We start from the raw sequence: 72,089 nt of genomic DNA on the forward strand, positions 1-72,089 counted from the left end.
ATTATAAAGGATCTTTATAAAGGATCTTATAAACTTTAAAGTTCTACATAAATGTTATCAGCTACACAGCACAGTGGAGAGTGCTAGCTGAATTCAAATATGGCCCAAGACACTTACGGGCTGTGTGATCCTAGGCAAGTCACTTAACCCAGATGCCATTATAAAATGAGCTGGAAAAGAAAATAGCAATTCACTCCCATATCTATGTCAAGAAAATCCCCAATGGGTTCATAAAGAGTTAGAATTGAAAATGACTAAACAATAATATTACTATTATTACCACAAATTTCTGCTATGAGGATCTAATGAGATCACATATGTCAATTTCCTTAAAAAGTTTAAAGAACTACACAAACACTTACTTAAACAAATGCTTAAAGTTTATACAATTAGCCCATTAGTGTTGAGGGTGTTAGGAGGTAAGTTGAATGAAGAGGAAATAGGAGTGATCTGGGAATTCTGGATGGCAGTGGTCTCCAGAATGGGCATGATCTGACCTCTAGGGATGATAAATAAGTGAGGCCTAAATATTTATTAAATATCTACTATATTCCAGGCACTTTGCTTAGTGTTTCTTCCATCAAAGAGCTCACAATTGAATGGGAGAGACAACAAGAAAACAAATAAGTACAAACAAGTTATATACAAAACAAATAGTAAAAAGAGGAAAGGCATTGGAATTAAGAAGGGTCAGGAAAGACTTATTATAGAAGATGGGATTTTAGTTAGGACTTAAAGAAAGACTGTAGCAGAGATGAAGAGAAGGAGAAGTCCAGCCCTGGCAGGGTTGGGGTGAGGTGAGGCAGAGGACAGGGCCAGTGAGGCAACCAGAGAAAATGCTTAAAACTGAGAGATAGAAAGTTATATCTGTGGAATAGTCAGGAAACCAGTGTTACTAGATGGGGAATAAAGTGTAAAAAGATTGGAAAAAGTAAGAAAGGAACTAGGTTATAAAGGACTTTCAACATCAAATATAGGATTTTATATTTGATCCTGAAAGCACTGGAGTTTTTATTAGGCAGGGTTTGACACATTCAAATCTAAGCTTTAGGGAAATCATCTTAGTGGATGAATGGAGGATGGATTAGAGTAAGAAGAGAATTGAGATAAGCAGATCTACAATCCTGATGGTGCAATCATCCAGATATGAGATGATGAGGGCCTACACCAGACTGGTGGCAGTGTCAGAGGAGATGGGAGTGTATTTGAGAGATATTACAAAAATTAATTTGACAAGGCCAGGCAACAGCTTGGATAGAGGGAATAAAAGATAATGAGAAATCCAGGATGACTCCTAGGTTGACAATCTGAAGGACTTGGAGGACAGTAGTTCCCTCTATGACAATGATAAAGTTAGAAGGTAAAAAGAGTTTAGGATAAAAGAGTTCAGTTTTGGACATGTTGAGTTTAAGCTGATTACTGGACACCCAGTTTGAGATATCTAAGGCAATTGGGTTTGCAAGATCAAAGGTCAGCAGAGACATTAGGGTAGGATAGGTAGATCTGAGAATCATTAGTATACAGATCATAATTAGATCCTTGGGAACTGATATGGTCACCAAAAGAAGAAATACAGAGGGAGGAAAAAGAAGAACTAGTGCAAAACCTTGTGGGATGAGGATCTAGTAAAGAATACTGAAAAGGAATGGTCAGATAGGCAGGAAATGAACAAAAGAAAAATTATGTCCTGAAAACCTGGAAAAATAGAGTACCAGGTAGAAGAAGGTGATCAACATTATCAAAGGCTGCAAAAAAGTCAAGAAGAATAAGGTTCAAAAAGAGACCATTAGTTTGGGGAATTCAGACATCACAGGTAAATTTGAGGGAATTTGTGGAATGAATGACATCAGAAGTCATATTGTAAGGGATTAAGAAAGGAGAAAAGGTGGGGACACCTGTTGTAATCAGCCTTTTTTAATCTTTTAGCCACAAAAGGCCAAAAAGATATAGAAACATAATCCCTATAGGAGGGAACTGAGTAAGAATGGAGGAATTATGGATATGTTGGTAGGTAAGAGGGAAGGGGCTAGTTGACAGAGAGAGAATGACAGAGGATGATCTGATGAAGGAGATGGGGTGGAATGATATTGTCTGTGCAGGAAGAGGAGCATTAATTAGTAAGAAGTTAGGTCTCCTATTCATATGAGGCAGGGATGGAGGAAGAGATAGTAACAAAAGACATGAATGATAAATTGAGGAAGAGGAAAGAAAAGGGAACTCAAAATGAATGGTCTCAAATTTTTTCTATAAAATATGAGGCAAAGTTCTCAACTGAGAGTATAGAGGAGGGAAGGGCAGCCATGAAAAGTCTGAAGCAATATGAAAAGTTTTGGAAGAACTGCCATGGGCAGAGGAATAGGGATCAATAAGAGAATCATAGTAGGATTGCCTAATAGCAGTTACAATTAGCTTGAGATTGTCTAGAATGAATTTGTAGTGGACTCAGTCAGAATAGATGTATGATTTTCTCTAATGGTGCTCAGCAGCATGTGTAGGAACTAAGAAGTTAGGTTGTAGGAGTAATCCAAGGCTGAGGCTTAGTAGAGTTCAATCTGCTAAGGGGTTTAGGGGCTCAAGAGAAGATAGAAGTTTAGAACTGAGCTGATTCACTAAGAGATCAAAATAGGGAAGAGGAAATGAATAGTGAAGAAGAGATGGTCTAGGAGAGAACTAAAAGGTCAAGGAATTGGAGGTATGAAAGGAAAAATAGGGTCTTTTTTAAGGGAAGCTAAAGGGAAAGGTGAAAAGCCAATAGATTATGACCAGAGAAGGTTATTTCAGAAATCTCAAATAGGGAGAAGGCATATTTGTGAGTGGTGGGAAGATCAAGGGTATGATCACTGTGTATTGTGATGACCGCATATTTAAAATCAGCTGGAGTCAGGAATTCAGGTTAAGGGGAAAATCTTCAATCTTTATTCTTTTTGAGATGAAGGGAGATTGCAATAGCAATATGGGCAACTGCAACAGGAAGCCAGCTAGCAGAGATGAAGAGGGATTGCAGGTAAAGGGGTGTCACGATAGCAATGCAAGCAGCTGTGTCAAGAAAACAGCCAGCAGTCTCTCTTTCTGATTCCCTTTCCACTCCACTGCCTCCACCCACCAAAATCATCATTTCCTATACAACACATCAGGACTTGCACAAAGAGTGGGCGGGGGCCATTCTTTCTCCAAGCATAGATATTAATAGAGTATGGTCCAATTACTATTTATCCTCATGGGCTTGGGACCTCAGTGCATCACCTCAAGCCTTAGCCCATTACATCTCCCACTTTCTTTTGTTTTAGAACACAGGTGGTCATGCCATCCCTGACTCTTCAGGGAGGTCAGAGCCCCCAAGGGTAGATGATCACACCCTCCCCAACTTCTCAGGAAAGGAGGTGAAAGCACCAAAAAGGAGGTGATCACAACCCCCCGACTTCTCAGGAAGGGAGATGAAAAGCACCAAAGGGAAGTGGGGGTTGCTAGCAGGTTTAGGGGCTGAAGGGTCTTATTATGCACAAACCCATCAGAATGGGAGGTATTACACAAGCACATAGCAATAACGCAGAGGCTATTAGTGATGACCCTCCCCACAGTCAGTGCAGGCTTGATGTGGTGTAACAAACATGAATTGTACACACAAATAATGGTATAACAAACAATATAAATCAACATGGTATTGTAAAAGATTGCCAGAAGTCCTAGAAGGAAAATATGTAAACAGCAGTCACACATACGCCTTCTTCAGCAGCCAAGAGATAGTCCAAAATCAATCTATTGTCCATTGCTTCACATGTCAGGGAATCCAATGATCCCCCCAAGTTTTTGAAGTCCTGCAAAAGTCTTTTTATGTGTTAGGGAATCCAATGATTCCAACAGATTTTGAAGTCCTGTAAGAGTCTTATCATTTCTCAGAGAATCCAATGATTCCTGAGGGTTTTCAAGTCCTATAACAATTTTGTCATGTTACAGAGAATCCAATGATTCCTGAGGGTTTTGAAGTCCAACAATTTTCTATGTCCATGAGTCAAACGCCATAACTGCCACGCTCTTTCAATGGTGAGCACAATCAGCAACAGAACCGCCCGATATTTCTTGGGTCTTTTCCTTCATTTCAAGGGTCTGCTCCATCTCTCTGTGATGGACAAGGCGAATATGGCTTGTTGGCACCCATCTGATTCCTTCTCCACCTGTAGAGATACAAGCAAACCCTCTCCCCCAAGCAGTTAACCTATCTAATTCCCTTCTATTGACCACTTTCTGGAGAGGTGAAGAAGGATCGGAGGTGAAGGGGAATCAGAGGTGAAGAGGGATTGGAGGTGAAGGGGGATTAGCAATGTGAGCAGCTGTGACAAGATGCCAGCCAGCAGTCTCTCTCTCTCTGCTTCCTTCTCCGACCCCTGCCTCCACCCACCAAAATCATCATTTCCTATACAACATATCAGAACTTGCACAAAGAGTGGGCGGAGGCCATTCTTTCTCCAAGTATGTATATTAATAGAGTATGGTCCAATTACTATTTAGTCTTACGTGCTTGGGACCTCAGTGCATCAACTCAAGCCTCAGCCCATTATAGTGTATAGCTTTAGTAGGGTAGAGGTGTAGGGTATGGAAAGTGAGTAATTGAGGAATTGAATAATTAGACTTTTTGAGGAAGAATCAATATATATATTAAAGTCCTAGCAGGGATCCTCAAACTACAGCCGCGGGCCAGATGCAGCAGCTGAAGGCGTTTATCCCCCTCACCCAGGACTATGAAGTTTCTTTATTTAAAGGCTCACAAAACAAAGTTTTTGTTTTTACTATAGTCTGGCCCTCCAACAGTCTGAGGGACAGTGGATTGGCCTCCTATTTAAAAAGTTTGAGGACCCCTGTAAATATGAAGGCAGGAGTTGGGAGAGAAACATTGTGAGTCATGTACCAAATTCATTGAGAAAGGAATAGGAATGACCTAAAGTCAGACATAATAGCTATCACAATTTTCGAGTGTGAACCACTACATAGAATTCCCAATCCCTCTATTTTTGTCCACCTGAATTTTTTATTTCCTTCACAGGTTAATTATACATTATTTCAAAGTCCAATTCTTCTTATGCAGCAAAACAACTGTGTGGACATGTACACACATATTGTATTTAACATATACTTTAACATATTTAACATGTATTGGTCTTCCTGCCATCTGGGGGAGAGAGTGGGGGAAGGAGGAGAAAATTGGAACAAAAGGTTTTGCAATTTTCAATGCTGAAAAATTACCCATGCATATAAATAAATATATAAAATTGTAAATAAAAAGCTATAATAAAAAATAGCTATCACAATTTGATTGAGTAGAAGATGTGAACTGCATGAATCTGAAAAAAGGATTGATTAATTGATCCTGATTGATGAAGGGAGAGGGAGTCTAGAAACATCCATGAAAAATAAGGAACATGCCATCTCCTCTGCCTCAACCAGTAAGCCAAGGAGAATGAGTGAAGATGAATCCAATATTGTTCAGGAAGGTTATGTCATCAATCAGGAGCCAGATTTCTTTGATAGTTAGAAGATGGAAGGAATAGGAGATGAAAATTTTAGAATAAAGGAAAATTTATTGCTTACAAAATAGTCATTTAGAGGGCAAAGTGAAAACAAAAGGTTGGAATTTGGTTGGAATTCTAATGTGAGAGGGTTTGAGGGTTCTAATAAGGAAATGGGTGGGGTGAGGGAGGGGAAATGGAGTTTGTATTATAAACTATGGACATTCAGAAATCACTAGGATATGTAGGTTATGACCAGATGTGAGAATATTCATCATTGAGTAGAAAGCATTACTCTTCCTCCCCAGGAAACTAGAAATCAGACTAGAAACAAATGTTCATGGTCTGATGGTCAGAGGGGAGGCCTCTTTTTACTACCCCCTTCTCATCAAAACAGATTAGCAGGAGATGAAAATCAAACCTGAACAGAAGGAAATGGAATTCTTATTCCCTACCAATTTTCCTCTTTCTCTTCCTTCAAGGGACAGATGCAGCAGCAAATAGAAAGCCTGAGATACAAGGAAGGTTTTTTCCTCTTTGGAAAGGGTATCTACATCATGGTTGGGAATTAAAGCTAGCAGCAGGAAGTAGAAGTTGCCTTGTTCTAGAATAGGTGGAATTCACGTTAGCAGCCTTTCAGCAGGGGACATGCTGTAGGGGATAGAAGGCAGTTAAAGGAAGTAATTTCTGAGTGGCTAGAGATTTGGACCAGGAACCTGTGTTCAAATCTGGCCTCAGATAGTTACTAGAAATAGAGCCTTGAGCAAGGCACTTAACCTTTACCTGTCTCAACTTCCTCCTCTGTAAAATGAGAGTAATAATAGCACTGCTTTCCGACTGAAGCATGCTATTTTTGACTTTCTTTCTTTTATTTCTTTTGTTCGAATAAAATGGGGTCATGAAGAAAGAGTCAAGAAACAACTGAACAACAACAAAAAAATGAGAGAACATCTTGATTTTGGAATATTCTGAAAAAAAGTGATGATATATTGGATGATGATCATGTCAATGGCAGTGGAAAGAAAGACCCAAGTAAAGAAGTCTAATTGGCCATTTGGAATGAGGGCAGTGAGGCATCAAGGATAACCCCTAGATTGAAAAACTTAAATGACTGAAAAGATGATGATGCTCTCAGCATATAAAAGAGAAGTTTGTAAAAGGAGTGAGATATTTTGGAAAGGTAATATAATTGTAAATCAACTATATATCTTCATCATGTACTATTCATAAAGGACAGAGATTGTGTTTATATAAGACAGGGGGGAGTTACTGGTATTGCCCAAGAACATAGATTTTGATGCAATGGTAATGGGGGGATAGACAGTGGGATGATGAGGGGAAGGGTTGGATTTTGCTTACACAGCTGCTGTAGATGACTATATTGGGTTAGGTTAAAGCTCCTAAAAGGGTTATTTCTAAAGCAGTCATTTGGGAGACCAACATAAGGGACTGGAAGATAGAAGGTGGAAAGGATTCATCATACATCCCTTTGGACAGCTTCACTGTCTCTTGGGCTTACCCTATAGCTCTATTATGTATATCACTGCTCTAAAATAATGTTTTTAAACTTAGAACCATGAAAGCATCTTTTAAGTCCTAAAATGGACAGAAAGTTTTATCCATGTATTTTGTCTTGTCTGAATTTCCATTGTCTTCATATTTCTACTCAACATTTGGAATATAAAAGTAAGTATGAAAACTAACAGAATTTTCATGCCTACACAAAGCTAAAAACCTCTTATTTTAGTAGCCTTTATTAACATGTGGAACCCAATGTGGTTCTGAATTGTATTTGCCTTTAAGTTAAAAGTTTAATCATATTCCTCCTCAAATCTAAAATTAAATTACTAAGATCTCCATGTAAAAGCAAAAAAAAAAAAAAAAACTTTGCATAGGATAATGCAAAATATCATTGAGATTTTAGCTATAGATGCCCAATTAGAAAGAACGTCCATTTTCATGACAAGATATAGTCACAATAATCCCCCTTCCTCCAGGGTCCATGAGTGTCAAACCCATGAAGAGTTCCATTCTAGTCCACAAAATGGGAAAATATTTCTCTATTTCCTTAATCCTGCCCCTCTCCCCACCAACCCGCAGAAAATGTGTTAGAGAATAGAAGGCATAGTGCAGAGCATCATTTATAAAGTTAGAAGCGTGGAAATGCTAATATCACAAGGGCACAAAGAGGAGGTGGAGTTGCTTTGGGTGGTCTGGGAGAGCATTTCTAGAATCCCAAGGACTCAAAAGATCAAGGAGAAAATTTGGCTGACCTTTAGGGGGGAAAATTCCTAACAATTAAGAGTATTATTCTGTAAACAATCTCCCAGAGGAAGTGGTGGGAGCTCCATCAGCTGAATCACACAAATCTGGATAGGATAGAGCACTAAATAATGTACTTTGGGGAACAATCTTTTATTATAAAGGAGTACAGATGAAGTCAGATTACTTCATGATTTCCATCTCTTAAAAAAAAAAAAAAAAAAAAAACTCTTTTTCACATCATGGGTGGCCAAAATTGGTCACTGGACAACACTGTAAAGATGAATCAAAATAAGTTGATTTCTGTTATTACTTTTACATTATTTTTCTTTCCCTTCAGTGTAACTTTCTTACTTTTTCCTTTCTTCTTTCATTCATTCATTCCTCCCTCCCTCCCTTTCTCCCTCTTTTTTCTTTCTTTCTTTCTCTTTTTCTTTTTCTCTTTCTTTCTTTCTTTCTCCCTTCCTCCATTTCTTCCTTCTTTCTTTCTTTCTTTCTTGCTTCCTTCCCTCCCTCCTTCCTTCTCTCCCTTCTGCCTTCCTTTTCTCCCTTCTGCCTTCCTTCCTTCCTTCCTTCCTTCCCTCCTTCCTTCCTTCCTACTTCCTACCTTCCTTACGGCCTTTCCATAATTTCTTTGGTATAGGGAGTTCTACATGAGGAAACTACTTGAATGCATGCATATTGACTTTTTCTGGAATTTATAGTCTTACTTGTTTCTAGCAGAGTGACTTGCTCAGGGTCACCTAGCTAATATATGTCAGAGATGGGACTTTGACCCACACTTTTCTGACCTTGAAGCCAACTGACTATCCATTTCACATTACCTGCAATTAAAAATACAAACATTGCTGACTTTATTTTCATTTTTAGACCCTTCATAAGTTACATTTTGTTCTTTCAGTACTTTTCATCATCCATTTCCATTCTCTGGAGTTTTCTGTTACCAAGGGTTTTCCTTCATATCTATCAGGCTTAGAGGATGTGTTAATTAAAATACAAAAGACACTGACAGTTGAGAATCACACATCACTTATACCTTCTGGTGAAGATATAGAAAAGAGTCTGTCAGGTGAAAACAAATTACAGAGAAAGTTTGCTCAGACTCTGACTGCTGTTCACAGTTTTTTTCCTGTAGGTTTTGGCAAGTACCCATTTTATATTGTTGACAGGAAATTAGCAATTAGATTACCCTCAGAATATTTTCTATGTTTCTGTTTTATACAGGGATTTTTAATGTCTTTCAGTCGCTGGAAACTTTTGAAATTGCTTTTGAAGCAATTTCTAGAAGTTTAAAGAAGTCAAAGAGCAATGAACAGAGATCTGTTCACACTGATTAAAACTGCTTCATTGATGGGTAGAAGGAATAATTAAGTCAAACAAGGATGAAGAGCACTTTAAGAAGATTATCAACTTTTAGCCAGGCAGGAAAGCTTATTATCAAAAATTTGCTGAAAGGAAAAGCCTGAATGAAATAAAGATAAACTTCCAGATATGTAAGAAAGACCTAGGATGGCTTTTTAGGGAATTTTTAGGGAATCATATTTTTAAAGTTTAGCTCCTTTTATTCCTAACACACTACCTCTCATGGCAATATATTCTTGTATACTAATTCTCAAAGTACAAGAGTGCCCTTTCTAAATATCATGACTTGCTAATTAGGAGCAGTGAGATTGTATGTATATGTGTATGTATGTATGTGTGTATGTATAAAAAAAGATGAGACAAAAAAAAAAAAAAAAGAAAGAAAAGCTTTTGGACTACAACTAAGACACTCCTTAGGGGAAATTCATGAATTTGAATTGGATTTGAAATTGAATTAATTTGAAATGAATTTGAAAACAAAATGAGCTATTTTATTAACAAAAGCTCATGTTTTTGTTGGCTGTATAATAGAGTAAAAAAAAAAAAAGGAAACTGAAAAAGCAACAAATCAAAAAACCCTAAGTAAATAAAATAACAAAAATCCTAAAAATTAAGAATGTAATGAAATTGAAATCAAAACATCTATTGCATTTCCCAATAAAACTGGAAGTTTATTTCATTACTAAAAAACTAATTAGATAAATTATTAGCTAATGTGATTTTTAAGAAGAGAGTGGAAAACCAAATTATTACTATAAAATATAAGAAAAGAATTCACAAAAAAACTATTAGAAACTATTTTGCTTAATTGTGTCAAAAATGATCAGTTAAATTAAAAAGATGAATATTTTTAGAATATAAAATAACTACATTAACAGAAAAAATGTGGAATTCAAATAATTCATAATCAAAGAAGCAAAATGAGCCAGCCACAAATGAATTCCCAAAGAAGAAAATCCCATACTAGATGGATATATATCTAATTTTTAATAAACATTCAAATAATTTATTATAATACTATAGGTTTTTAAAATCCTATATGAACCCACCGATGTCTTTGTATTGCACAAGTATGGTCTTCATATCTAAACCAAGGAATGACAAATCAGAGAAGAAAACTGTAAACCAATATCCTTGCCTATTAGTGATGTAAAAATATTGAATTAAATATTATACACTATGACTAGAAATGATTTATACCAAAAAATTTGAGTTAGTTCAATATTAGGAAAATGGTTGACACAATACATATTGACATTATAATCTCCTTAAGGACAGAGTGTATCTCCAGCACTTAGCACAATATATGACACATATTAGTCACTTAATGAATTTTTATTGGTTAATTATTAATAACAAAATAATAAAAATCTCATTATTATATTAATAGTGATTTGAAAAAACTTATTACAATACTCATTTCTATTAAAAAAACTTTTAAAACATAGGAATAAAGGAGTATTTTTTAATATGACAAATAAGAGCCAGCATTTTTTATAATGGAAACATTCTATGAACTATCCTAATGAGATTAAGGATAAAACAGGGATGTTATACATTACCATTAGCATTTGGTATATTCTAGATACAGCAATAAGTAGATATATATTTTTTTTTAAATCAAAGGAATTAGCATTGGCAAAGAGTGAACAAAATGATTGCTTTTTGTGGATAATATAATCATTGTACAGAACCCTAGAGATTCAATAAAAGTTAATTAAAATAATAACCATCAAGGCAACGAAGGGACCCCGAAATTCTAAAACTCCTTGAATGACAAATTCTCCTTGAATCCTGCCACTGTGGAAACCCCACCTGAGGACAAGCAGCTTCATTCTGTTGTCTGGGTGGGGTTGGCTGAGTTCAAGAGCTGGAGATACCAATCCTTTTGAATTGGAGAAACACCCTTGAATAGGGTTGAAGATTTTCTATTCAATTCCAACTCTACCCACCAGCCTCATTGGGAGGGGGAGCAGACCTTGGCTTGTAACCAAAGACTTCCTTATTAAAAATGCAATTTTAAACTCATTTCTTTGCAGAGGTCCTAACATGCCATGCCATGCCATGCTATGCTATGCCATGCTATGCCAAGAAAACCTCTGCCTGCTGGAATAATATTCTCTTTCAGTACTCTCCTCTCTTTATCTCCCTCACCTATTTCCCTAACAAGACTTCATATTTCTCTGTTGGGACCTTACTTTATATTTCTCTGTCTGGACTTTGCCACTAAGGAATCCAGCCTTTCTATTCATGCATAGCAAAGGCAGACTTCCCAATGCCAATAATAAAACCTCTACCAATCTAAGTTTTGGGGTTCATAAATTCCTTTACAAAGAATCTCTGTGCCACCAGAAGGAGGGTTCCCAAAACTCCCTACCTATGCACGGAATCTCAAGGGGGTGTAGGGGAGTCAAACCTCTCCATTTGGTTCCCTGAACCCCGAATCTGCCACTATTCCTCATTATTTAACTCCCTGACCACCAGGAACCCTAATCTCATTTTGGTTCCCTGAATCTAATCTCATTTGATTCCCTGACTACTCTAAATCTAGGCCTCATCATATTTTGATTCCCTGACCATCAGAAGTAGGATGCAAAATAAACCACCTATCTTTCCAAATATTACTGAAAAAAACTTGGCAAAATTAGATTAGAAGTTTCATTCATAGACAACTATGAATTTGAAGGACAGGTTCTGAGTATCAAGGATATGAGGATATGTTGTGAGTCTAGTGTAAGGGTGAGTTTCATATATAGTTGCTACTAAAACAAAGCACAGAACAAGTAACAGATCTAAAGATGTTTGCGAAAGGAAATAACAAAGGGTCTTAGACAGAAGATGCTAAATTTGTACCAGAAACTGAGATCATATGTCCCCTTTTGGGGAAGAAATTGAGAAAAGAATTGGAAGCTAAACAATTCATTAAAATGCATAACAGATGGATGGAGCAAAGAGCAAAGGGGACCCCTGGGTAGGCATTAGCAGGGATTGCTACAGTAAGCAGAATTTATTATGTTGTGTAAGCAGATGAGAAGAACTAGTATAAGCATTTATTAGAAATTAATGAAAAGTGTGTGATAAAAATGCATGATAACTGTATCATATCCAATCAAAAGAATGACTATGTCTAAGTGTGTCTGTGTATGTGGGTATGTCTACATGTGTGAGGATATGAATATATGTAGATTTGTCCAAGGACTAACACCTCAGAAAACAAAGCAAGGTAGCTGGACTAATGCAGCATCATTGTCTTTCCACCATTGAGTGTTACAGAAAAGTAGAAGGGAATCCTCAAGGACAGGCACTCATCTGTCACAAAACCAACAAGTGAGGAAAGTGGAGTGAGAAAGTTGTCATCCAAAAAGAAAGGATCCAATATCTACACAACAGAGCTGTAGCAGTTCTATATATGATGACAAGACATAAGATGTGGCTATATTCAGAATTGGCTAAAGATATCTGAACAGTAGCTGAAATTGGAGAAATTGAGAAATTGTGAGAGTGTCATGTGGCATCAATATAGATAATGAGATTACTGTTAATAAAACTGAAGAGGGAAAATGTGAACTGAAGTTATTAAAGAAGGTAGAAGAACATTGCTGAAAACCTTATAGTTGTCATGAGAATAGGGAATAGATAATATTTACAAAGGATAAGGGTTTCAAAAGAGACATTGTGGAGTAATGGCAGTAGAATAATAGTCTAGAAGTAGCAATATAAATATAAAGTATATCCAATAGGATATAGTATTGGAAAAAATGAATGGGCTTCAGAAAAATGAGTTAAAGGTAAGCTTCAATCCAGGGAAATAATATGGGGAAAGCCATATTTTCAGTCAGGAAGAAGAGAGGACATGAGTTTGAGAATATAGGGGAGCTAGCTGTTGAAAGAGAAAAATTAATAGGATTATATTTAAAGAATTCATGGAAAGGTATACAGAGTGAGAAAGGATGGGGCTAGATGAGAACTAAATAGGAATGAGAACCTGGAAAGAAATGGGCAAGGAAGCTGCATCCATTTATAAAGGTGCCTAAACAGTGTTTCAGCTTCTAACAGTATATTTCATATGTACTTAAAATATGTTTGTTAAATTGAATAAGTATCTTTAACATCTAAAGAAACAAGGAGCTAGGTGGCAGATACATTAATGATAGGGAGAGTAAAAGAATAGGCAATGTCAAAACAGTGTTGAATAGGCAGAATTTTTATTATTGAAATTTGGAATATTGACCCACTAATTGTGGCCCAACTAACCCTCAATATTTAAAAAAGATACACATTTCTAGATGCAAATTTTCTCCAATGTGTGCATGAAATTTATTAATGAATAACTCACAAAATGTCTTACTGAAAGGATAAAATTGGATCAATTATATTACTCCATGTTTTAAGTAATTGTGCATGCCACTTATTATCCAGATTAATTTCAGACTATAGACAAATAGCTTAACCTATTTGCATTTCATTTTATTCATCAATAAGATGGAGGGAAAGATGTAAATCAAAAAAGGGATAGATTTGCTATTCAAAGTGATGGGGGTGATGGACAATGACCTGATAAAACTGCTCAACTCTTCTCTTGCCTCTATCATAAGATTGGTTTTTTTCCTTATTTTCTTTTTTGATGTTCTAGATTTGAAAAATATCAATAAATATAAATTTTTCATATAAAAATATATCATAGAAGTTCTGGACTCAATTTATCAATTCTTACTTTCACTAGTAAGTCACATCTCCAATGCAAAGTTGACTATATTTGCTCAATGAGAGTTTTCTAGTACTATTGCTCAGAGGTATCTATCCTGTCTTTTCTCCCTTATATTACCACTGTTTGCCATCTTAATATTCATGTGCACAGGTGATCTTTCTTCTATATGTGTACTTGGTTTCTAGATATAGAGTCTCAAAGTTAAAGTGGTTATTAAACTGAATCATTAGCGTCTATATTAACCTCCATTTCTCAGTATCAACTCATTTTCTGTCTTGGCCAACAATTCACTTTGACCTTTTTGTAGAATTTAGCACTATTGAGCACTTCCTTTTTGAAGTTCTGTTTTCCCTTGTTTTCAGTTATATATGAAATATATAATGCTTAGCACAGTGATAGTGTGTATATAAATTCGTTGAATGAATGACTGGTTGACAACACTAAGAAAAGATGCAAATTCAAACTATTTTCAGTTATTATTAGCTACTTTTAGCTTAATACAGTCTAATTTGTCAAAGGCTACACATCCTTGACAGCTTATCCAAGATTGCTTACCACATGGACATAGTAGAAAGACCCTAGACCCTGAGGACAAGTGTTTATATGCTACCTCTGACATTTTGCTACCTCTATGATCTCAGAGAAGTCATCTAAACTTTCTGATCTTCAGTTCCCTCAACTGTAATACAAAGGAATTGGACCAAATAACCTCTGACCTTTCTCTCTTCTCTAAATCTAGCATCCTCTTACTCTCACACAGCACAGATTTGTATATGTGTGACAGTCTTAGGATAGACAGCCAGTGATTTTGAGGAAGGAAAGTGTATTTTTGCCAATTCTTCCACTTCCAACAAAGAATGAAATGTCATAAAATCTCATTCTAGAAACAATAGTATAAGTTGTTGATCCCATTTCTTATGTACTGTCCTTTCAACATATAAGATTATAGATTTAGAGTTGTGATGGATCTTACAGGGTTTCTGGTCCAATCTTCTTATTTTAAAGGTGAAGAAACTGAGATCCAGAAATGAAATGCTTTGTCTAACATAACACCATTATTAAGTGGCAGAACCTGTATGTAAACCAAGATCTACTGAATTCAGAAGCAGATGTCATAGGAAATTTTCCATTTCCTTGAGTAGTTCCCCTAGCATTAGCTAATATTAAAGTATTGGACCATAGACAATACTTACTCATTTTTTGACCATCCCTTCACCTCACTAAATAATTGTAACTTCTTTTTGTATAGACCCCAAATTTCTGCTGTTTTGATCTACTCTCCTGTAAACTCTCTAAACTTTCAAAATTTTATGTCTTAACAAAAACAACACACACACACACACACACACACACACACAAAGTTGTCTTTTTAAGTGGTAGAGACACAAACAATACAATTTTTTACCTAAGATCCCACCATTGTTGAATCTTTTGGTGGTTTAAGTTACTGGTTGGTGTACATTAACATAAAACTTAGACTTGATTAAAAAAAATCACTGTAGTAATTTTTGGTAGCTATGAATTTAATGTGTGCACAGAATATTCCATTACATACCACTACATTTAGATTAAAGTGCTTTTTAATAGAATGTGTAATTTAGAAATATTAAAGTGCATTTTAATTGGCCACAAATGAGATTTTAAAGTACTCAGAAGTGTCAGGAATATAAAATTTAAGTGATTATATGAATTGCACTATTATATGTAATGCTTTCCTTTAAATAGCAGTAAATGTCTAGATAAGGGACATTTATGAAGTGAGGAGACTGATTTGCATAAATCACCCATGAAGGATAGACTCCTAACTATACAGTCACTCTCATAGATATACATTGTTGTTCTTAACATTTAATGCCTCTGCTTCTTGTGTTGCTCCCTCTATGCATGGGGATGACCATAAGTACTTTGTATTCTTAGCTATATAGAAAGATGGTCATATCCTTAATCTAGACATCACCCACAAGTGATTCTATCAAGAACTCAGATATTCCATTATTCAATTATATATAACTGCCTATATTTCCATTCTTCCCTATGCCTTAGCTCTCCTAAACATATTCCTTATCTATGCCATGACCTCCAATCCCTTTTTATTTACTTCTCCCTATTTTCTTAAGTCCTCATTCCTGATATGGTATCACTGTGATCTCTTCCTAATCTTAATCCTTAAATAAGTCTGTAATATCTTCTTGAGTTCCTTGTTCACTTATTCTATAACTGCTCATGCCTTCCCAAAGAACAATTCTGGATTATACCACAATCCACCTCCTCAATGCTACTCACATGCTGCTTAACAAGAGAGTATGATAAAGTTGTGAAACTTTGTTAATTGGAGCCATTAAAATTTATAGATACAGATATACACATATATACATGCAAACATATATATATATATATACACGAATATATGCATATTTATACATACACACATATATTCTAATCTCAACTGGGATTTATTTCCTTCACTGTACTAATGTTTATTATTCTGCCAAGTGTTTTTTCCACATCTTCTCTTTTTTTCTTAAACCTCCTATACCACCTCCTCTGCATATGCATATGAAAACTTCACCTCATACTTTAAAAAAAAAAAGAAAGAGGTTATTAGCCATGTGTTCTCTCTTTGCTCTTTCTCTTAACCTTACAACCTCATGATATCATTTCCCATTATCTCATCTTTTAACACAATCCTTGCTGAGGCTCTTTCTCCTTACCAAGACCAATCCATGTAAATGCACCCTTGATTCAATTTCCATCTCCTTTTCTTAAGCAGAAAAGCCTCCACTTTTATTTTCTCTCTCCCCTCTTTCTGTCTTCCCCCTCTCTTAATCTCCAGTCTCCATTATCTATTTCCCATAAATATCTTAATCTCAATAATTTTTAAAACAATTCATTATCAACTTCCCAGATATACCTGGGCAAAATTTACCTGGTTCTATTAAAGACACCACCATTCTTCCTGTATCCCAGAATTGTAATATTCTTCTCCTCTCCCTATCCCACAATTCAAAAAAGTTACCAACTTTTACCATTTCTGCTTTCACAATGTCTCTTGTATCCCTTTCATAGCAATACTACCTTATTTTAGGATTTCATCACCTCTTCTGCATTATTGTAATATTTCCATAATGGGTATCTCTGCTTCAAGTCTCTTACCTCTCCAATTTATCCAGTGAAAGGTTGTTTAGCTGATTTTCCTAAAGCATAAACTTGATCATATCACCCTTTTCCTCAACTTCAGGGACTCTCGATTTCTTTCAAGATTAAATGTCAGTTCATATGTCTGTTGTGTAAAGTCCTTCACAACCATGCCCCAACTTTCCTTTCTGTCTCACTGTGCATCACTAATCCCATGCACATTGCAATCTAATCAAACTGGCTTTATTGTTGTTCCTGATATGTATAGTATTTCATTTCTCCATTTATCATTTAATTGTTTCAGTTTTGTTCAATTCTTCATGACCCCATTTGGAGATTTCCTTAGCAAAGACACTGGAGTAGTTTGTGATTTCCTTCTCCACTTCATTTAATAGAAGAGGAAACTCAGACAAGATGAAATTATTTGGTCAGAGTTGCTGAGTTAATAAATTAATCTGTTAGTAAGTATCTGAGGCCAGATTTGAACTAATGGAGATGAGACTTCCTGGCTCATCTATCTACTTTGTCATCCAGCTGCTTGCCATTCCTGAAATTCTACTTTGATACTTTTCCCTCAATTAATCAATTTTTTAAAAAGAAAAGGAAAGTCTTCATTACAGACACTTGTTGTGTCCTGCTTTCTAGAGCCCCCAAGCTGGGATGACAAAATGTACCATTGCTTTGTAGAGCCCCCACACCAGGGTGATTAACATATACCTTCCTAGTGGACAAGTGATGAGGCGGGATCTCAAGGAGAGTGGGAAAATGGAATCCATTTATTTCCAGGGCTTTCCCCTTTTTATAAAGTAACAAAAACAACTCTGAGCACGTAGGACCACATAAACAACTTGCTATGTCGTTTGCCACTTGGTATCACTCTTCCACCTGCTATCACTCTGCTTCAATCTCAACACAGGTTGTCACCACCCCCTGACTTCTCAGGAATGATGAGAGTCCTTAGGGGAGATGAAGAGCCAAACCAGACGTTGTCAGCAGGTTCCCTCTGAGCTGAAGGGTCTTATACCTCACCCAGAGTTTCCCCACTAACTGTGACCCTCTACAGACACTCATGGTGTGATAAAATAAATCCCCACATTGACCATGTCCAAAAATTTATATCTCTTTTTTCATATTAAGTTCATTCGTTGCCTTTATGCCAGAAGGTAACATGTTTCATCTCTAGTCATTTAAATTTGTGGCTTGTCATCATATTGATCAGAGTTTTAAAGTCTTTAAAAGTAGTTTTTCCTCTATAATGGTTTTGTCATTATTTAAATTGTCTCAGACTGATATAGCAACTGTCACCTGAGCAAGGATTCCATTGTTTCTGCAAATGACCCAGTTTGTTTTTGCTCCAATGAAAAAAAAAATAATGACTTGGACCAAAAAAAAAGGAGATAACAAACATTTGAGAAGTCAATCTACTAGTAGTGATTAAGCACCTATCCTGTGCTAGTGTTGAATTAAATATAATAGCTCAAAATAACATTACAAGGTTATACCAGTATTGAAGAGCAGAGCTAAACTTTGAGCCCAAGGGCATTGCCATGCCAAAATTTTGCCAATTTTAGCTATCTAATCAAGTTCCTAACAATCTACTGACTCCCCAACTACTACTCTTCCCCCTGTACCATGTGTACAATATTTGTAGCTATCTTTTTGAAAGAATTGAGGGTTTTTTTCCTAATATTTTGTTCTTCTAAATAAATGGTATTTCAGTACTGTTCCTTAACACATACAAGCTAATAGATTCTGGGCAATGTGGAGTTCTTTTTCTTTAAAATAATATAATGGTTTTCTCTGGGAGCATGCAGGTTTCTCGGGGAGGTTTTCTGGAAGCAGCCTTAGTTGCAGTTGAAAGTAATAAGCATCTCAAAATGCAGCCAGGTGATAAAAGTTCAGATCTTTTATTGTCTCCAATATAGCCTGTTTAGCTTAGAGGCCTATCTCTCTGCTTGGTTTCAAGAGCGTTTGCAGCTTGGTCCTTTGCCTTTGCCTCTGCTTTCTTCAGCCTCCAGAGCGAGTACCAAGTTGAATCTGTCTTGCCTCTGAAAGAGGGCTTCTGGCTCTCAATCTCCCAGAGTGCTCCTCTCTGACCCCAATCAATGTTCCAAAGTAAAACTCCTCATTCAAAGAGGGCTTCTGGCTGAACTCACTTGACGCTCCCCTCTCAATCTAAATTCAGCTGAACTCCCCAATCTAATTCAGCTCCACTCTCTTGACTGGGCTCACTAAAGCTCTATTTATGCTCCTTCAAGAGAGAGGGATTATGGGTTTCTTCTCATAGTGCTCTCTGGCCCTAAGAGCTTCAAGGAACATGTGAATTCAGATATCTCATACTAAATCCTGAAATTTCCCAAACTTGTGAACTCCAATGAGTAAAGGTGTGAACACAAGCATTGTATCAATTAGTTCTACTTAGTACCTTGTTTTTTCTGACCCATAACATCTCCTTATAGGATTAGATCAATCATACTGAACATGCTAAATTAGATAACTATTGTCTCTATCAATTCTAATGACTTAACAGTTTGTAAAGATTCCAACAGGGCAAGTCACTCTCTATATGTCCATATTCCAAGATAATTGTGAGGAAAGGGTTTTATAGACTTTCAGGAGCTATTTAAATGCATATTATTATCTTCATTCCATAACAATGTATTGATTACCTGGGAAGCCAAGATCCAGACCAGAAAGTTTTACAACCTTTTGGAAAACAATTGACTATATTAGGTCCACCACAATTTGAATAAGGAACAACATAAATGGTAATGAAATAAATCATCTTTCAGTTACTACAACAATCACTTTGGTTCTATTTGCATGTTATTATTACTATTATATCTCCTATCCTATTAGTGCAAACTGTTGCCTATAGATTATTAATGTATTTATTTATTTAAAGCTTAAATGCTAAATAGAAAAAAAAACAGAAAAAGGAAAAAAAAAGCATTGTCATGTATACAGCAGAACATGAGAGGATTGAAAATATGTAACAATAACTTTCTATTTCAAGAAAGTGTATTCAATAATAAAACACATTGTATTCAGAACTATCCATCATTGCTTCGTTGTAGATTTTCTTCTGTTCTCTGCTGCATACTTTTTACTTTGTTCTTTTTTTCCCTTTTCTCTCCACCCCCAAGCAGGATATCATTAAGTATGGTTGTGTGTGTGTGTGTGTGTGTGTGTGTGTGTGTGTGTGTGTAGATATGGGTTGTTAATCTTTGTTCTTGAAGAGGAAAAAAGACATCTCAATGTTAGAGTCAAGTTATAGAGTGTTCAACTGGCTGATCAGACCAATATGAGTTTAGAATGTTCTGCTGCAAGTTAGACATAAATAGTCCCTATAAACATTTGAGGTGGACTCTCTAACTTTGCTCTTTTCACATTTCTTCTGAGCTAATTCAATTCTGCTTTGTTCATAGAGCATAGTACCTTCTCTGATAAGGGCATGCCATGCTGGGAGGTCTTGTGCCAATGTCTCCCATTTTGTATAATCAATTCTAAAGTTGTTGGTTTTTTCCTAAGGCAATTGGGGTTAAGTGACTTGCCCAGGATCACACAACTAGGAAGTGTTAAGTATCTGAGGTCACATTTGAACTCACATCCTCCTGACTTCAGGGCTGATGCTCTCTCCACTATGCCACCTAGCTGCCCCAATTCTAAAGTTTTTACGACATCTTGAAAGTGTCCTTGAATCACTTTTTCTGTCAACACTTGCCATGAGTGAGTTCTCCATAAAATTATCTTTTTGGCAAATGTACATTTGGCATTTGAACCATGTGGTCAGCCCAATGAAGTTGTGCTCTCTGCAATAAAGTTGATCTTCAGAATCTTCCTAAGAAAATTCAAATGGAAGTGATTCAGTTTTCTGACATGGCACTGGTATACAGTCCTGGTTTCACAGACATACAACAATGAAGTCAACACAACAGCTCTTTAGACCTTCAGTTTAGTAGTCAGTCTAACATCTCTCTTCTACACTTTCCTTTGGAGCTCCACAAACAATGAGCTAGCTCTGGAAATGCTTGTGTCGATCTCAATATCAATGTGGACATCCCTGAAAAGTATATGGCCAAAGTAAAAGAACTTATCCACAGAATTCAAAATTTCAGCATTTGTGTAACTAATGGTTTCACATATGAATGATGTACACATATACATTGATATATATATCGATGTAAGGTTTTACTATTTTATTTGTTCTAACTATAGTTTTTTTTTTAACTTTATTATTATTTAACCTGAATGATTTTATAGGGTCATAAAATATAGACTAGAAAGAACCTTAGGGTTTTAAATCTTATTACTTGACTAAGATTCTGTAATTTTTACTGTTGTCATTCTTAGGTATAAAGTTATGTAGCTTCAACTCTTCTAAAATCCCTTGCTTCATTGTATTAGGGAAATAGATTGTTCTCTGTGCTGATCCAACCCTAGCCAAGGTCAAGTCAATTAGAAATGTTGTTATGCCATTGATCAAGAAAATACAATGTTGATGTTCCAGATGTATTACACAGATTTGAGAATTAGAAAGTGTATTTTAAGTATTATCTCTGTAATTCTTTAACAAACCATAAAGAAAATTTAAGGCTTCATATATATCCTATTTCATAAATTCATTTTCAGAGTATAGAAAAGTAATTTAATAAATCACTAAATATTTACCATGCACCTACTGTTTGCCAAGTACAATACAAATACAAAAATGAGACAGTCCCTGGCAAGATAAAGAACTGAATTTTAATGGTTTAGTTCACATGCAATCATCACTTAATCTCATCAAAACAACAGGCTGCTGCAGAACAAGCAGGATGGTCTCTAATGGGCTTGTCAAGTCTACAAAATGAGACTAATTTCTTTAGCAAAATACCCATGCAAATCCCATGAATTTTAACAGATACATGTTGGTTCATACAGCTAAGCATTCTAGCTACTATCAAGGCAAACCACATTCTTTCCGTGAACTTCAGAAATGGAAACCGCTATCAATATAAAGTGGCTGATCACACTCTACATTTGGAGTTCTTTATGAAATCTTTTATCCATCAATATAAATATCAATATAAGTGTAAACCAAACATGAATTGACAAATGATCACTGAAAGTTACTATGTTCTAAATATCAGGCAAAAGTGGAATAAATGGCATACTAGAAATCTTGTACTTGAATAGTTCAAATCTTTGTAGCAACACTTGTAAGCGTATGATCTTAGACCAGTTACTAAAATCCAGAAAACTGCCTCTCTATCCACAAATACAACATCAGAGAACTTTATTACTTAACTATTAAGTGCTGGATGAATATTAGAAGTTGATAATTGGCAAAACACTAAGAAGTATCCATCATATAAACAAAAACAATTCCACATTGCCAAATTAAGTGTAGGCCATAATTTCACTGAGTAAACTATCCCAACTGATAAATGCATATTTGTTGGTTTTCTAATTAATGGAAAGATTAACTAGAGAAACACAGATTAATGGCTCATATGAATATAATTTCTATATTAATGAAATAGTGAACTAAAACTGAGTTAGAACTAGAATCTACTCAATTATCCAGGTTAATGAAGGTAAACAGTGACAAAGATAACCTAAATAGCATGTAATCCAAAAATCCTTTTGGATAGGCTCTGGAACACATTACAGCAAAACTCTCTGCAGCTTTCTCTTTCTAATTATGTTTTGATGAGGTTAATGCAAAAAAAAAAAAAAAAAAAGAAAAGAAAAGTTGTTTTGTGTTCCCTGAGCACACACAAACTAACAAGCAGGGTGGTCCAAAAACACAATGGGTGGCCAACCTGGAATCTGCTTTTCTTTTTTTTGGAGGAAAAAAATCCACATATGGATAATTAAGAACTGACTAGATTGACGCTTGAGACTGTGAAGTGGTTTCCTATAAATTAGAGAAGGGTTTCTAGAAGAAAGCTGATTTTGTGTCAAAAGGAAAGTAAGAGGCATGCTTTGGAATTAAGTCTTTTCTGTATATAGAAATAGGGGATAAAAAAATAACAATTACATTTTTACATAGCAAGTTTAAGGTTTGTGAAAAACAGATATAATGTCATTTATTTGTTTATATAAATATAAATATACTTTATATTATATGTATCTCATGGGGAATCAATATATTTTTATTATATATTTGCATGTATGTTTATGTGTATATGGAGTTGCAATCTACAGTTTAAGAAGCTTTGGACTAGATAAGCATGAGTAGGAACGTGATAGGATGACTTTAAAGATGCCTTTCTTCAAAGAAAAAGCTAATTCTTTCTTCCCTGTTACATTTATATATGATTTCCTATATTGTATTTATATATAATTTATAAAACAGATACCTATTTTTATTATTTATATCATGGGAAAGAAACATTTATAATTAGAAATATATGTGTATATGTATAATTTTATATGTATATATGACATATATAGCAGCAATAGCATTGAATGTTAGTATACCGTATGATACATGATGTTGGCTACTTTAAAATATCACCTGTTCTTTAAATTATACAAAAATCCATTTGTGTATTATTAATAGGATTCATCATTATTGTAAATTAAATGATGCACTTAAAGATGGCAAAGACAAGAGAATGAAAATCTTTTTTTTCCCCATAATGTCATTTGGTTATGTGAAGCTGGAAAAATATTTAATCTTTCAGCACCCCAGTCAACTCTAAGATTCATTTTTAGAGTAGGGGGTTACCTTCCAATGGTAATATTAATTTCCTTACCAGGAGTTCTCTATAGCTATGAAATCATAGATGTGGCTAAAAAAAAGAAGAACCTCTACTTCAATGTCCTTCTCATCATTAATTGTTAAGGGACAAGCCAATTCTCCGAAAGCCTCCACAGCTGTGGATCATAGCATCTGAAAGAGATGCAGGGCAGCCTTTGCTGACACAGATGTTGTGACCTGGGAATGAGATAAATTGGAGGCAGAGGGAAGAGGAGAGAGGTCAGACAACACAATGACCTCTCAGAGAGGTCAGAGAACAGCAACTGCTTCTCAGTCTCCTTGTATCATCCTCTCACAAGAGGAGATCCATTCTGGGTTGCATCTCTAGCAGCCACTGCCAGGTGGCTCCAGTGTATTCCAACAATTAGTAAAGTAAACAAATGCATGAAGAAATGATTGGCCAATGCTATACAGTATATTCAGAAATATTTTTATAATATATTCATGCTGGTATATATTACTTGTATCTTGTATCTTTTCTTCCAGTACCTTCCTCTTCACTTCTTTCAAGGTACCATCCTAGCAAATAATTAAATAAAATATCAGAGAAAAATTCTTAATTTTGCAATTTTACAACAGCTCTCATGATCAAACTTTAGATGAAGATATTTTGGTATGACAGTTTGAGAATAAGGTACTAAATCTAACTATGAAATCCTACAAGAATAAATAACAAGTCAACATACTCATCTTTCCAAAAAACTTCAGGAAAGAATAATTATGAGTTTTTAGGTGGTCATGGATAAGAATGCACAAGTTGGAGTCAGTAAGACTTGAATTCAAATCCTGTCTCAGACACATCTGTAAAACAGGAATAATAAAAGCACTTATTTCACAGAATTATTGTGAGGATCAAATGAGATAACATAGGTAAAGTGCTTTGCAAGCCTTTTCATTGTTTTATTTCAGTTATATTTAACTCTGTTCAACTCTTTGAGGTTTTCTTGACAAAGATATTGGAATGGTTTTGTCATTTCCTTCTCCAGCTCATTTTACAGATGAGGAAACTGAGGCAGAAGAAGTTAAGTGGCTTGCTCAAGGTCACACAACTAATAAGTGTTTGATTCCAGATTTGAACTCAAGAAGTGAGTCTTCCTACCCCCAAACCTGACACTCTACTGTACCATGTAGCTACTTTACAATGGCATATAAACAGTTATTATAATTGAAAACCGACTTCATCAATCAGTGAATTCTGTATCTGCTAAAGAGATCAGAGCATTCCTAAGAGAGTATAATGTTGCTTGGACAACATCTCTGAGTTTGGTTATTGTTCATCAACAATCATATTTTCATATGTCAGCCACATTGTGAATGATAAAAGTCCTGTAACTGTAAAAGATAAGATTATACGTTGAGATCTGAAATGATGGCTTTTGGAAAGGGATTCACAATTCAGCATTTATTTCAACGATGAAACTAAATAAAAGCACCCTCACTACAACCCATCCTAGAGTACCATCTTTTGTCATGGGGCTACACTTAGAGTTGTATCCATTTAAAGACCACAAGGTGGCGCTGTTGGACTTAAGGTAAACTGTGACAAGAGACCACCTGGGCCAGTTCCAGGTCTGATCAGAAATAATTAAGACTGTGCCAAAGGCAGCAATATGTTTGTAGTCTGCAGGTGTTTACAGCATGGGCATCATCTCAAGTACAAAATGCTAAAGGAGACCAAACAAGAAATAAACCACCTTTCTGTCACTGCTGAAGGCTTCACAGGAAGTATCTTTTCTTCCAGTACCTTCCTCTTCACTTCTTTCAAGGAACCATCCTAGCAAATAATTAAATAAAATATCAGAGAAAAATTCTTAATTTTGCAATTTTACAAAATGGAACTTTAGCAAAAATGGAACCAAGTTTTCTTGTTTTGTCATTGAATTTGCAGAAAAGATACAGTTTGAGGGTCCTTGGCAATATCAACTGCTCTCTGGATTCAGCTTACTATAGTGAAAGAGTTCTGCACCTACACAATGTTTTAAGCTTCCTAGAGAAGGAGATTCTGCCTTCTCACTTGATTTTCCACTCCAAAGTTTTTTCAAAGTCCCCGTTGTCAAGAAATTCTTCTCTATGTTTCACCTAAGTTTTCTTTTTTTTTATTTTTATTTTTTTGCAAGGCAGCTGGAGTTAAATGACTTCCCCAGCATGACACAGCTAATAAATCTTAAGTGAGACCAGATTTGAAGTCAGCACCTCCTGACTTCAGGGCCAGTGGTCTATCCTCTGTGCCATCTAGCTGCCCCTTACCTAAGTTTTTTAAGAAGTGATGGCATTTTCTCTCTATCCAGTGGAGATTAGAAAAAGTAATCTTCCTTCAAGGGATACCTTATAGACTATCTACCCCACAAAGCCTTTCCTGATATCTTTTGTTGCTCTTTCATATGCTATATATGATAAAACCTGTATGAAATCACAGGCAGCTAGGTGGCACAGTGGATTGATCACTGGATGTGGAGTCAGGAACACCTGTCTTCCTTAGGTGAAATCTGGATTCAGACATTTACTAGCTGGGTAGTCTGGGCAAGTCAATTAATCCTGTTTGCCTTAGCTTCCTGTAAAATAATATGTATTATAGTTTTTTTGTAAAACAAGAAATGTCAAACCACTCCCATTATCTTTGCCTAGAAATTCCCCAATAGGATCATGAAGAGTCAGACATGACAATCAATATAAATGATATTATATATATGTATTATATATGATTATATTAGGAAGGGAAAAGTATATCAACATCTATTTCTGTTTATTAGTCTACATTCTGTATTTTTCTGTATCTACCAGCAGGATATAAATTCCATGAGAGCAGAGAACTTCAGCTGTTTTGTCTTCGTATTTTCAACTTTGTACATGTGCTTAATGAATGCTTGTTCATTGTAAATGAAGTATTATGGAAGAAAGAAGAACTGAAATCCTTAATATTAGCACTGCTTATGCCACTAACTAGTTGGTGTCCTTACCATTCAATCTTTTGGGCCTCAGTTTTGTCCAGTTCAAAGATAAGTTATTTGGGATAGATGATCACTAAAGACCCTCCAAGTTTTAAGATTCTGTGACATCTTCAATTTGAAAATCCTCAACAAATAATCTTGATTACTCAGATTCCTTTTTTCCCTAGACTGAATAAATCAAAACTCTTCTGTATTTCCTCAGAATTTTTATTTCTAAGCCTTTAATCTGTCATGTTGATGGATATACTCTGAATCTGCTTCAACTTCTCCATAGCTCTTAAATGGGAAAGTTTGGAATCCCATAATAAAAGTTCTAAATGCATAAATACCAAATTCCTACCTGTCGATTGTAGATTGTTGTCTTTTTTGTGAAGGTGATTGTCAATTTTAGAAATTGTTCTCTGAGATAATAAAAAGGGAAAGAGAACCACAAATGTCAAAATATTTGTAGCAGCCTTTTTTTGTGGTGGCAAGAAACTGAAAACTGAGAGGATGGCCATCAAATGGGGAATGGCTGAATAAGTTATGGTATATGAATGCTATGGAATATTATTGTTTTATAAGAAATGATCAGTAGGAGGATTTCAAAAAAAAGTGTGGAGAGACTTATATGAACTGATACTAAATGAAGTGAATATTGTCAAGAGAACTGTACACAGCAACAAGATCATGTGATGATCAACTCCGATGGACATGGCTCTTTTCAACCATGAAATGATTCAGGTTAATTCTAATAGAGTTGTGATGAAGAGAGCTATCTGTAAACAGAAAGAGGACTGTGGGAACTGACTGTGGAACACAACGTAGTATTTTCACTTTTTTTGTTGTTGTTTGCTTATTTTCTTTGTCTTTTTTTTCTTTTTCATTTGATTCTTCTTATGCACCATGATAAATGTGGAAATATGAATAGAAGAATTGAATATATTTAACTTATATTGGATTATTTGCTGTCTAGGGGAGGAATGGAGGAAGGGAGGAAGAAAAATTTGAAACACGAGATTTTGCAAAGGTAAATATTGAAAACTATCTTCACATACATTTTGAAAATAAAAAGCTATTATTTTAAAAATAATTTTTATTCTCCTTTTTAAAAAAGAAGAAAAAATTTTAAAAATCTAAATGTTAAGTTTGTAAAATGCTTGTGTCAAAAGATACCTAAGAGCAAGGAAAATCGATGCCAGCATAATACAGCAACAGGGAAAAAAAAAAGAAATTGTTTTCTAAAACTCAATTTACAGCATTGACCTTAGAATCCAAAAATCTGAGTTTATATCCTGGTTCTGTCACTAACTGTGTAACTTTAAGCAAGTAATTTTACCTCTTTGGGCCTTGGTTTCCCCAAATGTAAAATAATTGGATTGGATTGTATCATTTCAAAGGTCCCTTCTAGATCCCCTTGGTGTAGAATCATAGGTGTACATCCTATGAAGTCAAAAAAAAATGCTTCAGTTTTCGCTTCTGTAAAATGACAGAGATCAAGAGGATCTCATCCTGATTTAGGTACATATGTCCAACAACATAAACTAAGTAATTCTACTATTGTTCTGAAACAGAAGGGCTCCTGATATTACATCATACTTTAATATTTCAATGGCTAATTTCTCCTCATCTAGGCCTTCTTATTCCACAGTATTTCAATAGTTTCTTCTTAGATATAAGAATCTATCTACCTCATTCTCTACTGGCTCTCATTTAGGGTTGTTGTTATGATAGTTGTTTGCTATTAAGCATTCTGAGAGTACAAATACAGCACTCAGACTCTATCTCATCTATTCCTGTATTTAAATACATGGCCAATCCTCCTCCTTTTCTAATTCATTCCTTGGCTAAGTTATGTCATATCAGTTTTCTTCATGTCACTGTGTAAATATGCTGCAGCCTATTTAAACCCATTATATATTCATCTTTTACCTTTTGGACAATTTAGGGGGCAAAATCTCTAATTTTGATTCTTAAAAATAGTTGTATTCCATGATTTGTAGCCATATAGCATCATCAGAAGATATTAGTGCAAAGTGTTGGCTTTGGGGGTTAGGAAACAGGAAAATAGCAGTGTACTAATTCCTAAATGCAATCTGGGATTTCATTCTGGACGTAGGCCCTTATTTATCAACAGTGCTTAAGTTATACACCTGGGTGGGACCTCACCACAGCAAGGCAATTATTCTATTCTTTCCATTATCCCTCAATGGCCAGTCCAAATATTATCTTTCCTCAAACTTCCCATAGCTCCTGCCCCCACCATCTCAGCTGAGGACTTGTCTCAATTGCCCTTAAAAAAAGAAGCTTTTTTCTTCTCCCCAACTTCTTATTTCATATTATTCAGAAATTTCCCCCATTATGTCATCCTTTCCAGATCAGACAAAAAGATGGCCCTTCTCTTTGACAAGGCCCACCCCACTACAGATCCACTCCTTCCTGATGACTGATAAAAGTCATCCCACTATTTCTCTTAAACTTAGTCATTCCCTTGGTCTTAATTAGTCTTCAAAATTAGGAATATACATTCCCTTAACACATTCATGATTTTATAATGATATTCTAGTTTGTTTGGGGAACTTGGAAACTAAAAATAACAGACACTTTTTGGTCATCTTTTCATAGGCTTGCCAAAGTATTTTTACTGCCCATATCAGAGACCACAAGCTTTAAAGATTTTTTACCTATGAAACATTGGAATTTCTGCCCTGGGGCTCCCTCTATCTTGACTGGTAAGTGCTTTTCCTGGCTTACTATTTTAGGATACCCTCAATCATACTTCACTCCATTTTTGCTCACTCCTCTCTAGTCATTTCCTTTACAATTCCTGTCTTGAGTGGATCCTATTATAAAACCAAAAAAAATCAAATTAATTCTGTGAATGTTTCTGGGGGAGGATAATTTCAATTTAGTTTCCTATGACCTCTCTCACTATTCCTGTACTTCTCAGGACCAAACTGCCCCTTTCCAGCTACCACTCTCTTATTAAATGTAAGTTTCTGACTTTGTCCTCATTGTTTTCAGTGATTAGAAGTTCTGGGTACAAAGCAAGCATTTAACAAATGCTTTTCTATTCACATTCTCAAAAGTTAGGAATATATCCCCTAATATATGGTTGATTTTATAAATTTTAATCATATCCCAGCTTGTTTGAGGGACTTAGAAACGTTTTCAGAAAAGTCAGATCAGTCATTAACGATTAAAAAAAAAAAATGAGCCTTTATTTATAGACATTTTGTCTTACTTAAAGGAAAGCTTGAGACAAAAGGGGACCCCAAAGGAGAAAGTATCTTTTTTAAGGGAAGGCAGAGGTAATACAACCATGGCTAGACTTGAAATCTTAGGATTATATAATCATAATAGAGAGCTGAAAAGACGCTTTTATTTCATGGCCAAAGAAACTAACTCAGCATAGTTAAATGACTAGCATAGGATCATACAGTTAATAAATGCCAGAATTAAGATTGGAATCCAGGTTTTCTTGAGTCCTACTTTAGCACTTACTGCTAGAAGGAAGAAGGAAATTCAATAATAGTACTCTAGATGAGCTGCTCCTGGCCTTGGTGTTCTCTGCTTTAGCTCTTCAATCTCCCCTCTTAATCGAGATGCAGTTCATCTTCTTGGATAAAAACAGAATAAGTTAGGATGAGAAACTTTAAAGAGAGATGCAGCATCTCACACAGACTAATCTCTTTTCCTATTTCTGATGTCAATGGCATTGATGTATCAATTAGCAAGCTTTCACAAAGCAGGGACATTTCTAGCATGTAAGGTTTTAGAAATGATTACAGAAAAGGGAGAAAGCACGATGCAAGAGGAAAAGGCTAGAGCAAAAATAGCCTATCTCATGAAAAGTTTTGGTTTTGTTTTTTTATTTTTATTATTATTATTATTTTAGCTTTTTATTTACATAACATGTATGGGTAATTTTTCAACACTGACCCTTGCAAAACCTTCTGTTCCAACTTTTTTCCTCTTTTCCCTTTCCACCCTTTCCCCTAGATGGCAGATAGTCCAATACATGTTAAATATGTTAAAGTATATTTTAAATCCAACATATATACACAATTATCTTGCTTACAAGAAAAATTAGATGTAGAAAGAAAGAAAAAAAAATCTGAGAAGGAAAACAAGAATGTAAGCAAACAATAACAGAAAAAGTGGAAATGCTATGTTGTGGTCCAGACTCATTTCGCATAGTTCTCTCTCTGGGTATAGGTGATTCTCTTCATTACTGAACAATTGGAACTGGTTTGAATCATTTCATTGTTGAAGAGAGCCACATCCATTAGGGTTGGGTTTTGTTTTGTTTTGAGATTAACAGAGATCACATTTATGTTTCATCTTCATCTTTCTAAACTCAAAGTTTGAATCTTCCTTGTTCATTCTCTTATGAACAATCCTCTCCTCCATCCATTTTTAAAGTCTCTTTCAGTCCAGTCTTCTAGGATTCTGTGATTCTAATGTTTCTTCTTTATGACTCTTTCAAGTCTGTTAAATCTCAACTGATGTATAGGACCAGAAGTACACACAGTATTCTAGGTATATAAGTACTAAGAATTTGTAGAGGTGATAGATAATGCTATCTCTGTTGTTTTTGATACCTTTTCTAATAATGTTCTGCCTTTTCTTGTCCGTGTGTTACTTGTTTTATATACTGATTTTTCTTCTCATGAAAGTGTTTAAATAATGAAATAGATCAATCACTGCAAGAGACTATATTTATATATTTTCTGTGTACTTTCAGACCAAGCTTGGAAGTGCATCTTTAATTGTAAATAGACAAGTCATAATATGTCATTTAAAGAAATTCCTTTCCAAAGCAGCTGTCCCCTAAGGGAAAAGGAAAAATTGGTGCTAAGATAAGGAGTGTTGACAGAGAATATGCTGGTTCAGTGAATTGAACTTGGCTTGGCAAGATGAGCTTATTTCAGGATGTCAGTGTATTTTCCCTACTTAACATACCCTCTATTCCCTACTTCCTACACTGAATATGTTTCTCCAGCTCTTTCTCCCCATGCCCACCAGAAATAACCATCAGATTTGAGATACTAAAGAGTCTCTTTTACTTCTTAATCTCTATCCTAAGGAAATTCAAGCTCTATTTTTGTTTTTATGATTTGATTACTTCCATTCCCTTCTCTAACCTTTCTCTTCCCCATTTTCTCCTTCCTCCACGCCCCCCCCCCAAATCCTAATCTTCTATCTTACCCCAAACTTTATTTAGGATCTGGTTAGCACATTATTTTCTAATGCAGTCTGAGAATAGCAATAGTATATTGTCCAAGACATGAAATCAAAAAGACTTCAGTACAGATCCTGTTTCTGATTTTTTTTTCTTTGTCTATTAGGCAAGTCATTTAACCTTCCTGGAACTCAATTTCCTTATCTGTAAAATGGGGATAATTGTATCTATAGTGTTTCCCTCACAGGCCCAAATGAGATAATACATATAAGGGCCATAATAAATGCCAAACCTAATTATTGGACTCTGGGTTAGTCTGCTTCTGGAGCTAATTATATTGCTGAATGATAAAATTCTCCACTCCTCCCCTTCCCCATACCCTGCCTACTTTAGTAGAATATAAGCTCTTTGTAGGCAGTGACTACCTTCTTTTTTTATATATTCCTAGAATCTATACAAGGCCTAGAATTTATACCCTCAGTAAACACATTGAATTCAATTGAATTGAAAATGCATTGTGGTAGAAGCATAAAGATGATTTTTACTTAAAAAGTAATCTTTTGAAATGTGAGGAAGGCAGTTTCAGGTGACTATTAATGGTGGTGACATCTTGGTTGCAGAAGCCAATCAGGACTTTGCCTTCCAAAGTGCAATGGTCAAAGGCTAAAGCCAACTGTGACAAATTTCTTTTTAAGTTGAGTGTTCTCTCTGACTTCAGCAAGAAGAGGATAATATAAGCTGAAAATGTGCCCTGGACGCAGGGAATACTTGGTAAGAAGATATGAAGGCAGTGTGAAAGTGTCACTTTTTTGTTCACTGACACCAAAAGAGAACACTTGCTGTGATATATGATCTCCCATCTCCTAGGAGTAGGTGACGAATCTTCACTGCCAAATGTGTGTCTCTGGGGTTAACGGGTGAAAAGCTTTCTGCTTAATGTTTTTCTTGCTGGTCAGAGCATGGAAAATGGAAGCACACTAAGTTGTGGGCAGATTGCCTCTCTTTTCTTGGACCTTTTGTGGTACAGTGGCAACAGTCTTCAAAGATTCTGGGCAAGTGCCTTTACGTGTATACAAAGAACCATTTCTGTTATGGAAAATTTGCTCCCGCTGAGCCTTTAAATCTGTAACCTTTAAGGATTTGAATCCCAAAACAGGGAATCTTTCAAAACTTTTAACTGTATGACTAAAGGTTGAGCCTGGGCTCTTTTTAAAAAATGTTCCTTGGGCACATTTCCCTGGTCTGGCTCCATTCTATCACCAAGCTGACTCTTACCCAAACTGACACCTCATGAATAATTCACACTTATGGAAGTACAAAGACCATGAAAAAAAAAGTATTTTTTTTTTTTTTTGCTGCTGAATTGAATAGCTTCAGGTCTTTTGCTCTCTTATAATTAATTTTTAATGATTTGATCCTTGGATAATGGAAAAATGAAGCCATAGTAGGCTAGCAGGATAATAGACACACCCGTATATGCCAAGATGCACACAATACTGTGTTTCTTTCTCTGAGCATAAAAGAAGCTATGTGAGAGAAGGAGACAAATGAACCAAAAGAGGATTAACCTCAAAAATAGTGAATAAAACAGAAATACAGCTTTTATTTAGATATTCAGCTAATAAGAATTTAGGAAATCACTCCAATTTTCATACAATTTTAGAACTAGAAGTGACGTTATAAATCATTTAGTCCCATTCTCTCATTTTATAAATCAGGAATTTGTTTTTATTAATTAAGAAAAATTAAATATCTTACCCAAGGCCCCAAGACAAGTAAGTGGCAGAATTGGGTCTAGAACCCAGGTTTTCTGATGTCTGGCAGTATTATTTCCACTGTATTACACTGCCCCCTATTGGAAGACTTTAAATAATCAACTTCCAGTCCTAGACCTATAAAATATGAGAAACTGAAGTAATAGCAACTAAATACAAATTAAAATCATTTACTCATTCATGATGAGCCCACACAATGGAAACTGGAAGGAGAAAAAGGAAGTAGACTTCCTCATCTTCTAGAATTCCACATGTTCTTTGTTAAGACTAATTAGTTGATCTTTCTAAGTCCCAAAACATCTTTAGTTAGTACTTTCCCTGTTCTGCTTTTTCTCTGGACTAAATCAATAACAGTACATATGATACAGGAAGAACACTTTCCTTAATTTCATAGCACACTTAAAAAAAAAAAAAAACAAAGAGTTCAAAGAACTCTCTAGACTTAATATATACATATCCTGACAAATTTTTATTGTCTTGTGAAACAGCATGCCATATAAAAGTTTTAAACACTCCTTGTCTCTGAAGGCCAAACTAATTTCTTCCTTTATTTGAGGTTTACTATGCTATTATGGATACATGAGAATTGGAAGGGAAACATCATTTTCAACAAAAGGCACATGGAGAATATGGTACCTGCTCTGAGCTTTGAAATAAGAGAGGTCACTCAGCAGATTTGAGTTATGAAGAGAATGTATTCCATGCTTGGAGAATGGCATATATGAATGCCCCTATGAAGGAACAAAGGGAAAGAAATAAGTATATATCTAGCACCTATTATATACTACTATACTCTGTGCTAAGTAGTACTCTACTGCTACTGTTATTATTTCTATGTCAGAGTTGAGAATATTGAGGAAAATAATAAAAGTTAGGTTACTTATCCAAGGTCACATAGCTAATAAATAGCTGAGACCAGACTTGAACTCTGTTCTTTCTGATTTCAGGGTCTCTACAGTTCCACCTAGCTGCATGAAAACTACAAAAGCTTAGAGACCACTTAGGGCAGTGGTGGGAGAGGGGGTAAGAGGTATAAGGGTATGAGGGACATTGTCAAACTTGGGGGTTAGAAAGATTTATTTGGCATCTATTTGAATGATGCATTAGAAAGAAAAGAGCCTAAGAAAAATGAAGCCAGTTAGACTGGAACATAGAGAATGTGTTGGAAAATAAATGCAAAATATGTATGGGAAAGTAGGATAGAGCCACTTTGGAAAGAGTCTAGTACAGTGCTGAAAAACAGAGAAAGGAAAGAATATCAGGGAGGAAATGGTGATCTGTGGTATCCAATGCTACAGAAAGGATAAAGAGATTGAGGCCTGAGAATGGGTATTAGATGGTATTAGATTTGGTGTGTGGTCTTTAGTGAAAGATCAGTTTCAGAAGAACAGTGGGAAAAGGAGCAAAATTACCAAGGATTGAGGAATGAATGGTGAGGAATAGATGCAATGATTATGTTATTTTCTAGTTTAGTTCTTTTCATCATCTCAAATCTTATTTTAAAAATGAAAACATTGAGTTTGATCTAGAAATATGTCTAAAACACACCAGAGTTATTATCTAAAGCCACGTCTAGTACTAGGCATGGTCCCAGAACAATAGAAAAGAGAAGAAATGGAGCTATTTACCAAACATCCAATATTGATGTGAAATATATTGTTAAATGTTCCAGGCTACTGAATCAGTCTGGATCTGTGAGGATGGGGTAATCCCAATTATAATATATATGTGGATATTATATTACATATACAGTTGTAATTATTGATCAAGAACTAGAATGGACCTCATTCTCCTAATTCTCTTATTATGTTAATAAGTTATTAAGTAATCTAAGGCCCTGAGGATTCAATGATAATGTTCTCAAAGTTGTCTATTTAGCTACAAGGAACTACTTTAACATAGTTGCTTAACTAAGATATTAGGGATTTTTTTTTTTTTTTGAGAGCTCCTTTTTGATCATTATGTTTTGAGTTTTATTGATGCTTTTTATTTTTTGGACCACAAGTATTTTTTAGAATCTCTACTGCAGCACCATTACCTCCATTCCTACCATTCTCTGCCATGGAACCCTTTCTTTCTTTCTTTTTTTTTATAATAACTTTTTATTGCTAGAACCCATGCCTGGGTAATTTTTTACAACATTATCCCTTGCACTCACTTCTGTTCCGATTTTTCCTCTCCCTCCTCCACCTCCTCCCCTAGATGGCAAGCAGTCCTATACATGTTAAATATGTCACAGTATATCCTAGATACAATATATGTGTGCAGAACCGAACAGTTTTCTTGTTGCACAGGGAGAATTGGATTCAGAAGGTAAAAATAACCCGGGAAGAAAAACAAAAATGCAAACAGTTTACATTCATTTTCCAGTATTCTTTCTTTGGGTGTATCTGCTTCTGTCCATCATTGATCAATTGAAACTGTTAGGTCTCTTTGTCAAAGAAATTCACTTCCATCAGAATACATCCTCATCAGTATCGTTGTTGAAGTATATAATGATCTCCTGGTTCTGCTCATTTCACTTAGCATCAGTTCACGTAAGTCTCTCCAAGCCTCTCTGTATTCATCCTGCTGGTCATTTCTTACAGAACAATAACATTCCATAACATTCATATACCACAATTTACCCAACCATTCTCCAATTAATGGGCATCCATTCAATTTCCAGTTTCTAGGCACTACAAACAGGGCTGCCACAAACATTTTGGCACATACAGGTCCATGAAACCCTTTCTTGTAACAAAAATACAATTAATACACATGTTTAATCTATATCAGATCATTTGCCAACTGGGGGAGGGATAGGGAGCAGAGAGGGGAAAAAAATTAGAACACAGGGTTTTGTAGGGGTAAATGTCAAAAATTATCCATCTATATATATAATTTTCAATTGAACAGAAATATTTGAATTTGAATTTGAAATATAATTTGAATATAAATACATATAATATTCAAAATATATTTTGAAAATAAAAAACTATAATTTTAAAAAATAATTTAAAAGAAATTGTTTTTAAAAAGATACAAATAAGCAAAACCAGAGGATACAATCATTCTGCCTGCCAATGTATGCATGTTCTGTATTCACAGTTGATTCTTTTTCAATCCCTTTTTCCCTCCCTTCAATTAATGAAAAGAAGAAATTGTATTTCATCATTTGTCCTTTGGAAACAGTATTGGTTATTACTTTTCATCTGAGTTAAGCCATATTTAATAACATTTTATTTATATGAACAGTGTAAACTTACTCTCAGTGAGCAAAAAGCACTTTCAAAACTCAAGAGTTAGGCTTAAAGCAAATTAAGATGTGGTTGGGAAATGTATCGCAAAATAAATTAAAAAATAAAATTCATGGTTTTCTTAGTCCATAGAGTCAACAAGATTCCACTTTTTTTTGGATTTGATACTATTGATTTATATTATTATAGTTGTGATATATATTGTTCGACTATTTCTACCTTGCTCGCTTGTCATCAGTTCTTGCAGGTCTTCTCATGTTTGTCTAAATAACTAATATTCTTTCTTTGGGGGGAAAAAGATATCTTTTGAGTCAGGAAAAAAAAATAAGGATTTCGGCCCTCATTTTCAATTATTAAACAGAAAAAAAAATCACAGTTAAATCTGCACATAGGACGGATGTGGATGATGTAGATACCAGATGATGGTAGGCACCAAAAGTTGGGGTTCAGTCATGTGAAGAATTCACAATGACCATACTCTTTGCCCAGAGGTAGATTTATTTAGGGGAATAAGTTACAGACAAAAGGAAGGGATACAAAAAACACCAGGAATGGTAAATATAAAATAGAGTTGGGAAAGCATATGAAAGACAAGTTCCTCAGTGGAACTCATAATTATCCTGTGGAAAGGAAATACCCCATGAGATTGAGGCATGTCCTTAGATGGCAGGCTAAAACCTGAAAGGGACTTAGCACCCTAAAAGAATTAGCTAACTATAAAGAAGAGAAATGGTCTTGAGAAGCACAGTGGAGAGATACCATATGGCATAGGGGAAGGGGAAAGATACCATGAGGCAGAGTGCCATGGCAGACTGACCCAAAGGAAGGCAGCAGTCATGGGAAGATCCAAAAGTAGATTTTATAGGGAAAATTTAACTGCAGATACATGACTGGGATTTCTGACAAGACATGGCAAGATGTGACTGCCCGAGACTCCTATAGAGAGTGGTTTTGAGGGTTTAACATAACTTGGATTTCAGATTAAACAATATCCCCAGAGGATGGGACCATGAAGTTAAACTGATCAGTACCTTCTCCGTTGCTTGCCTGGGGGATCAATTCTTTAGTTTCTCTCTGTCCAATACACTATTCAGGACTTCATCAGTAACACTAATGCCACTTTCACAGTCCTTAAAGCTTCCCTTCATTTTTTGTAGAAAAGTTCAGATTACTTCCAGCTAGTGCTACTTCTTTTTAAAAAATAATAATTCTTATTGATATACTTTATTTTCATATTAAATTTCCCCTGGTATTCTTTCCTTTTCTTTTCCATAGTATCACCCCAGATAACAAATAATATTTTTAAAGAAACAAAAAAAGAGAAAACATAATCAGAATTGATGAATACATAAAAAAAACCCTCAAAATATATAAATTTCACCCTTGTGACTTCCCATCTGGGCAAAAGAATGAGATAGATATATATTTTTTGGAACCATACTTTTTTCCTCCATTTTTCAATATTTACTTGTTTCAGCTCTTGGTCTTCCCTTATACTGCACATAGTATCAATAGTTGTATATATTTTTTCTTGATTCTGTCGACTTTACTCTGCATCATTTCATCTAAAGCTTTTCTATGATTCACTGTATTCACAATACTCGTCATAATAATTTTTCTTCCTTACAATAATATTTTATTACATGCTATATACCACAATTTCTCTAACCACTCCTTCATCAATTAGCATTTACTTTGTTTCTAATTCTTTGCTACCAAAAAAGATGTTATTATAAATATTTTGGTATATAAAATAATTTTCTTTTTATCAATAACCTCTTTTGGTTACATGTCTAGTAGTAGAATCTCTAATTCAAAGAACATAAACATTTAAACTACTTTATTTACATAATTCCAAATTGCTTTTCAAAATGGTTAGCATAACTCTTATCTCTGCAATCAGTGCATAGTGTGCATTCCCTCCAACATTGGCTAGCCCCATTTTATGTCATCTTTGCCAATTTTCTAGGTATAAGGTGACATTTTAGGATTGATTTGATTTTCATTCTTCTTATTGTTAGTGATTTGGAGCATTCTTTCATGAGATTCTTATCAGTTTGAAATTCTTATTTTTAAGAACTATTTGATCGTATCCTTTGACTACCAGGGAAAGACTTTTGGAAATCTATCCATCTGTCTGTCTATATGTTTATCTATTTATATCTACACACACATACACACACACACACACACACACACACACACACACACACACACACACACATTAATTAATGCATCTAGGAGAGGGGAACCAGACAAATAAACAAAAACAAAAGAAAAAACCGTTGCATCAGATATTTTATATAAGGGTTTGGTAGTGTGTGTGTGTGTGTGTGTGTGTGTGTGTGTGTGTGTGTGTATAAAAGAGACAGACAGAGAGATAGAGATAAAGACAGACAAAAACAGAGAAAGAGACAGTCACAGAGACAGACACACAAAGAGAGACAGAGACAGAGAAAAAGACACATAAAGACATAGTTGGAGAGAAATATGCAGAGACAATATACATTGTATCCCAAAAGTCTTAGTGTATTTTTAAACTTCTATAGTTCAACAATTCAGTAAAACTTTTGGAACATTCAAACTCTTATCTAAGAAATTTGACACAAAGTTTTTTGTTGTTGTTGTTGTGACTGTTTCCCTTCTCCCAGATGCATTAATTTTGTCTATGTAAAAACTTTTCAATTTGATGTACTAAAATTTATTTTATGTTTTCCTAATTGTATCTATCTTTTGATAGTTAAATATACATCTTGTACATATATAACTGTGAAAGGTATGTGATATGCTTCTGATTTTTTTCCATATGAGTTTAAATGTTCAATTCAGATATCCATTTGGAATTTATTGTAGAATATTATAAAAAATGTTGATCTAAACCTAACTTTTGTCAAACTGCTTAGCAATTTTCATATTAGTTCTTATCAAAAAGAGAGCTCTTTCCTAATAAATTGATGTTTCCTGGTTTATCAAACACTAAAGTATTGAATTGCCTTATTTCTGATTCATCTTTGTCTAATTCTTTCCATTGATCTACTTCTCCATTTTTAAAATTAGTACCAAATAGTTTCATACTTTATTTTGAGATTTGGAAGTGTTATTCTCTATTTATTCTTATCCTTTTTTTTTCATCATTTCCCTTGATATTCTTGGGATTTTATTTCTCTAAATACATTTTGTTATTATTTTATCAAGCTTTATAAAGTATCACTTTGGCAGTTGTATAGGTATAGCATTAAAACTAAAAACTAATTTTGGTAGTATTATTATTTTTACTGTATTGGCATGCTCCAAACTTTGCCCACCCTAATATTTATTATTCTTTATTTTTTAAGGAACACTTTTAAAAATGAATCTATGCAAGCATTTCATATAATTTGATAGATTTCTATTTTGTTCATTTTATAATTATTTGAATGGGATTTCTCTTTCTATTATTACCTCTTTAAATTTGCTATTATTATACAGAAATGTTTATTGATCTTATGAGTTTATTTTGTAGAATGAAAATGTGTTCAAACTATTGTCTGAGTTACTATCTTTGCTGATTTCCTAATATTTTCTAAGTAAACCATTGTCATCAGAAAATAAGAAGAGTTTTATCTGCTCTTTGCCTAGCTTCATATCTGTAATTTCTTTATCTTTATCTAAATTGCTAACATTTCTATAACTATATTAAATAATACTAAGGAGAGTAGGCATCCTTGTGTTACCCCTACATTTATTGGAAAAGCTTTTAATGTACCCTTCTCACAAATCATACTTCCTTTTGATTTTAGATGGATACATTTTATGATATAAAAATATCTCTATGTCTTTTATTTTATGGAGTTTTTAACATAAATAGGCATTGAACTTTATCAAAAGTTTTTCTGTATCCTCTGTGATAATGATATAATTTTAGATGTTTTTTTGTTTTTAACACTATTAATTACACTGCTAGTTTTCCTAATGTTGAACTATCTTTGCATCTTGGTTTAAATCCAACTTGGTCATAATAAATGATATTCTTGGATGGATTGTTATCTGTTGAAAAGGATTTTGTTTTCTCCACTTCCCCTAGATAAAGAATAAAAAACGAGACATAGAACTAAACTTGAAAGAAATCTGAGGTGCTAGCTATATGGTTTAATTCCTTTATTTTATATATGTGGAAATTGAAGGGAGAGTAAGTAGCTTGTCCAAAGCCAAAGTGTAAATAAATGAAAATGTTAAGATTGAATTCTCTGATTCTCCAGTGTCCTTTCCACTATATTATATGCCCTCCTTTTTCAGTTTGCATTTGCAGCATCATTTTAGGGCACAAGAGAATTTAGAGCCTCAACAATGAGAAAAACTTACCTCATGTTTTTTCCTGATCCACAATTAATGGCTTTTATAAATTGGGAAGAAGTTATTGCCTACAACAAAGATGAGGAAGGTGAGACGGACTACTTGGGACAATTTGCCTTTCACCTGAACTTTGACTTTATCTTCTAATATGCTTTCTACTGAGCAACTGACAAAACAGATGGTAGCCTGGGCTATTGACTTATTCCAACTACATCAAGGAAGCACTCGCCTAATCAACCCAATTAGTAAACCTTAGCTTAGATAGTGGGGACGGTAGAAATCACTGCACATTTTGTTTTCTAAATAAATATATAAATAATGGTGAATACAGAATGAATGGTGGGTGGGTGGGAAGTAGGGGTGGAGGGAGTGGCAAGATATACTTGATCTGGTTTTACACAGACCACAGCCTTTTCCTTGGTTTGGTCTTTTAGGAAAGGGTTCAAGCTTGGAGATTATCTTTATACATCATGTTCTACACTTATTAGCCCCAAAGAAGAAAGGGCCCCTTCATCAGGTTCGAGGGGTATTGGACAGTGTTTCTAAGAACATGAAAGGACCTGCAGGGTTTTCTATATGGAGCGGCATACAAGATAATGTTTCAAATCAAGCTGAATTCCAGAAACTATGAAAGTCACTGGGCTCGAGGCAAACCACTTAACCAGAGGGGAAATAAGGTTTGTTTCTTGCTTTGACTGAATTCTTTCTGTACAGTGAAACTGCACTCATTTAAAATGAAGAATTTGGGGGGGAAAGACTTTGTATAAGTAAGGTCTGCATTGTTTTATTTTTAATACTAGTGCATCTACTTATTTTAGCAAAGTTGCTTGGGACAATATATAATTTTAGCTAAGCAGAAAAAGGATTTGCTGTAATTCGTCAGTATTATATTTATGTGAAATAACAGAAAATCCCCAGAAAAGATGGTAGTAGCTTGTTGGGGGGGTTTTCCCTTTCTTTTCTTTAGATACAAAATTCGAAGTGTTTAAGTATGTGTTTTAATATTATTCTGTAAAGCTGTCTTGTGATACTTCTTTTGAGAGGAAGAAGTAAAGTTAGACTTCTGAGCAAACTTGATTCAGGAGTAGAAAACTTAAAATGAGAAAGTCTCAGTCTCTCAGTGAAGTTGGCACAGACCTTTTAGATATCATCAACAGATGGTGTATGGTATTTATGAGCACAGTTGTTAAATGCTTTACAGAGTGACTCATAAACTGATAGCTGTTTATTGAAGGGAACTGTATGGCATTATCTTGCTTTAAATGTTGCTCTGTTGTAGAGAGGGTACAAATTCTCAGCCAACCCCATTTCTGTTTCTTTACTTCAGTTTTCTCCCAATCAGGAGCAATCTTTTGTAAAAGTTATTTACTGCATCCAACTACATACTGTCATTCACCTCTGTACACAATACTATTTTGATTCACCAAGAACACAAAAAACAAATACAAATTGTTAAGAGAGATGGCTTTTGGTTTCTTTTAGCTTCAGTAATTTCATATGTAAGAAGTGGGTATGCACAGATGTTTATATGTCTTAGTCTAGGTTATTAGCCTCCAAGTAATGTTGAAAAGAAGTAACCAGTGTTTATAGATGTTTTGGCTTCTGTTCAGAAATGTTGGTCGAGTGTGGGAGGCTTTGGGAAGAACTTGTTAGTCTTCATGGGCTTTTAATAATGTTTTGAAGGAAAAATATGAGTCTTAAGTAGGCAACAGATATGTCAAAAAGGTATTTCACAACTACTGTTAATTTCGGTTGTTTATCAGCAAAGTATGTCTCAATGATGGCAGAATTGGAATTTGAGTCCACAGCTGCTTGGAGTCATGGAGCCTGCCCAGAAATCTATGAGACTTGGGGGTAGCATTATAAAATATTTCTATAAAGGGGAACTGATATTGGAATCATATTAATGTTATGGTGTGTTTATAATTTTTCTCTTTCTTTCAATTGTTCACTTTGATTGTTTATAACCTGCCAGGATTTAGATTATTCATAATATTTATGATTCTGTGTGTGTGTATATGAGCAGGATAAAAGTAAAAGAGTGCAGAATGATTTCTTCTGTCAGGACTAGAAGGGACTTCAGAGCCCACATCCAATATCAACATTTCACAGAGACTAAAGTTCCAAATGAAGTGATTTGTTCAAGATCATACAGCTAGTGACAGAGCACGTATTCCTATAGATGCCTGCTCTTTTGTTTTCAAATTCAGGGATCCTTTTACAAATGTCACTTACCTCTCTATAAGAAATCCTTTTGTAAGAATTTTGGGGGGGAAATTTAATTCAACAAATCTTTCTTAATGTTCATCCTGTGTGCCAAGTACTGTGCCTTTAAGGCAAAAAATATAGAACAATATCTGTTCTCAAAAAACCTTATTCTACTTGTACTTATATCCAATATGTACAAGTAAATAAATCCAAAGTAATATGAAGTCATTTTATTGAGAAATAAATGCTAATAATTGAGCATAATATCATTATAATATGCTGCCTCCATTTTTATGTCCTAGTACATTTTAGAAGAAATACTAAATACCTGAGTTTCTCATAATAATAACAATAATCATTGACATTTGTAGCCGATGGAGCACTGGACAAAGTCAAAATCAGAGGTATCCTGCCTCTAACAAAAGCCAGGTGACCCAAAGAAGTCACCTAAACACTCTGAAATCAGTTTCCTCATCTATAAGACAGAAATAATAATAATAATAGCATTTATCTCACAGTTTTTAATGAGGATCAAGCAAATTAATGTTTGCAAAGAACTTTGTAAACTTTAAATTCCAATGTAAATCTCAGTTCAGGCTAGGCTTAGGAATTTTATTGGGATATAGGATTTCAGATGAGAATTCCCTCTTTCAGTGTAGGTTGGCATCTTTTATACTTTTATACAATTTATAATCTTAACAAATTGTCTAGATCACTGAGAGGTTTAGTGACTTTCCAGAGTTCAGACAAGTTGTCAATATTATTATTCCTGTTGATATTGTTGTTACACTTTAAATTTTGCAAAACTTTACAGATTATTTCATTTGAATTTTATAACAATATCAAGTAGTAGCTACTCAGAGTTACTCAGACAAATATCTCTTCTGCAAGAATGATATTAAGATTTGATGTCTGCTGAAGGAAAAGCTACTCTCTCTGTATACACATACACACACACACACACACACACACACACACACACACACACAGAGTAGCATATATATACATATATATAAAGTCAGGTTATTTTTTTATCCTAAAGTTTCTGCTAGCAAGACAATGTGTAAAAGCTAAAAGAATAATAAAATGGGGGCTTCCTTCTCCAGGCCCTTTCCTTGCATTTACCTACCTCCCCAATGAAACTTTACTGTCCTTGTAAGAACCATAGAATTTCTGAGTTTAAACATCCCTTTATGATCTGAATTCTGATTTGCAGTTTGATGTGGTGGAGACAGAGTCAGCCTCAGATCAAGTCCTGTTTCTGACACCTAATAATGGAATGTTCCTCAGTGAGCTGAGTCAGGAAAACCTGAGTTCAGTTGCTTAATAACTATGTGACCTGAGCAAATATTTCTTTCCCTTCCTCCTTCCATCTCTCTGAGTCTCTCTGTGTCTCTCTGTATATCTGTCTCTCTCTTTCTCTCTGTCTCTCTCTTCTCTCTCTCTCTCTCTCTCTTTCTCTCTCTCTCTCTCTCTCTCTCTCTCTCTCTCTCTCTCTCTCTCTCTCTCTCTCTCTCTCTCTCCTCTCTGTCTGTCTCTCTCTCCTCTCTGTCTTTTTCTCTTACACACACACACACACACACACACAAAACCTATCTGTTTATCTCAGTTTCTCTGACTGTAAAATGAGGATAATAATAGCACTTACCTTCCAGGGTTGTTGCAATCATCCAATGAGATAATATTTATAAAATGCTTAGTACAATCCCTGACACATAGCTGTTACTTAAATATTTGCTTCTTTCCTCATTTCCTTTTAGAGTTCTGAACAATTTTCTAAGACTTTTCTAAGTTGAAGATCAGGTACCTACTTTTATAAGAGGATAGAGAGAGAGGTTCAATAATGAAATTATAGGCACAGACTTTAAAAAAAAGTGAAAGTAATATATGGAACTAGGAACTTGGAGCCCTGAGTTCTAATTCTGAATACCAATAAAAATTGTCTGAACTCTGTACAGTTGCTTTCTTACACACAAAATGATAGAGCTAGACTAGGGCAAGATGAGCTCTAAAGTCCTTTCCAAATAAGAAGTTCTGTGACTGTGAACAGATAGATATTCACCAAAGTCTTGAAGCCCATTCTTGAATATACACACTCTGGAAGTATCTTTGGAGACCTTTGTTGACACAAAGAATTAGACCTGATTGAGGGAAGAGGACCGCAGTGGGGATGATAAGGTCAACTAAGAGAACAATCTGGCAGAAAGCACCAAAAACTGAGCAAAAGAGAGAACTTTGGACTTGGGTCCCTGGAAAAGACAATAGCACCTGATGGTGGTATTGATATACTTTATCTTATTAGATTCTCACAATAACCCTGAGATAGGCAAAGCTTGAATCCCTGGATTAGGGAAGGTTACTGACATTTAATATAGTTAGGAACTGGGTCTGAAATCTCAGCCTCCTGACTCTAATTCCAACCTTCCATTCAACCACACTTCCTCCCCTGATAGAGAATGTGGGAAAAGATGTCTACATAGTCTGTTTAATAATGGTTCATTAAGCATGGGATTTTTCCTTCCACCTCCTGTGAACATACATAGTGATGTGTATCTTTCTACCCCCCCCCTACTCCATATTAGATTATAGTAGGAGTATCAATTTAGAAATGGAGCATAGACCTCTTAAAGATTATCTAGTCCAAGCTGAGGTCCAGAGAAGTAAACTTGCTAAGGTCTGGCAATAGTAAATGAGCCCAGATTCAAATTCAAGTTCTCCCTATCTAAACCCAGAGTTCTTGGGAACTAAGATTATGTTGTTTCTCATTTTTGTGTGTCCAGTACTTAGTCCAGTGTCTTAAACATTGTGGGTATTTACTAAATGCTTTTTGGATTAAATCAAATTAAAATGAAGGGAAAATGGAAATAGAGGCTCAAAGTGTGGGAAGCAGCCTGCTCTGCCTTTAAGAACCTTGCAGACAAATCAAGAAGTCAACGCCAACAGATTCTTACAGAAGTTTCTTTCTCTTTACATTAATGTCCTACGCCTACCTTCCACCCTCACGATCCCTAAGGCACTGGGATTCCTGGAATTTTCATGAGTGATCCTAGACATGCTAGCAATACATTTCAGACAAAATTTCTATCTCTACCTCCTCCCCCCCTTTCCCAGTTCATGAATTATTCTCTCAAAAGGCACTCCAAATGATCTTAGTTTAAGGTGAAAGAGGCAAGCAGTAGCTCAACTTCCTGTCCCTGGTTATAGGCATTGAGAAGTGTCAGTACCTGCATGTTACTATAATTCCCATCTTTTTTCTTTTTCTTTCTTTTTTTTTTTTTAAACAGAACTTGTCTCTCCTTGGAGGAATAGGGGGAATGAATGAAGGCAGAATCCTCAGGTTCGGTGGTTTTCCACAGACAAGCTTTCCTCCATGCTCCATATATGCAGATGCTACAAGCTATGGCTCCTCTCAGGAGTCTTGTCTTTCAGACAAAGGTGAGAGCCTGCCTCTCCTAGTAGGCAACTGGCTCATCACCTCTCAACTTGTCACTGCAGGTCCCATTGCCCAACCCCAAGCCCCTGCTTCTTGAGACAATAGAAATACTTTAGGGAGCTGCTAAGTTGGAAATTGCTTGTTATACACAATGTACAGCACCTGTGCTCATTTTTCCATGCCTAAAATCAAAGACATATGAGCAAACAAACACACATAGTATCAATCAATAAACATTTGTTAAATACCTACTCTGTGTCAGGCACTACATAAAAAAGAGGTAGTTTGTCCTCAAGGAACTCATAATGTAATGAAGTTCTTTAAATTTGTTAAATTAATGATGTTTCTCTTATGGTCGGGAAAGAGAAAGAAATAGGCACTGAACCTGTGACTTCATTGGTCTACAGAACTCCTAGCTGGACAAAGCCCCTTTAGGAATGCAAATTGGCACCTTCTCTGTAATTTATGGACTTGAGAGTTGTCTTTACTAGCTTACCAAGAGATTAAATAATTTACCCAGTATATAATTTGTATGCACAGAGGCAGCATTGGAACCCAGATCTTTCTGTCTTTGAGTCTAGCTCTATCTACTACCTACCTGGAAAATATACAGTAAAGACAATTAACCTGTAATAACCAAGTTTTGGATCCTATAGCCTTTTATAGTTCTAAAGCACTTTTAGTACATTATAGCCCATGTTCTATAGCCCAACAATCCTGTGAAGAATGGACCAAGGGCATTATATAGATAGGGAAGATGAGGCTGGGTGACTTGGTCACATGGCCAGCAAGCATCAGAGCTGGAGCCTAGACACACCCTTTTTTGACCCTAAGTCCATGTGCTTTGATTCTAGTTCCAAAGAACCTAAATTCAAATCTTTTCTCTGAAAATCTGTGACTTTAAACAAGTCACTCTCTGAGACTCAGTTTCCTCACCTGTAAAATAGGTTGGCTTAAATGACCTCTGAGATCCCTTTAACTCCAGATCTAGGCTTCAATTGTCACACCTGATTATGAGAGCCTTTTCACAAAGATCCAAATTCAAATTGCTTCTTGGTTATTTAAGTCTGTCACTAATTTATTTACCTTCCTAGCACCTGAATTTCTTAAAGAATTGTTGATCCAGTTATGTAATCTTCTGAATAATGGAACAAAGGTCTGGGAGGATGAAAATTATCTGAAGAGATCTCCCCTAGCTTGATAGCTCTGTGTTAAAATCCTAGATGCATGGGGTTTTGAGCCAGGAATGACCTGGAATACAGCTAGTCTAGTACCTCTCTTCCCCCAATCACTTCCATTATTCAGCTGAGAAAATGAGGCCCAAAGGTGAAATAATTTTCTAAAGGCCAAACAGGCAGAAAGTGAGAGAATATTGATTTGAACCCTGGTCCTCTGACTCCAAAAAATGGAGTTATTTCCACTGTCTTTTTCTATTTGTTCCCAACCTTCCCCCCCCCTTTTTTTTTTCAGAAATAAAGGATTGAAAGGCAATACTTTTCTGGATATCTTCTTAATATGGTTTGGGGGGGGTGGGGGAGCAGAAAAAGGAAGTGAAGGGGAGGCAATTGGGGCTAAGGGACTTGCCCAGGGTCACACAGCTAGCAAGTGTAAAGAGTCTAAAGCCATATTTAAAGTCAGGTCCTCCTGATTTCTGGACTAGTAGTCTATCCACTGTACCATCTAGCTGTGCCCATTTCCTTAATATGAAAGAGATGCTTTATCCAATAGTCATGCTAATTTTGATATATGTGGCCATAAAAATATGCTCTTTTTAATTGTATAAATATGTATGCATATATTAGATTTAACATTTATTTAACATATATTGGACTACTTGTTATCCAGGGAAGGTTGTGAGGGAAGGGGAGTGGGGGGTGGGGGGGGGGGGAGATTGGAACACAAAATTTTGCAAGGGCTATTGTTGAATAATTGCTCATGCATAAGTTTTGAAAAATAAAAAGCTTCAATAAAGAAAAAAAAGAATAAAAAAATTAATGTGCTCTTTCACACTTACTGTCTATATTATACAGCCTTCTACTGAATGTGTATATATGTGAATGCCTGAAAGGTCAGGGAATTGGGGGTGGCTTCACATAGCAATAAACAGAAACCAAATTGTCTAACAAAAAACAGTGTCCAGGAAAGGGCCCACGGAAAGTATATGTATATACATGCACACATTGCCAAGAAGTTCTGAGTCATTCTACATTCAGTGGAGAACAAAGCAAAGACAACATTAGAAGAGAGAGATTTCTCTAATTTGAGGCTACCAGGCAAGCAGCCAGTCCTATCTCTTCTTGCTTCTGGGATGCTTAGGGCCTGCTGCCATGCTGCTAGAATGAGGCTGCCACATCGAAAACTCTTGACACTACTCTAAGAAGAAATCCAATTCTTGAAATGTCAAGAAAATCTGAATTGTGGGTTCAGGACTGAATTCACATTGTATTTTTTTTTCCTTTTGATTATTTGTGTGCCTTTGCCTGCAATAATGTTGATGACTTTATGAGCATAGCTATTGTTGACTTTCTATTTTTGAAAAAAAAAAAAAAAAGTCCAAGAGAGAGCAAACTTAATTGGCACAAATAATGAAAATAGCCAGGGAAAAGGGGGTGGAGAGAGCAGATGAAGAGACAGGAAAATCCTGCAACATTGTGTGGGAGAGAGCAAAAGAACATACCATTTTAATCTTTTTTTTTTTTTTTTTTTGCTTTTTAAATTTCTCTTTGTTGTGTGGTCCAGGCAGCTTCATGGGTTCCTGTATGAGAAGTAAGGGAAAAGCCTGAATTAATATTTTACTGGCAAAAGCTAAAGCCTATCTGGGTGAGTGCTGATATCTGTTATCAGCTGACAACCATGGAAGAAGGGAATTCTTTATTACAAATAGCAATTAGGTAGAATTGGAAGGGTTTTTTGATTCATAGCTAGAAAACCAGTTTAAGAGAAAATTTTCTGCCACAAGATTTTCTACATGCAATTTGGAATGTCAATAATATGCATACAATACTGAGTATATAAGGAACAGAAATAGGGAAGCTCCCACTGGATAAATCTCTCTGATCTGAAGCAGGGCAGGAAAGCTAATTACTTGTAATCCTCCTCATCCACTTTTTCCTTCATATATCTTTCTCCAGAGAAAGAACTCTCCTGGGGAAAGTGAGTAGAATCTAATTTAAAAATTGTAAAGGTTCCAGATAGAGTTCACAGGGTATATAAATCCAAGAACCTACTAAGGGTATAGGAAAGGATTTTTTTAAAAGGGATCTAGAGCTGGGAAAGTTAGTGTGAAGTAGACAAGGTGTCTCAGAAATTAGTACTCAAATTATACAAAATCTCTGGAATGGGTTTTCTTGGGATAGTAAAGTGCTGGATTTGGAAACAAGAACACATGCATTCAGATCCCATCTCTGACACTTACTAGTTGTGTAACCCTAGGTAAGTCACTATAAAATGAGTGCCTTAGACTAGATAAACTTGCATCTCCAGATATACAATTCTATGATCTTGTAATGAACTGAATGCCAAATGTACTTAGTTCCTCTGCTGAAAGGAGTTTCCCAGTTCTTCTTCCATGCAACCTTTCTGATGCCCCTCTCCATTATGTTCTTTCTCAGATATTCTTTGAGTACTTTGTTAATCTCTCTGCTTTATCTGGTTCCACCTTGTATTATACTTACTTGTATGCTTGCAGCATCTTTCTAATTAAACTGTAAACCCTTAAGATAGGGACCAAGACATTTTTTAATCTTGGTATACTCCATAGTGTGTTCTACAAAGTAGGCAATTCAGCCAATGAATATTAATTGAATTGAAAATATTCCATCATATCTAAAATGAATGAGCTTTGTTTCCTGCCTTTTCAGAGGAAACAACATCCCTGTCACAAAGCAAAGATACACATGGTACTTAGAGCAGAGGAGTGCTTAGGAGTTTTTTCTTCAGAAATATAAACAATGGGGGGAGGGCAGACATGTGGTGACATATTTATAAGCAACTTTAATCCTATTTCATGCCCAATGCCTACAATTCTGTTTTAAGCCAGAATACCCTTTGTACTTGACCCCAGAGGCTTCCCTGGGCAGGATGATATGTCAGAAAACAAGGATGAGAAGAATTTCTCACATCAAGGATGAGAGGTCCTATATCATATGAAGTAACATAAAACATGCCATCTCAAAAGGGCAGGACCTCAGAAGTGGAGAAAGAAATGGATGGGAGCTTCAGAAGGCCTGCCAATTCTTCAGTCTCTTCAAAATTCTTTTTACCAGAGAGCCATGTCACACTTCTTCCCCAGGGAGTGTACAACATGCTTTTCCAGCCTGTTTATTCTTTGCACTTTTCTTTGTTTTACAGGTTAGATATGGAATACCTTGGGGAAAAAATGACTATAAAATTTCCAGAACAAAAGTCAAATATGATGTGTGATTTTTAGAATAACCTGTAAACTGGCTTAGGTCAACTTTCTGAGCATAAAAACTTGGCAACATTCTAAAGTGGATTTCTTCTACAGAGCCATTATATATCAGAGAAAGACTGAATCTATGAACTGCTACATCTAAGATAAATTTGACTCTAGTTTTTGAAACAACCAGTACCAAAAAAAGAAGAAGAAAAAAAAAGGAAGGAGGGAGGAAAGAAGGAAGGAAGAAAGGAAGGAAGGAAGGAAAGACGGAAACAAGGACGGAAGGACGGAAGGAAGGAAGGAGAAAAAAGAAAAGAAGAAAAAAGAAAAGAAAGGAAAAGAATTCTATAAAATATGAACTGCCAGACAGTAACATAATATTTCCAAAATTGTTCTTAGGTATATGCTTGCCAAAATGAGTAGGAACTGGGTATTCGAGGCCATATTAATGTAGAAGAAGTACTAGATTTAGAGCTAGATTGTTCAGATACTTAGAGATACTTCAGAAAGAAGTATGAATTTGTCATCAGAGAAGAGTCCTGCTTCTGTTATTTACTCTTTCTGTGATTTTCAGTAAGTCACCTACCTTCTCTAAACTTCTATTTCTTCATTTGAAAAATGGGGATAATAATAGCACCCTACCATGTAGAATCACTATGAAGATCAAATGAGATGTTACATAAATGCTATATAAATTGAGGTGCTGTATAAATCCACTATTTTTTTCATTTAAACACTGCAAGAAACTTCTGTCATGGTTTCAGAGATATTGAACAAAATAAAAGAGAAAATGAGCAATCTTTTAGCTCTTGGGAATGCAAAAACACAAACAAACAAAAACAAGACCAGTTCCCTCGGGCTAGAATAAGCATTAATATCTGCCAGCAGTCATAATGATTGGTTTTGTTTAGAAATGCAAAGAAAGCCCTAAAAGCTTACCAACTTTCAGAAAGTCAAGATTGACTAGTATATTTTTTGTATTTTTTTAAATTTAATTTGTACATCTCAGTTCCTTAATCTCATTATTGTTTAATGTAGAATCCACTGGCTTTCTCATTTCATCACTTTGCCAAGGATGGGTGTCTACCCAGTTTGGTGTGCAATCGTACTAGCACCGCCTGATTATAGCCTCTCTCTCTGGACTTATAACAGTTTAAGGGGATGGAATGAAATAAATTAAATTCTAACTTCATTTTATTTTATTTATGTCTTTCTATAGGATGGTGGGCTATTAAACACACACACACACACACACAAAAAAAACCCTAGAATTTTGAGTATGTCTCAGAAGGCAAGTAATGAGAAAAACTTTTCTCATCGGTCTGAAATTATGAGAGAAGATGCTATTGTCAGGCTTAAGCTGCTATTAAATGGGAAAGGAGATTCTGGATATCCCTTTCCGTGAAAGACTTTAAGAGGAAGATAGATTTTTTTTTCTTTGGGAAGTGAAATATTTCTATGATAATGTTGAAAGAAAGACTCAATTAGTACTCAAGAATGCTACTATTTTTAATAGCATTATTTTTATTAAAGCTTTTTATTTTCAAAATACATGCATAGTTTTCAACATTCACCCCCAAAACCTTGTGATCCAATTTTTTTTCTCCTTCCCCCCCCCCCTTCCCTTAGACAGCAAGTTATCCAATATAGGTTAAACAAGTGCAATTCTTCTATACATATTTCCACAATTATCATGCTGCACAAGAAAAATCAGCTCAAAAAGGGGGAAATTAAAAAAACAAAAACAAAAGGCAAGCAAACAACATCAAAAAAGTGAAAATGCTATGTTGTGATTCACACTCAGTTCCCATAGTTCTCTCTCTGGATGCAGATGGCTCTCTTCATCACAAGACCATTGGAACTAGTGATTCACCTCACTGTTTAAAAGAGCCATGAAGGATGCTACTATTCACATGATTACATACTTTGAGTCTTTTTAGGATACAAGTTAGATTAAAAGTTAAACTAAGAAGCTTGAAAAATCTTGCAGTCTTTAGTAGAAGAGAAAGCTCCTACTCAGATATGTGCTGGCTTTATCAGGAGATAGGATACTCAGAAGTATCCACTCAATTCGGGAAATTGTTGACAGCCTGAGGGTAAAGGGACCTAGCTTTAAAACTGCAAGAAAGCTTAAAGGCCATCTAATCCAACTTCCTCATTTAAAAGACTGAAATGCACAACACATTGGGGAAAAAATTAGAAACAGTAACTCAAAAGAGGAAGCATGTGGGTTAGGAAAATTTCTTTGTTAAAATGGATAGCTAAATTGGTTTTTAAGTGTAGAAGGACAGGAAAAGGAGGTAAGAGAAGGGGACACAGAAGGAAATGATGGGAAGAAGAGGAAGGGAAGGAAAAAAGAAGATAAGGAAGGGGGAAGAACAGAAGAAGGAAGAAGGGAGGGGGAAAGGAGGATTAATAGGAAAGAGGAAAAAGAAAGAAAGGAGAACATATGGGAGAGGGGAGAAAGAACAGATCAGCACATACAGTATCACAGTAAAAAGAACAAGGTCATTGGTTTGGCCCTAGGTAGGTCAGCTACTTTGTGTTCTTTCATAGTCACAATATGCACTCCTGATCTCAGTTACCTGTTTTCCATAGGGCTGTCTGAAGTCTTGGGAATCTTGTACAATGAATCGGCATAACCCCATTTCTCTTTTAAGGATGGAGGGTAGAGGAACACTTGAAAGTTCATTCTGTAAAGTTGATGGATGTGAATGGTGGTATTACTTTCATAAGAATAAGGTGTACTATATTCCTGGAGAAGCTTTTGATGGCTAAATGTTTAAAAGCCAAGATATAGTACTTTCCCAAGCCTCCAGCATGAATATTTTACAGCCTTGTCTTCCATTCTGTACAAAACTATAGATCCTAAAAATCTCATCCTCACCCCAAGGACTTCAAGGGAAGGAGCTTTCTCAGGTTTTCTGGAGAGCTCTCTTAGAACCCTGTGTATTTACCAATTGTGTGTGCACAGTAAGAGGGAAGAAAAAGAGAGACAGAAAAATTATACTTTGAAGATAACAAACAACCAGTACTAAACTTTCAGTATGGAAATTCAGGCTCTTTAGGAAAGTTAAGGCTGGAAGCATCTGGTCAGAGAAATGTAAGGGCTTTGAAAGCAAGGTCTGATCATTTTAGGGGTTGAATTTTTTTTTTTTTTTGGATGTTGTTTAATTGAATTTAGAATCAAAATTGTTTACCTGGAAATAAGATCTGTCAAACACCAAAAACACATAATATATGTTTGGATTAAAAGGATTTTTAATTGGTTCAGGTATAAATAAGAAAATGAGAACCAGCATACAGACCTCAGAATCAGTCCCTGGAAAGTCAAATTTTGACCATCCCCAGTGAAGTATCTGTTGTTATTCTAAATTTTCCTTTTGTCCTTCATTTCAAACTGTTTGGTAAATAGCCTTTGCATTTCCTCACATATGTTCTTAATCAGCACTCTCACTTGATGGGGGGAAAATGGTAGAACAAGATTTTTTTAAATCGCCATCTGGATGATACCTCAGGAAAAGACCTACCAAGTTGAAAGTTTACATGTTTTCACTCATATCTTGGGAGTCACTGGCATTGAATTCAATGAGCTACAGTCCCAAATAGTATATGCCTTGCTACTCAAGAAAAAGTACTCACTGGCCTGGGCCAGCTAACTTATTTTGGGTCCAAGCAATAAAGGAAGACAAATGATGACTGGCCTTATAGTCCAAAGTTTCTCCATGGCAGCTATTACCTCCCTATGGTTCTGTGACTATGGAGTGAGACTCTCTAATCCTTCCCAGCATAAGTCCAAATTTTTCCAAGTGAGTCTATTGTGAAAAAAAGCATGGGAAAGTTTTCCCAGTTCAGTTACTACAATGAAGATGGTGCTCAGGCAGAGATCACTCAGAATTCTTAAATTGCTATGTATGGGAAAAAAAAGAAAGAATGCATTCGTTGTCAAAACATTCCTTGTGTATCTGTGACTGAGAGACTAAGTAAGGTTAATGCTCATTACCTTTTGAGATTGTGCTGTAAAGAGCCTTACAAGAGGTTTAAGCATCTTGTAGGACGTCTTCTGGTTATATAGATTTCAAACAAGCTGTCACTGAATTCATATCTCAAATGAAAAGGCAAGAAGAAAAGAAAGAAAGGTAGAAAAGAAGAAAGAAGTGGGGTGGGCAGACAGTGTGAAAAAGGCCTTAGAGGAAAACACTCTATGCAAGTACAAATCTAATCTGTTGAGTGATGGAATATAGGAAAAAGAGATCAATTCAATAGGATCCTGTTGAAGTAAATTTTGTATTATCTACAAAGTCATGGCAATAGAAGTGGATGTGCCTGAGAAGAGAATGGAAAAGAGGATTTGAAAACTGGCTGCCAAAATGCTAGATTAGTAAAAAGGAAAAAGAAAAAAAGTAAAATAACTGATAGGTAGGTTGAAATTATTACACAGAGATATGTTAAGTCACATAAAAATTTTCCTAGGCTGATAGTAGGAAGAAAAAAAAGAAGAAAAAAAAGGGGGGGGGAAGAAAGGAAGGAAGGAAGGAAGAATGGAAAGTAGGAAGGAAGGAAGAGGGAGAGAGAGAGAGAGAAAGAAAGAAAGAAAGAAGAGAGGGATGAAGAAAGGCAGAGAGGAATGAAAAAGGAGAGAAAAACTCTGAAGACTGACCTACTCGAATTAAATTGAATGAAAAAGACTATTTCAAAATTTTACTTTCTTGAGGCCTAAGATTAAAACCCTAAGTTCAAAAGTCTGACCTAATAGCCAAACATTATAATCAAATCAGATAATATATGGGTTCAAATGAGATAATGAATGAAAAATCTTTTAGAAATCTTAATGCACTAATAAATGCTAGCTTTTAATCACTTGTTCAATCCATTCCAAGAAAGAAATCCTATAATTCCTAATTAGTCAAAATTTCTCCTCCCCACAAAAAAGATTTGCTTTTATATAATGCCTAATAGACTAGTAACAGACCATGTCATAGTCTATAGAGCAATTCTATTAGTAAAAATATATTTGTTCTATTGGTAGATATACATTTTGAACAGAATGAAGATGAATAAGGTCTGGAATTGAAAAGAAGCCAGAGATAAGCTTATGTTTGATCAATTGTATAGTACTTTTAATGATTTCAAATATTTCCTAAAGCAGAAACCTAGCTTTTTGACACCAAGATTTTTTTTTCTGATAATGTTCTATGTCTGCAAATCATGGAATATAATAGTCAGTTATTTAGATTTTATTAAGTTCTTACAATGTGCCAGACACTGTTCTAAGCAAAGCATAGACACAAAGAAAAACACTTGTGGTCTAGGAGCTCATAAGTCTACAGGAGAGACAATAAAATGCAAACAAGCTGTATAAGAAATTGTTTGGGAGATAATAAACAGAGAGCAGGCATTAGTGTTAAGGGAGAAATCTCAAAAGAATCATAATCATAATTTCAGGCATCTAAAAGTTATTGGATAGACATACTGGGCATGATTGGACTGCAGTATTTTAGCAAGAAAAAAATTGTCCCCCTCCCTCAGGTTAACAAAAAGATAATATCAATAGATAAGTTCTACCAATAGCAAAGAAGATGGAACAATTACATGTCTAGATTGAAGAATAAACTATAGCCACTCTATAGATTATATCACATTTAAAAAAAAGAAAGAAAGAAAGAAAGGCCCCTTGTACATTGGATACATCCTGGGAGAGAGTTTATGAGAGAGCATAAACAGAATGAGAAGCTAATTCATATTGCCCCCTGGAAGGAGTATTCTGAGAGATGAGAATACCTGAGCCAATATGGTATTGAAGAAGGTACCATGTCATTACTCTTCATTTTATAGATGAAGTATTGGAGGCACAGACCATCGCTAGAATCAGGACTCAAAAAAGAATTCTATCCCCTAGGTTTTTTAGAGTTCAATCCCTTGATCATATTTGAGCAACTCATTTTGGGACATTATATGTTTATGCACACATAAGCAAAGAGGAGCCAGATTGCCAATATAGTATTTTCTAACTTTAGAGAAATGGTTTTTTCCTGTATCATCACTCAGGAGGAATGCATAAATTTGCAAATTGGCTCTTCTGTGTCTGGTGCTCCCAGGGTTTTCATCAGAAAGATTAAACTTTTTAGAAACAATTAGATCTCTAGAGCAGCCAATAACTCACATTCTCCTAAGAAGAATGCTGTTTAATAAGGAAAGATGCTCATTGAATGTGTCAGCAAAATGTCTGTACTTTGATTATTGAGCTTCTTGCACCATTTATTTTAGACCCATCTCATCTGTTTGTGCTAAGAATGATTTTTGCTATTTTCAGAAACACTAGTTTATTTGAAGGTCTGTTCAGATGAGCAAAAACTGGAAGCTGGGAAGTTCAGTGGATAGCTCAGTGGACCTGATATCAGGATGGTTTGAATTCAGAACTAGCCTCAGTTGTTTACTAGATGTTGTATGACTTTTGGCAAGTCACTTAACCTCTGTCTGCCTCAGTTTCCTCATCTGTAAAATAGAGATAATAATAGCACCTATCTCCCAGAATTTTTGTAAAAATTAATGAGATGAAATTTGCTAAGTGTTTTGCAGACATTAAAGTGCTATAAAAATGCTAACTGTTCTAGCCTGAGATTTCAGGGCAAATTCATACACTCTAGGGCCTCTAGATTGCCCCTAGATTGGCAGACTAGATCAGCATGGTAGGCTCAGAAATCTGGGCCTGCTCAATGAGATGATCAGCATGGATTGATTCCTTCTTTGTATGGATGGATGAGGGAGTTTTAGAGCTCATTTGAAGGGCTTATCTTTTTTTTAATTAAATTTTTTTCATTGATGTCTTTTGTTTATACAACCCTGCAAATTCTGTGAGAGCAGGGACTCATTTTTACCTTTCTTTTTATTCCTAATACTTAGCATTATACCTGGCACACAATAGGTACATTCAGTACCTATTGACAAACTTTTCCTAATATGTCACTCCCACCTCCCCCTACCATAGGGCCATATTTTATAACAGAATAAAAAGGAGAAAAAGAAATAGTTCAGCAAAACTAACCAATATATGTCTGACACATAGAGTATTCCACATTCCACAATGTAAATGTAGAATCTCTGCAAAAGATTAAGGGAGATACAATCTCATTATTTCCCTTTTGGGGTCAGGTTTCTTCTTTATAATTTTACAGTATTGTTTGAAATGTTTTATTCTCATTTACCTTATTGTAATCATTGTTTACATCATTTTCATGGTTCTGCTTATTTCACTTTGCATCAGTTCATGTTATTCTTCCTATGCTTATCTATAGTTACTACATTATTATTTTTTATGACATAGTAATATTTTATTACATCCATGTACCACAATTTGTTTAAACTTTTCCCACTTGATGGATAACTATTGTTCTGTTTCCAGTTCTTTGCTACTACAAAAAGTTTCACTAAACATATATAGGACCTTTCTTTCTTGTATTTATTAATACTCAAACTGAATCAGAGTTTGAATGTGTTAGTTACTTTGTTAGTGTCATTATAAATTATTTTCCACATCAGTTGTACCAATGCACAGTACCACCAATCATGTATCAGTATCCCTATCTTTCTGCAGCATCTCTAATATTCCTTAGTATAATTTTTTTTCCTGTCTGGAAGGTTTCTGATATAGTTAAAAGAGCCTAAGGAACATCTTCAGGAAATACCTCACCAAATAATTAAGTTTTGATGGAGATACTTTGTGGAAGAAATGCCCGTGTAGGATGCTATTGACAATGTAGAATAATGGATCAGTGCTAAGCCTGTAGTAAGAAAGACCTGACACTTACTATCTTTGAGACTGTGAATCGCCCAAGTCCCATTTTTCTCATATGTTAGATAGAAATGTGACTATTTTTAATTACATATGCATATGTAATGAATTTTGTCAATTTTAAAGTATATATGAATGTTATTATGTTACAGTGAAAAGAAGGAAACAAGCATTTATTCAATAACACTTTGCACCAGGCATTGTGCTAAGTACTTTATAAACATTATTACATTTGGTTCTTACAACAACTCTGAGAAATAGATGCATTATTGTCATTTTACAATAAGGGAAATTGAGGTAAACAGCAATTAAGTGACTTGTTAAGGGTTTCATAGCTAATGTCTGAGGTTGAATTTGAACTAGGATCTTACTGACTCCAGGACAAGCAGTCTATCCACTATATCACCCAGATGAAGAAACTGAAGCAGAAGAAATTTTACCTCACTTCAAACAGGGAATATCAGACTCCAGAGGGAAACATCTCTCCACGCTATTACAGTGGGAGTTTGGTAAGAAGAAAGATGAAGTCTCTGAAAATAGGAACAAGGAATACTAGAAATATCCTCCATCCACTTTATAGTTTTGCTTAGACTGGCTCTTTGTAGGTTTACTTAGTGATTACTGACAAAGGTCACTGGAGGCCTTTGTCAAGAACAGCTCTTGGATTTAAAAAGCTACATATTTTAGAGAGAAACAGATCTTAGATAACTCTAGGAATCCTTATTGCATTTCCTTAATGTCACTGGAGTTTATAGCAAACAAACACTTTCTTAAAGAGAAATAGCCCCTTAGAGATTTTTGCTGCAGAATGTGGGTGTGTCCACCTACTTAACAGAAAATTTGATTCATGGGACAGTATGCTTAGGAAAGACATTCTAAGTAATGGACGCTTTCAGAAGCTTGCACAATTTTTTGTTGTTCTTATTTGGGTACTTGAATATTTGTGTTCATGGATGGCTTTTAAGTTTATAATAAAACATATATTAGAGGTTATTTTTTAAGTGAAAAAGATTCATCACAAATTTCTTTTAAGCAAATTTCCTTAGTGAATTTTTTTAATAATTACAAAAATTTGATTTATATACAAGTTCTCAAGTACAGGGCTAGTGTACAAATAATAGTATTTTTATATTAACTGAACCAACTTAAATTGTTTTAATGCAAATATTTCCAAAGCAAGGTCAAAGTGATTGTATTCTAAGGTTGCATGTCTAGGTGAAAGAATAACTGTAACAAAACTAAATCACCGACCAAAACTATATGTAACTGCATACGTGCGCGCGCGCGCACACACACACACACACACACACACACACACATACACATACACATTAAGGAAGTCCTTAATGGAGAACATCAATAGCTGCTCTTTCCTCTGAACAAAAATAACTAGCAATTATATTGACAATGAAGATTCACATCATTCATTGCTCTTTCATTTCTTTGTATTGCAAAATTTCCCTCAAACATACTAAAATTATGTGGTCAGTCGAGGTTTTACTCTGAGAAAATCTCGTTTTTCAAGCTGTCGGATGTCTCTTGCCAGTTCAGAAACCAGCTGCACAAGTTGCATTTTCCCCCTGAGGCTTTGGTAATAATTTATGTTGTGACCACCACTGTTATCCACAGAAGTGTTCAGGGCTAAGTGTAGGGCCCTACCCTTCTTTCTTGTATCAGTGAAAACAGAGTGACTTTTGATGGTCCAGTTTCCATATAGTGACCACTCTCCATCTTATGGGTTAATATCAAACATAAAGAAGGCTTGGAAAATCCAAATTGGAAAAAAAACATACCAAGGGCATTGGAACTTTATACTGTACAAATTGCAAACTCAACATACATACAAGCATGACAAAAAATAAACATGAACTATACCAATGGGAAAACTGAAACCTTATGATGAAAATTTTCCCTTGGTTCAATTCATTAGTGGCATTAAGTAAAGCCAGGATACACTGTATTTTTCTTCATCACTTCTTTTTGGTCTTTGCTCAGAAGCATTCTAGATAAGGGTCTCTTTTCCATAGTTTATCATGAATTAAGCTTCTACATTATGTAGGAGACAAAGCTGTTAACCCCTTTGTTTTTTTAATTTAACATTAGACCTTGAATTCTAAAATCTTCAGTGTTTCCTTATTATTATGTTATTATGCAATGTATTATGGACAATATAATATAGATTATATTATAATAAAACATTGTATAGCATATAATTATATTTAATAATATAATCATAAAACATAAGACAACACAAAATGTATTATATAACATGTTATGGCATTAATTATATAATATAAATACTATATAACACAATTGTTTATTAATTGTATATTAATAATTACATAACATAATACATTGTCTTATAATCTATATTATATTATTGTGTCATATAAAAACAATGATATTATTATTATCATTTTGTTATTATAGTCCCAAATCTGGCATTTAAAGCCCTGGTAGGTAGTCCCATCATACCTTTCTAGGCTTATTTTCTATTATACTTCTTCAACTACTCTCAGTTCTTGACAAATTAACTTACTATCTGTTCTTCAAATAAGACATTCCCATTTCCACTTCCTTACTTTTAAATAAATGGTCCCCCATTTCTGCAATATATTCCCTCTTCACCTTTACTTGTGGAATCAATCCCCATTGGGACACTAATACACTGTTGATGAAGTTGTAAACTGATCCAGTTATTCTGGAAACCAGTTTGGAACTATGTTTAAAGGGCTATAAAACTGTGTATGCCTTTTGACCTAATATGAGGTCTATATCCCAAAGAATTAAAAAAAAAAAAGAAATGGAAAAGAAAAGGACTTACATATACAAAAAATATTTATAACAGCACTTTGTGGTAGTAAAGAACTGGAAATTGAGAGAAGTGCAGAGCCTCTGAGTGCAGATTGAAGCATACTTTTTAAACTTTATTTTTCTTAAGGGTGTTTTGTTTGTGTTTTCTTTTGCAACATGGCTAATATGAAAATATATTTTGCATGAATTCACAGGTATACTCTATATCAAACTGTCTTTCTAAGAAAGTGGGAGAGAAGAGAGGAAGGAAGGAAATTTGGAACTCAAAACTTAAAAAACACATATATTTAATTGAGAAAAAACAAAATAAGAGCAAACAACAACTCAAGAATCAATTTTCAGAATCCTTTAAAGCATGGTTTAGGTACCATGTCCTATATGACTTTTCCTAATCTCTCCTCTCTTCTAAAAAGTACTTTTGTATAATCTTTGTTTTCCTTTATTATATTCCCCACCCCAATGCCTCCTTTATGCCTAGTAAGCTCCTTGAGGGCAGATTCTATTCCATTTTTGTCTAATCATCATCTAATAAAGGATTTTTTATATAATGGGTGTTTAGTAAGTGTTTTTTAACTTGAATGGAACTCCATGTGGCATAATATATTTCCCATCTTAAATATTTTAGATATGAGATGAAATAATCAATATTACTGATGCTATAGGTCTTTAATAAAATACATTTTCCTATGCGTAATTCTTATATATTTTTTTCCATCAAATCCTATGTCCACATATATACTTCATACAGTTTCCTCAAAGGAAAACAATGTACCTCAAAGAGGATCATGAGATGCAGACATAAATAAATAATTATTGTGATAACTATTTACCAGTCAAGTTTCTTTGTACACCTAACAATAGAGTTTGAAAACAGAGAAGAAAGAATGAAAAATAATGGCCCCAAAAGGAGTAAGCTTATTCCATCAGTAAGTCCCATTGTTCATTGTTGCCAACTATCAAGGGCTATGAAGACATCTATAGTCTAGGTTCCACACATCTCAGCAAAATCCTCTGTAATCCTTCTAGGGGCTCTAATCTGCCTAAAAAATGGAACTCTAAAGATGATTTTCAGACCTATTTGGATCATAGGATGTTAGTGCTACCAAAGAAGATCTTTTAGAAAAAGAACTTTTGATGTGATGCTAAATGAAATATGCAAAACCAGGAGATCATTATACATGGCAACAACAAGATTATTCAATGATCAATTCTGATGGACGTGGCTCCCTTCAACAATGAGATGATTTAGACTAATTCCAGTGGTCTTATCTACACCCAAAAAGAGGATAATGGGAACTAAGTGTGTTTCACACATAGCATTCTTACTCTTTTTGTTGTTGTTTGCTTGCATTTTATTTTCTTCATCATTTTCTTTTCTGGTTTGATTTGATTTTTCTTGTACAGCAAGATAATTATATAAATATGTATTCATATATTGGATTTAACATATATTTCTACCATGTTTAATATATTTTGGAATATTTGCCATCTAGGGGAGGGAAGGTGGGAGAAGGGGGCAAAAACTGGAACACAAGGTTTTGCAAGGGCTAATGTTGCAGAATTACCTTTGAATATGTTTTGAAAACTAAAAAGCTTTAATAAAAAAATTAAATAAAAAAAAATAAATAGAAAAAGAGCTTTTAAAAAAGAGCAAGTTCTAATTCCTCATTTTAAGTTGGAGAAACTGAGGCACATTGGAGTTTGGAATAGAATTCAATCTCTAGCCTATCAGTGTTATGCTCTTTCACTGGCTTATTAGCTTTTTTAATCGACTCTATCAATCCTCTAATGATCTTGGTCTTCATATGAATTTAAATTCCTTTATTTTATCACAGAAATGACTTAGGGTAACATTCAAGTCTTGCTTCCCTTTCAAAGCAGGGCTTTTTTAACTCAATAAATTGAGTCCAACAAGCAATTTTACTAATTGATTACTATGAGCCAGGCACAGTGCTAAGTGGGAATGCAAATACAAACATAAAGAAAGATAGTCCCTTCTGAAATCAGGAGGATGTGAGTTCAAAACTGGCCTCAGGCAATTAATACTTCCTAGCTATATGACCCTGGGTAAGTAACTTAACCCCAACTGCCTCAGCAAGAAAGGAAAGAAGAAAGAAAGAAAGAAAGAAAGAAAGAAAGAAAAAGAAAGAAAGAAAGAAAGAAAGAAAGAAAGAAAGAAAGAAAGAAAGAAAGAAAGAAAGAAAGAAAGAAAGAAAGAAAGAAAGAAAGAAAGAAGAAAGAAAGAAAGAAAGAAAGAAGAAAGAAGAAAGAAAGAAAGAAAGAAAGAAAGAAAGAAAGAAAGAAAGAAAGGAAGGAAGAAGGAAGGAAGGAAGGAAGGAGGGGAAGGAAGGAGGGAGAGAGGGAGGAGGGAGGGAGGGAAGGAAAGGAAGGAAGGAAGGAAGGAAGGAAGGAAGGAAGGAAGGAAGGAAGGAAGGAAGGAAGGAAGGAAGGAAGGAAGATATATAGATAGTTCCTATCCTCAAGGAGCTTACTGGGTGAAGACAATATATAAAAGGAAGCTGAAAATCAGGATGGGGAATTGAGACAAAGTATCTGAGATTGAGCATGGAGTAAAAAAAAGTCAAGAATCGGAAATCAGGAAATATGATTTAGTGAACATGGATGGCCTGGGTACTTCCTTAAAATAAAGATTCTAGGAAGAACTATCCAATCAGAGAAGGAAGTCATAGGACAGTGGGATCTTTTAGAGAGAAAAGGCTTCAGGGATGGAAGAATCTTCTAATAAGAAGGGTATTGGTGAATAGTGAAGAAAGAAGTCTAGAGAATTAGGAGCAGAGCCTTGAGAGGTATAAAGGGAAAACCACATTTTGTTTTTGTTTTACACAGGTGATTAACTGTGAAGACAAGCATCAGTTCCATGAGTTTAAGAACTGGAAGGACAACTAAACTACATCAGTCTGTCAGATCAGTCTTAAACCCAATGCTGAATTATTTGAATTTGGAAGGCAGTTGCTGTTATACTGATTTTATTTTCCCCCACCTTCATTTCTTCTCTTTTCTGTAGCATGCTATAACATGTAAATAAAGGCATGAGGAGAAAGAACTCAGATGAGCAACTGTTTTTCTCAGTCAGTTAGAAAATTCTCCTGTCATTGTAGCTCAGGATGCATCCCTCCCCTCACCACAGCTTCTGGATAGCTTGGCAGCTCAGCTCAAAATTCTCTGTCTGTCACCAGCTTGATTTTGCAATTGAGACATGGGGCAAATGTGAATGTTGCCAATGGGTCTAGTGAGGCGAAAGGGAATGTTTCCAAATAGCATAGTAAATTGCTGGGGGGTGAAAGGGGAAAAGAAGGGAAAAGGAAAAGGGAAATGTGGCAGCTCAAGAATTTTGGCTATGTCACTTTGGTAATAACCTTTACCATACATGCACAGTGATAGAATTGAATCCACATAAAATTTGCTAATTGGGCTTCTTCAGTTATTTCAAGCATGTCTGATTCTTTGTTATCCCATTTAGTTTTCTTTTCAAAGATACTGGAGTGGTTGCCATTCCTTCTCCAGTTCATTTTACAAATGAGGAAACTGAGGCAAATATGGTTAAGTGACTTGTTCAGTGTCACACAACTAGTAAATGTCTGAAGCCACATTTGAACTCAGGAAGGTAAGTTTTCCTATATTCACTGCACCCACCTAGTTACCCAAAGTGGGCTATTAGGATTTAACCAAACAAATCCCAATCATGTAAACTAGAATCACTTAAGAAGTTTTCTGCCAGTTCTTCCTTCCTAAGAAGACCTCCCTACAAGGTTTTCCCCATACCACAAACCAAATAAACGAAGAGGCAGAGATAGAAAGGATCTTTGATCTAATCTAATACCTTAATTTTGCAAATGAGGAAACTAAGGCCCCTGGTGGGTCACAGGGACCATAGATCCAGAGCTGGAAAACACTGGAGAGATCAATAAGCCTTACACTGTCATATATAAGGGAAGAATACAGAACTTAAGCAATTTGCCCCAATTCACAAGGGTAGGTAGGAAGCATCAGAGATGGCATTTGAATCTAACTCCTCTAACTTCAAGGCCACACTATATTACTCTCTTTCGCTTAATCATTTCAACAGGTGGGGCTCCACTTCTGAATTCCTGGGAATGGTCACACTGGTTCATCAGAAAGCTAATTAACAGCAAACAGATTTTTCACTTTCTAAAATGAATGAAGGACAGACAGTCCCATCTTGCCAAAAGCAGGAAAATTGTTGATTGGCTAGAGGCTTTTTTTCCCCTTCCCCTAGAGATTCCGGGGACCTCCACAATGAGGTGCTTTGTCTGGCTCACGCCAAGGTTAATTTGGCACCTCAGTCACAAAGAGCATATGCTTCCTGTGACAGACTTCCAGGGAGGCGGCCTCCCACATGTGCTCCCCTAGTCTCCTCATTGGTGTTCAGAAAGCAGAGGGTGGGTCCTCCAAGGGAGTTTGTGTGCCTATGACAGATGAGATTTTTTTTAATGTAAGAAAACAAAACCTGAACATTTTGATGCCCTGTTTTAAAAGGCAAAGACTTCTTTGGACCTGAAATTTACAAGGTAAGTAACTAGCACTCTGTCATATAGCTAGAATGAACTTTGAAACCAGTGGGTATTATCTGAGTGCATTCTCTGAAAGTCTTGGTTGTTTAGTGACTAACTTTAACATGCAGCAGAGTCTGCTACTACTTTTATAAGAGCTTCCTCCCTGCCAAACTACTGCACAACCATCTCTGAGAAAAAGACTCACCTCTTCTAAATAATTTTCCACAGTGAAATAGTCAAGGTGATCTGAAGTCAATTCAAACTCAGGTGGAAAGATTTGGAAAAGCTAGGTTTTCTTTCTTATCTCAGGATATTCAATGTATTGAAATAGGTTCAAATTAACTGCCATTTGGAAAATGGATCTGCAAGAAGGGGACCAATTCTGCCAAATGGGAGAGTCTTTATTCTAATTATTTAGTGCTGGTTTGTGAAAGGCAATGGGGATTAGCTGAGTTCTGTTATACTACAGTTGTGGTGGCCCTGCTCTAGAAGAAATGACAAATCTGTGGGTATCAGGTGTTGCTGTGCAGGCCAGTTTTTCATGATTGGGGCAAATTAGATTAAGAGATTGGAAGTCATTACAATGCAGTCTGAAAGCCAGAGACTTGTCATAATCAAAATAATGCCGGATATGCTCACAAGGGTGTGGGACAACTAATTATCTGAGGCTATTCAGGAAATCTAATACTTCTTTTGAAAAGGCATAATACCCTTCTAATTTTTTTTTCTTTTAGTTCCCTCTAATTTTTTATTGCTTGGGCAGGAATGCTAGTTGCGGTCGTAACTTGAATAGTCTGCCTCTGAAAAAAAAGTGTCAGGTCAAAAAAAAATTTTTTTTTCTGGTATAAGTACTGATAAGATAGCAAAGACAAGCTAATTTGGCAGTTTGGAAAGGAGAAGACATAGCAAACAATAGGATTTATTTTTTATCTTTTCTCAACTGAACCTGTCTCCATTGCACAGGTTATAGTCAGCTACTTATGTCATCTCTTGAGATATCCAGATTTTCATTTATTTCCTCTTTTCCTATGAGCCTCCAATAATTTACAACCCTATTTACTTCCTACATCAAAATATTAACCCACCTGTTCAAAGTTGTTTTCCTATCTTTGATAAGTTGTTTATGTTTATTTATTCCTTGTCTTTGAGACCTTAAAGTACTTTATGCACATTCTGAGGAGGAGAGATATCTCCAGTTTATTAATTTAGGACGGTAAAGCAGGATCTGTATTACAGAAAGAATCTTGTCCAAGATCACCCAAGGAATAATGGTTAGACAAGACTAGAACCAATTCTTTAGACTTGGTTATTAAGGATTCCACTCGAGGAACCAGGCTGCCTCCCTTTTCTAGCCTCCTTTTTCTATTTCTCAGTTCTACTCTGGAAGCTACACTGTTGCTCTCCTATGCTACATTAAGACACATCATCTAAGTGAGGTATTTATTCACTCTGAGTATTGGAATGTGAAAGGAAGGCTCCTTTGCCCCAACCAACTCATGAGTAAACCAGTTTCTATGACCCTGGAGGGAGCAAAAGTCTCTCCGCCCAACACCCAGTAGTAAAGAAGGTAAAGGATTGATAATGTTCATGTCCATATTTATCTCTCTTCCTTGCTAATCTCCACACAGTTTTAGAGTAAAGTCAAACAAAAGAGGAAATCCTTAGGAAGTGAAACTGGGGGTATTTACTTGAATTGGCCAGAAAGAACTCCAGAATGATCAGACTGAAAAGGCTAAGTCTCATTCTTGTACTAACATTCCAATATGTGATTGCCCCATTGTAAAAATTTATTTCAAACTTAACTCTGTTTCCACATCTGCTTATACTATGCATATGAAAATAAATATTTAGGAAATTTTAGTTCCATGAACAAGAGACAGCAGTAGTCTGAATTCTCTTTCTCTTTTCCCCCCTTTTTTATAAAGAAGACATGGAAATGAGGATGAAAAACACTACCTAATTTCATTTAGGAAACATTGTGCTGAATGTGAACATGCTCTCAAAATTTCTAAATCCTTTAGTGGAAGCCCAGCTTTGCCCTCATCCTCACACTTTAGTTAAAAGAAAGATGCCTCTGATTTTTCTGTCACTTACCTAGAACAATATCTGGATTTGTTTTTTGTTTTTGTTTTGTTTTGTTTTGATATTGGTTGCCTCTTCTGAGTACCAATGCCTAATCAAGTCATCCCAATGTGATAAAAGCACTGGAATTATAAACACTAAGAATGAATCACTAGGCTTGCTAATACAGACCCTGTTGAAATTGCCCAGATCTTTTTGTGGATGAAAGGGTAGAGAACATTAGATCTGAAAGGAGTCTTAGAAATCATTTAATTTTAGGTCAGCTTTTGATATAACAGATAGAAGATTGGACCTGAAGTCAGGAAGATGTGAGTTTAAATTCAGTCTCAGATATTTACTAGCTATATTACATTCTATTTACCTCAGTTTCTTCAACTGTAAAATAGTTAACAATAAAACCTACATTATTGTTGTGAGGTTCAAATTAAGATAATATTTATTTATTTATTTGAAGTTAACTTAGTTCCTGGAATGTAGTAGATTTTTTTTTATAGATTCTTTTTCTTTTCCTTCTTCTTTTTATAAAAGATGAGATTCAGAGAAGTCTCATATATAGAATGAAATAAGGAAATATTTACTAAGCATCCTCTATGAGCAGTACACTGTGTAAAATGTCAGTGAGATACAAAGTTTAGAGCTATTATCATCTTGAGATAGTTTCTCTAATCCATAATAATTTAGAACATTTTTCATAGTATATGTACATTTTTTCCTTCATCTGAAAATGTCTGTTCATACCTTTTGACCATTTATCAATTGGGAAATGATTTTTATTCTTATAGATTTTACAAAGTTCTTTATATATTTGGGATATAAGACTTTTATCTGAGAAGCCATCTATAATTTTTCTCCAAAATTTTCTGCTTTCCTTCTGATCTTAATTATATTTGTTTTATTTGTACAAAAACCTTTATATTTAATATAATAGAAATTATCCATTTGACAGCTCACTCAGCTCTCTCTTTATAAATGTTTGCCTTTCTGCAAGTCTGATAAGTAATATGTTCCATGTTCCTCAAATTTTCTTTTACTATATCTCTTTATATCTAGGTCATGTATTATTTTCACCTTATCTTGTAATGATGTAAGATATTGGTCTATGCCCAGTTTCTGCCATACTACTTTCTAGTTTTCCCAACCGTTTTTTATCAAATAATGAATTCTTTTCCCCAAATCTAAAATCTTTTTGCTTGTCAAATACAAGGTTATCATATTATTTTGCTGCTGTAAGTTGAATGTCTACTCTATTCCATACCTTTCTATTTCTTAGCCAATACCAGAGAGTTTTGATAATCACTGCCTTATAATATAGTTTAACATTGGTACTACTAAATTCTTTTCATTTAAAAAAAAATTCCTTTGAAATTCTTTACTTTGATTTTTCCTCCAAATGAATTTTATTATTTTTTCCAATGTTGTGGTATATGTGATGGAATACTAGTATGCTACAAAAGAAATGATGAGTTGATTGATCTTAGAAAAACACGGATAGAAAAAATGAAAAGCAAAATGAGCAGAACCAAGAGAACATTATATACAGTAATAGCAATATTATTTTAAGAACAATTCTGAGTGCATAAGTCATTTTGACCATTATAAATATCCAAATTGACTACAAAGATCATATGAAAGAAAATGCTATTTGCATCCAGAGAAAGAACTTATAAATGTATGTGTCTAACAATAGCCATCTCTAGGGTGAAGGAAGAAGGAAGAAGGAAGAAAAAAAAGGAAAAAAAGAAATTTAGACAATAACTTTATTATATATTTCAAAGAAAAAAAGCAAAAAAGAAAAAGAAAGATATGAAGTTTTATGTGCAATCAGCTTTTTTATAATACTATGTTAAAAAATGCTTGTTTTATTTTTTTAATTTTTTAAAGAAATAATGAAATTAAATTTAAAAAAGAAATAACACTATCTATATCCTTGTGTACTTTTGTTGTTTTGGATGGAAATAGTATAAATATACAAAATCACATATGATCAGTGCATTAGAAGGACATGAAATAAAGTGCTATGTGATGTGGGAGGGAAGGAGTCATTATTAAGTCAGGTGAATTGTGGATGATAAATAATCAGGATTGTCTTCAACCTCAAATTTAATGTAGTATATTATAGGACCACACAGGGAAAGGGGGCCATCCAGAAAGGAACCTTAGATAATCTGACTACATTGTGCTTTGGTTAGAACACATGAAGGGTTTGGGGTTCGGTTCTGAACACCTCATTAAGGCTGGCTATATCAAATGGAGTGTGTCCAGATGATAAAATACATTCAAGTTTGTGAGAGAGGTTAAAACCATGCTGTAAAAGGATCTATAGAAAGAAATGGACATGCTAAGCTCAGATATGGCAAGATTGTCTTCAAGTATTTGAAGGTTTGTCATATGGAAGAAGGAGTAGGCTTATTTGTCTTCTCCCATAGGGCAGGACTGGAACCAATGATGGGGTATTAGACTCAGATTTTATGCCAAGAAATTTTTCCTATTTAAAACTGTACATTAATGTATAGAATAGTGAGTTTCTTCTCAATGGTGAGTTTCCAGTGGAGACTATATAATCAGTTTTCAAGAACTTGAAGGTATGTTGTATGGGTCTGAGATTAGACTAGAATGATAAAGTCAGGGATTGAGAGTAGCAAGGCATTTCAAAGCCCATCAAGTGCAATCCCTCTTATTTTAGAAATGAGGAAACTGAGGCAAACATTTCCCTAGCATCACATAGCTAGTAAGCACCTTGATGACCTTTGATATTTCTTTCGATGTGAGAATCTATGATTCTATTAACATTTCTCATTGTATCTCCAGAGAGAGAGCTTCAATATAGGCTGACAACTAGGTTAAGGGCTATTGTCTAGGGATTCTATTTCATCTTTCCATATAGTGTGTTCTAATCAGTTATAGCAAATACTCATAAAAATGCAATAAAAATCAGCTTATGTAGAGGTAAAACTCATTATAAAAGTATAGAATACAATTAAATGAAATTTAGAAAGCAAGAGACTCAACACTAGTTCACCAGGCAATGAGTAGGACAGAAAAAAAGAGTAATGGGAAGGGACAAATTCACCCAGTGCAACAGCAAATTCTATCCTGGCAGATCACTCCTTAAGTGGGTCAATGAATCAAACAAAGCTTCAATAGCGATGATTGTTTTCAGTTTAGGATAACAATAACAGGTTGTAATAGAACTTTACAATTCCTTACAGCTAGGAAAAGTTAGGCTTTTCATCAATTTTTTTGCTAATAGAGTATTAAACTATAGTTGCTTAAGATTCCAGCAGTCATTGATAGTCTTAGAACTATCAATCAGATATCTTGACTTTCAGTCCATTGCCCTTTCCACAATATGATGATACCTCTCCAAAATTAATATTTAAAATTACATACATAGCCTTTTGTTTTTGCACATTGATTTCTTTCATTCTTTCATCTGCTTTTCCCTTAGCCTTCCCTTAGCCTTCCCTTAGGCCTACTCTCTATTTTTTCCTAAAAGGAAGAGAGCATTTTGTATGGAAAATGAAATTAAATGACACTGTTTCATGCCCACCTTGAAAAATAGTCCAACTTGCTCAGATACTTGCAATGAGGTCCCATGGGAGGGCATACATATTTATGAGGCTACATTTGCAGCAAATTAAAGAACTCC

This window comes from Antechinus flavipes, chromosome 3 (genome assembly GCF_016432865.1).
Source record: "Antechinus flavipes isolate AdamAnt ecotype Samford, QLD, Australia chromosome 3, AdamAnt_v2, whole genome shotgun sequence".
NCBI classification, from domain to species: Eukaryota; Metazoa; Chordata; class Mammalia; order Dasyuromorphia; family Dasyuridae; genus Antechinus; species Antechinus flavipes.